At 41.6% G+C, this 71,615-nt stretch overlaps 6 protein-coding genes across 6 annotated transcripts; 2 read left to right on the top strand and 4 right to left on the bottom strand.

Annotated features, from left to right (window-relative positions):
* Positions 1–395: 395 nt before the first annotated feature.
* Positions 396–4,597, top strand: LOC133907047 (uncharacterized). The gene is made up of 3 exons (XM_062349047.1): positions 396–743; positions 1,221–1,343; positions 4,124–4,597. The coding sequence occupies exons 1-3, from the start codon at positions 554–556 to the stop codon at positions 4,339–4,341; spliced, it is 531 nt and encodes a 176-aa protein (XP_062205031.1). The 5' UTR covers positions 396–553; the 3' UTR covers positions 4,342–4,597.
* Positions 4,598–25,917: 21,320 nt separating this feature from the next.
* On the bottom strand, positions 25,918–30,261 carry LOC133907039 (uncharacterized). The gene is made up of 5 exons (XM_062349035.1): positions 29,981–30,261; positions 29,764–29,884; positions 29,456–29,684; positions 26,814–27,081; positions 25,918–26,184 (listed from the first exon to the last, which is right to left on the bottom strand). The coding sequence occupies exons 1-5, from the start codon at positions 30,038–30,040 to the stop codon at positions 25,978–25,980; spliced, it is 885 nt and encodes a 294-aa protein (XP_062205019.1). The 5' UTR covers positions 30,041–30,261; the 3' UTR covers positions 25,918–25,977.
* A 577-nt stretch (positions 30,262–30,838) lies between these two features.
* On the bottom strand, positions 30,839–37,428 carry LOC133907034 (carbon catabolite repressor protein 4 homolog 6-like). Its single transcript, XM_062349021.1, has 15 exons — positions 37,231–37,428; positions 36,642–37,140; positions 35,979–36,142; positions 35,627–35,692; positions 35,345–35,397; positions 35,131–35,212; positions 34,982–35,031; positions 33,889–33,979; positions 33,337–33,429; positions 33,169–33,201; positions 32,999–33,090; positions 31,684–32,863; positions 31,445–31,530; positions 31,252–31,336; positions 30,839–31,132 (listed from the first exon to the last, which is right to left on the bottom strand). Exons 1-15 carry the CDS (start codon positions 37,291–37,293, stop codon positions 31,079–31,081), a joined length of 2,691 nt encoding a protein of 896 aa, XP_062205005.1. The 5' UTR covers positions 37,294–37,428; the 3' UTR covers positions 30,839–31,078.
* A 13,193-nt stretch (positions 37,429–50,621) lies between these two features.
* On the bottom strand, positions 50,622–53,141 carry LOC133907014 (uncharacterized). Its single transcript, XM_062348989.1, has 6 exons — positions 52,874–53,141; positions 52,388–52,473; positions 51,926–52,072; positions 51,629–51,752; positions 50,919–51,205; positions 50,622–50,814 (listed from the first exon to the last, which is right to left on the bottom strand). Exons 1-6 carry the CDS (start codon positions 53,070–53,072, stop codon positions 50,722–50,724), a joined length of 936 nt encoding a protein of 311 aa, XP_062204973.1. The 5' UTR covers positions 53,073–53,141; the 3' UTR covers positions 50,622–50,721.
* A 1,419-nt stretch (positions 53,142–54,560) lies between these two features.
* On the bottom strand, positions 54,561–57,842 carry LOC133904828 (uncharacterized). Its single transcript, XM_062346406.1, has one exon. It carries the CDS (start codon positions 57,840–57,842, stop codon positions 54,561–54,563), a length of 3,282 nt encoding a protein of 1,093 aa, XP_062202390.1.
* Positions 57,843–70,213: 12,371 nt separating this feature from the next.
* On the top strand, positions 70,214–70,807 carry LOC133904818 (uncharacterized). The gene has a single exon (XM_062346396.1). The coding sequence runs from the start codon at positions 70,214–70,216 to the stop codon at positions 70,805–70,807; it is 594 nt and encodes a 197-aa protein (XP_062202380.1).
* Positions 70,808–71,615: the final 808 nt, after the last annotated feature.

The raw sequence follows: 71,615 nt of genomic DNA, 5'->3' as shown, positions 1-71,615 counted from the left end.
TAGTTGGACCCATACGTGTCAGATCAGATCGTACCTGACCGTGCCGTGCTCGTGTCGACCTAAGCTAGGCCGTGCCATGCTGGCACGCCGTGCCATACATTCTGCCCAGGCACAGCCCATGGTCTCGTATCATACCGGTACAGCCCATCTCAGCTCGAACCATACCATACCATACCTGAATCGTACATGCCTTAGACTAACTCAATTGACACAGCGTATTTAAATATCTTTATGTGTATCCGACTAATACTTAAAAAAGAACGCATAATCAAGTTGGCAGGGCACGCCACATCATCTTTGGCTCTTTGCAAGTCCGTGGCCCCACAGGCACTGCACCTTGGGCCCTACATGTCAGCCAGAGGAATCGGGAAACACCAAAAGAGCCGAAGGGTTTTGGGCTCGGAGACCAACCACACCAGAGAGAAAGGTCAGCCAGACGCCACCGCCGCCGTGGTCGCGCCGCACGCAACTCTCAAGACTCCTCGCGCGCCCGCGCGAGAGAGAAGCCGAGGAGAGAGGAATCGAGCCTTCTGGGCAAGAGAGGCCGGGGAGGATGGGCACGGGGGACGGAGAGGTCGCGGCGAGCAAGGAGAAGGGTGGCGGCGCGGAGCGGACGTCGCTGGACGGCGTGCGGGACAAGAACGTGATGCAGCTCAAGAAGCTCAACACGGCGCTCTTCCCCGTCCGCTACAACGACAAGTACTACCAGGACGCCATCGCCTCCAAGGACTTCTCCAAGCTCGGTGCGCCCGCCCACACATCCCTCTCTCCTCCTCCTCGCCCCCCTCTCTATTCCCTGTTCGATGGTTGCATCCCTAGCACAGGCCCCATCCGACAAGCCGGGATCGGCTGTTGACTTCCTCCGGCTGATGCTTGTTTTGGGGATGCACGTCTCTGAGCTCTTGGATCTGCGGATAGAACCCAAAGGATGAGTCTTTGCGGCGAGATTGAGAAGAAGCCATTAGGATGTAGGCGAATGTGATGTATAAAAAGGATGATTCGTTTGGTTAGGGCCGATCTTGGAGGGTATTTGTAGCAATGGTGTTTAGGGCAGGCTGGAAAGGAAGTGTGATTACCCCAAGTTGAAATGGATGCATTTGGGACAGATACTGTTTATTCTGATACCTCCGCTGGATCTAGCTGCTTTCGTATGAAATAGGTTGCTGCTCCTGGTTCCTGATGTCTACAACTGATGTTTCTTTTACTATATTTGTATGCAGCTTATTACAGCGATATATGCGTTGGCGCAATTGTGTGTCGCCTGGAGAAGAAGGAAGGAGGGGCGGTCTGCGTTTACATCATGACCTTGGGTGTACTGGCACCGTATCGCGGCCTTGGTATCGGTGAGTATTTCCCCTTTCTGTTACATTTTCAGTTATTTGATGAGATCATCCTTTCTTCCATGGGATGTTTGCATTATCATTGATTTAGATTGATATATTTGGTCACAACATCATGAGTTTACATGCTTTTATTCTTGATAGTTGACACCTTGACAGTGTCAATCAAACAGTATAGTTGTATCTTGTATGTGCACTTAATTGCACCATTGTCATTTTTCCAGCCCAACTTTGACTGTATTCACAATGTTATGCCACCATCTTCTTTTAACACAACCCCAAAACGTAGTATATGCTCACCAAGTTCAGGTCTATGTTCCTTACAATATCGTATGTGCTGCTTATAAGCAGTGTTACCTGGACACGGACACGGGTGTCGGAATCCGACTCGGACTTGGGTGTCCTATTCGGCAAAGAAAATTTGGACACGCGAAATACAACTCGGAATCCGATACCGGTGTCGGAATCCGACTTGGATTCGGGGTGTCTGATTTGGCAAATAAATTTGGACACGGGTGTTGCTAAGTGATACATTCTGTAAGAGAATAAAAAATTGTACTACGGCTTTTTATTTGCAAGAGTGATTCCAATGTGCTGATACCATTCAGGTTTGTATTAGCTTCTCGAATCTTTTTGCATTTCTAAAATCTACCTGCTGGTAGTCCTGCTCATATTGAGTTGGTGTATATCACTTCTGCTGCTTTTCTTAAGTGTTATGCTTAATCAACAATCTGTAAGTGTCAGTACTGAAAAATCAGGTTAAAAACTAATGCACTTTTGCTTTAACACCATTCAAGCCTCAAATTAATATAGTCAAAGTAAGAACCCTTAGATTGTTATTTCCATATCAAGATAAAATACCTTCTGTCTTTAACTCCAACAGGAAGCTTAAAGAATCATTGTGCAACAAGTGTGCAGCATGATAATAGCTTTGTGTAAATTTTGCCAGCAACTATTTAGTTTTTTCAAATACACATACTTTAAGAGATGATTCAGGAGCACATAAGATTAGCATTGGACAGCTAGCCTCTTTCCTCCAAAAATAGTTCTTTTTACTCTTTCGATTAGTTCGGAGTCCTCTAAATGCTAAGCTAACACCACTCGTTTACTGAGCTGTTACCTGCTTAGATGGTTATCTTCTGGCTGTCGAATTCCATAGATTCCAGATGGAAATTTAAGAGCTAACAAAGTCTAATGTTCAGTAAATGTGGACCTCTTGCTGCAACCTCTGCTGTTTATACGTGACTCCATTTTTAAAACAAATAAGTTATCATGGCAATTTTAAGAAATCTTTAGAGATGCAGTTTGATAAGAAAGTTTGTATCTGGAGGTTATTCTCCGGTAACTTTATGCTTGTTACTTATACTGTAACATGCTTTTGAATATGGATGCTAGTCAAGGTTCAAAAATTCGTTTGAACCCCGAAATGCGGAGGTCACCGAATTCCTGATATTCGGAAAATTCGATCGAAATTCGGTGAGAATTCACTTGGTCAAACGGGTTTGACCACGGCAAAAACCGACCGAATTGGGCATTTAGTAACCGGATGATTTCACCGATTAATTGCTCGATTTCGTTGGTATTCGACCGCATTTTTCGCATTTCGTTTGTAGTAAAAAAACCGCTCGAGTTTCATCGAAAACCATTCGGTTTTATCGAATTTCCGTAAGGTTCAAGAAAAACCATAAAAATAGCACAACCTTGTAAAAATGATAACTAATTCATCTGAGCTTCAAATCAAGTGAAATAAATTTTGTTGGTTTCCTTGTAATATGATCTACATGATAAAAGTATTTATAATTATAAAAAGTTGAATATTTTCTGTGAGAAAATGTATTTGCTAAACCTAGTTAAATGCATAGTTAATTCTTGCTAATAAATTTATTAGTCTTCTTACAGGATCCTATATCCTGTAAAAATACATGAAACCAATTTTGTTAGTCTTCTTACATGATCCTAGTTAAATGCATAGTTAATTCTTGCTAATAAATTTTGTTAGTCTTCTTACATGATCATATGTCTTTTAAAAATACATGAACTCATGAAATAGGTATTGTAACATGCAGGATTGTGTAATTATGTTGTGAATAGATTAATTCATAACTAACCCATCACACCTTCAAAATTAGTGAAACCACTTTTATTAGTTTACTTATACTATGCTTTATGTAGGAAAAATAATGGTAGACATGAAAATGTTAATTACAGTATTGTTTCTTAACATGTTCACTTTATGCTTGTGAACTTTGTAAAAGTTATGGAGAAATTAATAAAACTCTAAATGAAGTGAAACTAATTATATAGATCCTCTTAAGGTACACCCTACACACACAAAATATGTGTTTGCATGTTAATATTTTCCTTAACGTGAACCTTAGTAAATGAGCTGCACGCTTTTCAAAGCACACTTTTTTTTTACAAACTTCCTCTCCATAAAATATGATGCAAAGGACATTATTTTTTAATGGTTTTTCACGGGAAGTCTTAGAATTGTCTCTAGTATTTTTAGAATTTTTGTGAATTTTTATTTTTTTTTGAATTTTTTTAATTCAAATTCAAAAATCGGTTGAATTCAGAATTCGGTGCGGACCGAATTGACCGGTTTTCGACGAATTTTTGGACCCTGATGCTAGTTGAGAAAGATGAATATTGATTATTTTTTTGTTGACTTCATGTGCGTGAAGTGCAAGTCTTTTTTTTATTTCAATTATGATGCACTCTATACACAAGACGGACACAAATGATTTATGCCATCTTATAATTGGTTGATTTTATTTTGACAGGAACAATGCTGCTGAACCATGTTTTTGATCTCTCTGCAAAGCAGAACATCTCTGAGATATACTTGCATGTTCAGACAAACAACGACGATGCCATCACTTTCTACAAGAAGTTTGGGTTCGAAATAACACAGACGATACATAACTACTATATGAACATTACGCCACCAGATTGCTATGTTCTTACCAAATTTATTGGTCAGGCTGCTACGAAGAAATGAGCAGCCACCCCTCCTTTTGCGACACCTTCACTGCCATGTTATGGTGGAGATAGTTGCAGTCTGATCGCAGTTTGTGCTGTGTTTTCATTTTATGAGCTCTAACATTATACAGACATCTGAGTAGCCTCGCTACAGTAACGAGTCATCATTTGCATTATTGAGTCTGTTCTTTTCCAATCCTTCTTCAGAGCGTGACTTTGTGCCTTAACACATGCTTTGATCTTACATGGAAATCGACATAGGTCCCTGTATGCTCGATCGGGTTTGTACTCTCTGGAACCAAGATGTCATGAGGTTCTGCATACTCATTTTGGTTGAGTCGTGACGATTCAGTTCTTTCATGTAATGTTCATCTCAGGCCCTCGTATTATTTTTCTTAGATACTGCTAAGTTAGAGCCTTGATCTAGAAATACTGCAAATTTCGATTAAAAATGAAAACGTGCATGCGCCGTGTAACGCCATGCCGTGTAACGCCAGATTATACCATCCCCAACTTCCAGTTTGCAGCAACAATTTCTGGCGATGTGTGATGGACATGCTGCCTGTGGCTTTATCAGGCTTTGTATCGTAACGATCTCAAAGAATGCAGTATGCAACACAATTGCATGTGTGATGATCCGACTTGCCTCATTCCCGACACCTCGGCTTCGATGGAGACGCGGCGGCGGCCATGGTGAGCCTAGCTGAGCCACGGCCATGGTGAGAAAATGCAAGCTCAAAGCATGGTGGGCGGTTATGATACCAGGTGCAGAGCAGTTTTTTCGACAGAGGAGGTACAAATCGGTGACTGAAAATCAGTTGCTTGTTCATGAATTGGATTCGTTGTCCCTTTATCAAGAGATCCAAATCTTGCTAATCCACGCATGTAAGAGCGCATGCGCAATCTTGTCCATCTTGCGTTAGGTTGCGTAGTGATACCGCCAGGAATGCAGCATGTAGGAATTGCCGCACAATCCCTTGCGAACTCGGTTAGCCATGTACCGGGGCACTAAAGGCAATTAACTGCATGAAAAAGTTATTTTAAATCTTCAATATGATACTTTGCCGTGGAATAAACTGATGAATACTTTTGTATTATTGTCAACATATCTAGAAAAGATTTAGTGGTCGCTACTTTTTAGCTTAATACTTGTTGTGTGGGTGAGCTCTTGCCCCTACGCAATCGTGGTGAAATATAACTCAAGGCAAATGATCGATGCAACGAAAGTTGGCCTAAGAGGATCTCATTATTCAACATCTTATCTGAGGGTGAGCTTGCGTCGAATGGTCCCCTCCAAAAGTACAACAAATGAGCTCTCAAGTAAGCCCCAAGGTTAGCCTTACGTTTTTCGAACTTGTTTTTCCTAATATGACGAAAGACGGTTTAGAATGATAAAAATGGGCGAAGAACCTGTTGGAGAAAAAACGAACAATAGAGAGTAGAGAATAAAATCTTGTTGATTTTTTTATTGCACTCATGTTGATTTATATAAAATAAAAGAACAAGTTCATATCTTTAAGGAAGACATCCCTCCCTAATAGATGTCCCTTTAGAAAAGTATCCCTCCTCAATGGATGTCTAATTGATCATTAATATTTGTATCATAAAACTCCCCCTTGATCAAATTTGGTCATAGGTATATAACGCAATGAAATCTCCTCCAAAAACCCTGTGAGAAAAATATAAAGATAAATAATCGTAATATAGAAAATGATGTAGCCTATCCGCTTGTATTGATGTTGCCTCATTAAAAATCTTATAAGAAACACTGACAGAAAAAACTCATAAAGGAAAATAGTACAATATTTATGGTCTGAGGATCATAACAAGTTATGCATTAGGGATTTACTCTCTCTGAACTTTGCATATCTTAAAGTCGCCTTATACTAATTTTATGAATGGAATAAATATGTTGGGTAAAGACTTTGTGAATAAATTTGTAAGAGTATCACATGATGTTATTTTGCAAAGTATCTATCCTCCATTTCTGTAACTCATGAGGATAAAATAATTTTGGGCAATATGCTACGTGATATTGCACTATATATATATATATATATATATATATATATATATATATATATATATATATATATATATATATATATATATATATATATATATTTGAGCAATACAAGCAGCATTATCTTCATAGATAATAGTAGATGATTCTAATGAATCAATACCACATAATTATTATGTGCGGTTAATCATTATGTGAAGCCATACATATTCATATAATTATTTTAGAATGATAAGTGGAAGTAACTATGAGAGTCTGATTTTGATGACTTCTATTAGAAGGTTTTTCCTCCATATAAGAATACAAAGTCTATATGCGATCCGGTATTACGAGGATCAGATAAATAGCTAAAATATGTATATCCAACTATAGTTATGTCTTCGTTTTTCTGATAAAATAAACAAATATTCTTTTGTACCTTAGAGATATCTGGGGATATCCTTTACTCCTGCTCAATGGTATTTTGTTGGATTTGCGTTATGTTTAGCTAGCAAATTATCTGCAAATACAATATCAGGCATGTTGTAATTTGCAAGATACATTAGCGTTACAAAGGTACTGAGATATGAAACTTCAGATTCAAAAATCCCTTTATCATTATACCGAGATTTGAATGGATTTTTATCCATTTCAAGGGATTAAACGACCATAGATGTTTGGATGATATATCCATATTGAATTTATTCAATATCTTCTGGATATATGCTGACTAGTATGCTTAAGTTGCAAACATAAGAAAAATTTGGTTTTATCCAAATTATTCATCTCAAATTTCGTCTTAAAAAGATCGTGTGATTCTTCTGCATTTCCAATTATTAGGATCATCTATATATACATTGAGATGATTCAAAATCCTTTTGTTTAAAGTAAACACATATGAGCAATCATCATTTGAGTAGCCCTTCCGCAGAAGGAACTCATTCAATCGGTTGTACCATAATTTATCCAACTTTTTTAAGTCATGAAGTGACTTTACAAAATACATGTTACAATTTACTTTGAAATTAGAATTTCAAGTCATTCAGGAACTTTCATATATATTTTCGAATCAAGTGACCAAATTCTACCAATGATATTAAATATCAGAACGTTATTCCACTTATAACTGGAAAGAATATTTCATCAAAAATCGATGACGGATCTCTGTGTGAACCCTTGTGCTACATGCCTCACTTTGTATCACCACCTCATTGTTTTCATTCCGTTTATGGACGAAAACCATTTGATCCCAAATGGAGGATATTTTGAGGAGTAGACATTACTATGGTAAATACCTCTCTTTTATTGAGCGAGTACAAATCTACCTCAATTGATCTATCTGGTCCAGTTCGAGCACTTGAGGCACTCTGCTATGGTCATGGACTTTGGCTTGGATCCAGTTGAAGGTCTTTGCAATTTTCGAGAAGAAATATTTATCGACAATTGCAGTCTTTCTATTGTATGATTCTCTAGAATCAATATACTTTTGTGGATACTTCATTTACTATTTCTAACCCATTGTGATTTCTCACAACAATAGAGTTAGGGTGTTCCGATGTCCCAGCACCTTAAAATAGTATGCACATTTGTGCTAGGTCGTGGATGTTGAGCATCCATAGGCCTTGGATATTGAGTATCCATAATGTGTCAATCAACTTCATGTTAATTTGTATTTACTGTTTTGTTTTCGAGGATGCTTATAAAAATCATTATCCCTTGTGACCGTATTTCTTCCTCTCTTATTTGCATTTGGGAGTTGAGTGGTTTTTTTAGGTGCCTCCATTCTTTCTGGCGCATCGAGTGCGGGGATATGATCTAGTGACACCTTTGTTGTCAGTAAATACACATGATAGATTATTTGCAATATATTGTAAATTTATGAATCTTTGAACTTCTTGTTCAGATTTTTTAGTACTTGGATCCATGGATTGAATGCTCATATATGAGGACTGAATGCATGTGGCATCAAATATATTTCTTGGTATTCTTTGTGGTACTTTCGATCTCCCGCTAATGCCTAGAAATTGTCCTCATCAGTGTAACGAGCTATGAATAAGTCCCCTTGTTAGGGGCTTGAGGTATTTATGATTTACAGAAAATATACCTCATACAGATCCCCAATTTCCTATGAGGGTCCATTGATGTACGTTGCAGATATCGGTACATATGCAATGTAGCCGAATTATCGCAGATGAGAAATACTTATTTGATTTCCACGTACTTAACTGCAATAGAGAAGCTGTATAATATGCAGTTGGTCTTATTTGAATTAAATCTACGGTGTGTAATACCGCATTATTTTCAACATGAGGATGGAAAATTGCAATTCTAGAATAATGGTCATGCTATTAACTTAATTCTCTCGATTAGATATTCAGCTAGACCATTTTGAGCATGTACACATAAGATACTTAATGCTCCAAATTAATGCCTAAAGTCGTACAAGAATCACTGAAGGCTCGTGAATTGAATTTAACGGCATTATCCATTCAAATGGATTTTATCCTGTGTTCAGGATAATTTACTCTTAATTTGAGCAATAAATTTGTAGATGCATCTATGAGCATCATAAAGTAACTTAATGGTCAATATAATGGTTGAATATGACCACATATATTTTCTTCAATGTGTTCAACGAAATTGAGCGGATCATTTTTAATTTTAAGGTAAGAGAGCTTTAAAATTAATTTCCCTATGGCACATGCAGTGACACAAAATCTAAGGATTTTGAGAATATTGCAACATTGATGTTGTGAATAATAGAATTGCTGATAATTTTTCTTATCATCCATAAACAGGGATGACCTAGGCGATCATGCCAATTCTTGAATTCAATCAAGATTATGAAAAAATATTTTAAACACAAAATATGGTACGAGATTTATGTGTGTATGATACAATTCAGATGAAATTGAAGTAATTTTCACAAGCACTTGTTTGTCATATCTGTTATGGTGATAAATAAATATTCATCATTGTTGTCATTATGAGTTTCTAATGGAAACTATTTTGACGGATATCTTTATAATTTAACAGGGTATGTGTAGAATCAGAATACATAAGTCTATCCTCGATTACTAACTTGAATACCCATTAGGAGAGTGATTGTGGCTCTGGCGGAACCGACAATCAATCCATCACGTCTAGCGATGGTCATAATATTTTATTGCCTCTTTTTAAGAGTATGGAAATACTATGTGTTCATTCATATTGTATTAGTGGTACAACTATCGACTAAACAAATTTTCTTCTTTATTTGATTGTTTCCCGTAAATTCTATATCAGAGTAAACTCGTATACAAATTTCATATAATTTTTTGAAGATACAAATAATGGCAACAATCAAATTACAATATTTAGTAGTACTAAGATTGGCTTATAACAATTATTGGGGATTTAGAGACAAAATGAGGTCTCCAAACATGTCTAGGGAATTATATTCCACAAGCATGTTATTTTTGTTAAGGAAGTCGTGTAGTTTTTTTTTCTGGATCATGTTGTTGCTATGCTCTTGAGAAACATATTGAGAACAAGTTTTTTCCATATTATTTTTGATTTGCATATTTGAAGTGAACTTCAAACTTATCCCCTAGAACTTATTTTCCTTTTCCAACAGACATGAGGTATAGATCAACCAAATGCGTAGGGGTATGGCATTTCATGGTACGGTGATTCGTATAATCACAATTATAACAAACTTGTGAGTTGTCATTGTGAACATTTTTTGCTTGAAAAAAAAACATTACCCTTGTTAGATCCATGAAATTATGCTTAAGTGGAGCAGATCTTCTGAACAATAGAGTTATAATCTGCCAAGGATTATAGTCTAAAAACAAATGATAGGCCATTCATATATTGCTTATGGTAGAAGAAAAATCATTTTTTTTACTGATCATAGCGCTATCTGAATGATGTCCAAAGAGCATGTAGATCCTCTTCCATCAGATATTGGATATGAATAGAGGTAACGCCTTAAAAATATAAGGCAACATATTTGAGTTGTCCAAATATCAGTGGGGCTTCAAGTTGAGGTGCAGTTATTGTTGCAATGAGTCCTCAGGACGTTAAATAAAGTTTTACGTGCATAGCCCAATTTAGAAAGTTGTGACCATTTAACATGCGTTTATTAAACTCTTTGTTGGAAATATGAGCCATGTACTACATGAAATGACCATGTATTTATTAATTTACCATGATAGTAAATTAAATAGCATAGAAATGTTGTAATGTATGCAAAATTTAAATTCAAGATATGTCTTGAATATAGATATAGTCTTCTATAAGGAATAGGCGACTAGGTCACTACTAATGTTTTGATCTCTATTCCTAAGGGAATATGTGATTTGATAATCATTGCAAAAATGTAGTCTCTGTTCTATAAATCTTAGTTATACACGTTGAAGGTAGTCATCATGTTGATATGTAACATGATGTAGATCTCACAGTAGTGGACGAGAAAAACTCCACTGCCTTATATTTTACTAATGTTATAGAAGATATTCATCAAGAATATTTTGCGCTGATTTTTGCTTTTTATTTAAGAAAAAATATGAACCAAAATATGTTAAGAGTGACATTAGGTGTTAACCTTCAATACATGATAGGTGAAAAATTCATTGCTAATGTCTTGGACTCCACTTCTGTGGAAGTGGGTGACATATGGTCACTGCCAAAAATATAGACTATGTACATGGTAAATATGAGGTAATAATACAAAATTAAAATTCAATATGAGTATTGAATAATTATTGGAGTAAACCTTCATGACCGGTGAAAATTTGACTGCTAAAGTATTGGTCTCCATTTTGAAAAATGGGTGACATGCGGTCACTACCAAATATTTAGACTCCGTGCATATAAATATTGGGAAAACATGTTGAAGGTAATCACTAATATGGTGTAGACCTCGCAACAGTAGGCGAGCAAATTGCTGCTATGACATGGACTCTGTCCAATTAAGATGAATGACACTACAGTCAAAGTCGATGTCATAGTCTCTACTACCTTTTGTTTGTGCCAATAAAATAATATGGTAATCACTGTAAATTTTTGCATAATCATCTGCATAGTATTTAAGTCGAGGCTTCAATAAATTTGGAAATACAGAAATATATGAATATTGAATTGCAAGAAAGAAAGAAATATTGTGTAAGAAAAATTACAATCACATGAAATGATAATGTATTACTGAGGTAATACTATAAATATTGCACTAATGCATAATAACATGCAATTCATGAAGACCTAAGGGCGAGAGAAGGCGGTGGAGACTCTCAGGACTCGATATAGGTGCTCCAGTGCGCTATGGTCGACGACGAGCAGCGAAACAGCACCAGGGGATCACCGCGAACTCGGTTGTGGGGTGCATCGTCGTCGATGATCGCTGTGGAGGGCTGGCAGTAGCTAAGGGCGGCGACAGCATCGGAACTTCAGTGCACGAGCCAACTAGCAGCGGATTTGCCTCGGCTCAATGGGCAATAGGGTTGGGACGAGGTGATAAGGATCAAGGGGCGGCTATTTATAGGCGGGTAGGGCTATAGATAGAGTCTGAGCTCGGTTTGATTCCTTGGTGATGGGTGCTCATGTCCTATGTGGCTTCCTTGTTCAAACCCAAATCCCTTGGAGATAAGGCTGGGATTCGTAGAGGGGTTGGTCTCAAACTCGATTGCGGCCTTCTAGATGATCCCCCCTTGTGTAATCCCTCCGGATTTGGCCCTGCTTCATAGCTGGTTCTTGCACGGGCTAATGGGGAACGGTGGGAGGTTGGGGATGACCTAAGGGCCCCGGCTGTCAGTGACTGAGAGAGGGAGGGCGACGTGCGTTCGCAATCCAGAGAGCAGGTGCACGGCTCAGGCTGGTTTGTGGCCCAGATGGAAAGGAGGGAGGAGAGAGGGACGGTAAAGGAGAGAGGAAAAAGGGAAGGCTAGCGGGCTCAGAAAGAGAGGGGATAGGGCAGCCTATGGAAAGAGAAGGAAGAGGGGAGAGTTGGGCTGGGCCGAAACAGAGAGAAAAGAAGGAAAAAGGATGGGCTTCGGCCTAATAACTCAAAAGGCTTTTCTATTTCTATTCTATTCTCTCTCATGTATATGCACATGTATAAACATACATCATATATACTTATATATTAGCTCACATAATCAATCGAACACACACATATATATAAAATATTCCCTTATAAGAAAAATAGCCCTCAATGTACATATTATACATATAGCACACATACTCACATATATGTGTATATGCATAAAGGCACACATAGACACTTAGGAATTTAATTTAGTTTTTTTTAAACTCTTTTTATTTTCTTTGCAAAAGTTTTTTTAATTTTCCCAGTTTTAAGAATTTGGGTTGTTACAGTGGAGTTCTATGAGGAGTAAGCATGAAGTCATCATCATCAGAACCAACCCATTCGGTTGTGGCGAAAGTAGTAGAAGCAGGTCCTCTTGTAGTGGTTGTCAAACGACCACCTCTTTCACGTTGGCTCGAACCACCACCTCTATCGCAATAGCGTGAAGGTCTCGAATGACCACCTCTGCGTCTCCAATTATGTCCGGGTAGGCAGCCGTAGCCTAAGAGCAGATGCAGCCCTAAAAAGTTCTCGATGGGTTAGTTCAACAACTCTTCATCATGAGGGAATACCTAGTGTACAAAATGAGCATATAAAATATAAACGTGTCTCAGAAGTGCAACCAAACAAATAACTGAGACATGAAATAATGATGGACGTACATTAATGTTCTCCTCGTACTACTGAGGGTGCATACATATGGTGTGTGCTCGCTTGCTAAAACAATTTGCTATGTCGGCAAGTTTGCACACCTTGATATATCTCTGACAGCACTCTAATAAGTGCATCTTTAGGTCCATGGAGGTCACAAAGCTTACCATTCGCCGTCATTCCTCTACGGTGAAGCAGGGACAAAGGGTCATGGTCTGCCATTTCGACAGTACTTTGTTCAGGTTCTCCTCCTTGAACACATTAGCACCTTTTTCCTGGGTCTCCCTCATAGCCTGTAGGACTATCATTGAGAATTTTGCTGTCCACGAGAAATGTCTACTTAAGGAGACTGTCATGGTGTGGTATTAAGTATCAGATGCTACTGGTTTTTCAGAAAAATGTGATGTCGTGACCTTCTCGTTGCCTCGGCCTCACATTTTATAAGCAGGGACCGATGGTGTACGGACCAAGTGTAGATATGTAATTTGGATATAGTGCATGCATTGGATGCCTTCCTGTAGCGAGCGATCACTAGACTCTGAATAGTCAGCAGTGTGCAGTCACATCGCTCTGAAAATGTGGCAGTGAGACGTTACGTTAATCTGAAATGCTGATAGCAAGGGATCGCATCTGCTTGAAAAGGTAGTAGCAAGAGGTGACTTCAATCTGAGAAGCTAGTAGCGTGATGTCACATGGGATTAAGAATTGTAGTAATGACATTGTAAGTAGTAACGTCTAAACATGTAATACATAGAAAGTAGATATGTACGAATATATACGACTAGACGTGTCGTATATACCCTTCGTCATGTCGCTGACGAAGGTAGATCATCGAAGGGAGATAAGAATATGTGGGGTAAAAAGTTATGTACAATAAAGGCTGGTGATAATTCATTCGAGTGCGATTACATAACACAGTAACACTGCCATACGGCACACAAGTCGGGAAGTTACAATTTGATGTTCATGATGTGAGAACTAAGTTGTATTAGTTATGTATTACTGATGTTCCTGATGTTCCAATTTGATATCGGAAAGTTACAATTTGATGTTCCTGATGTAAGGACTATGCAATAATTTATGCGTAATAGTTGTGTTCGGTATTTACAATTTTTAATGTGTTTCCGCATTGTTAGTCGGGATTTATCATTTTACCAATACGTTGTTTCTAAGCACAATGCTTTCATAGGATTCCCTGCCTTCCACATAGAGGCAACAATAACTCCTTGCAAAACTTTTGCAGAATGAAATGACCATACCAAACAATAGCTTTCATAAGGAATCTCTGCTAAGCATCAATACCACAACTTTTTTAACTTTCACAGGGAATCCCATGCTCCAGCCCCAGCCATGCCCATGCACTCAGTCCATGCACCAGCCCCTAGCCACCATAAATAACCACACCCTCAACCATAGATAGAACACTCCTTCCTCAGCTCTCTCAACTGTAATGTCTTCCTCAGCTCCACCAAGCCCACCTAATAAACATTAGGGGATTTTCATCCCCTAGAGGATCAAACCGTCGATGTGCTTCTATAGCCTTGTAGGCTTCACAAGTCTCAGGACATCTCCTACACATATGGTAGACGCTTCTTCATATGTGTCAACTACCAATATGACCCGCCTTGACATGGACCATATGAGTATCCACTGGTATAGTGACATAGATCACTCATGTGCCACTTTATATACGGTTTTATGCACTGTCTTACTAATCCTCCATCTTATTTTATTCGTCTAGTCTCCTCCATCTATCTGTGACTTTATAGAATAGTTAGATATGGAGCAAAATGAGTACCAGAAGCGGTGAGTTGACATGGAGATGTGGAGGAGGAGGGAAGCTTACGAGCAACAGGAGGAGGAACAACGGCTGAAGAGTCAGGAGGAGGAGCACATGAGGAAGGCAGCGAAGGAGCGCACCACGGCTGAAGCGCGTGAAGCAGAGAGGGAAAGGAAGCAGGAAATAACCAGTCGCGTTAAGGCGGAGGGCCCCGATGTCCTGAGAAAGAGCATATATCCTAGGTGCACTCAGTAGAGAGTATCTATTGTACCTCAGCCTATTTTTTTTTTCTAAGGCACGTTAGGTTTAATAATGGTATGCTATTAGGTTAGTCTTTAGGCGTATCATACATGCCAATGTTTATTGTCATCTCTTTATGGTTATGGTCTATAATTCGCGCAGCGACAAAAAATAACATGTCCCATGTAATGTTTATCAGCGTATGTAAACTCCGTGTCGGATTGTATGATATGTGTGATTCATAACTATTATTGTTTGACAAATTAGATTTCGTATTCTCACAAAGTCACTTCATAAAAAAATTCCACACACTTATACACCAACTAAATAAAGAAATATCGACAAAATGACATTCAACTGAAATTAAGGATAGAATAAACCGTTTGGACAACTGTATGCATAGCTACCATTTTTCGCCGAATGAATGTGCAATATTTTTCAATTTACCGAATACAAAATCTATATTACAAAAACTAATTATACATATATTTTTGTAATTGAATTAAATCGAATATGTCACCCGGGAGGTGGACAATACAAATATGTCACCCGTTGTACAGGTGAGATGAAGGTATCGTCCGTTTAATGGATGAAATCAAGTTCTCGCCTGCTGAACGAGCGAGACATTCATCTCTTCGGTTATTAAATTCGCTGGCAGCTGGGGCCCATAAAGTCTCGAGACTTTATTCTCACCCGTTGAATAGTCAATGGTAGAATAGACTATATTATTTTTCAAACGGACATGTAATCTTGAAATATTTGAAAATATATATATATAAAAACCAACCAGATAGAGGCTGGTGGGCTGAGAGATCCATTACTGCTGCAGCCCTCTTGGTGGCGTTTGTTTTCTTCACAGGCCGCGCCACCACCAAGGTATTCGCCATGGACTCCCTCGCAACCATTCTTGCAGCTTCCACGGCCATCCTCGTCTCGTCCAATGCTACCAAGGTCAGGCTCCCCGCTTCCAAAGCCAGTGATGCTTCCATCTCCACAACTGCCACCAAAACCGCTGTTGTTGCACCTCTGGCACCACTAGCTCCTTCCATGGTGCGATCCCAAGCACAGAAGATGCCGCTGCCTATCATATCCTCCGTGGGCTGGAGATCAACGGTAACAACTCACTCCCGTTCTCGTTATCTCCTGTATTGCCTTCACCACTACCCCAATCATCATCACTGCAAATTCCAGCATCGAATGAATCATCGCCGCCTCTATTGTCGGCAGCACAATTTCCACTCCCATTGCATCTAGAGTCCCAGCAGCAACCTCAAAATTATGCAAAGGTTGGCTCAATCTCAATTCCCTCTGGTGATTCGTACCATGCCACCAGCTTGTGTGGACTGAATGTTGGCTTGGGAAACACCGGTGATAATGGAGGTCAAACTGGTGCTGGTCACAATGGATTTGGTTTTGCTGGCCCCCTACAAGGTGATGGCCGGGCCGAGGTGACTTCTGAGTGTTCTGCTGGAGAAAGCTCTACTGATGGTGATGCAGGAAGCAATCTTTGTGACATCAATGTCCATTGGTACTAGCTGGTGCACGAATTTTTCTAATGGTTCTGTCGTTTTCAATAAGTTGAATTTGCTAGGTAGCTAGCTTGTCATTAGGTGAATAAATGAGGATTAGACCATCCAGTCAAACCTCTTAGGGACTTATGCATGTATGGATATATTGAGGTCTCAACTATTGAAGTTTGTTTCATGAGTTTGATCATTGCACCTCTGCAATGCTTTTGAAATCTTCCATGTTATTGAAAAAATTAATTGTTTTGATTGAGAGTGAAAGGTGTTGCTTCCATGGTGAGTACAGGGAAGAAAAAGAACATGGATTTGGGTACACATGTGAATTTCTGGAGATCTTTCTTTTTGTAATGAATGAATATGCAATTTTTAATGGATGATATATACAGCATACTCCATTTCCCATGAATTTAACAGGGTACAGCCGGAGACATCTATAGGAGGAAATCAAAGCCACTACAAGTATGTGGATGACTTGGGACTTAGAATGTTGTTTTCGTGAGTCAAATATTTATATCAATAACGCTTGTAATTTTATTTCTGATATTCAATAATGTTTTACCTATAGAAGATCAAAGAAAAGTGTCTATATATTTTTGCTCCGCCAATCTGGTATGCTACATTGATATTTTAATCTATTACTACCTCTATCGATTTTATTCTTCCGTATGTCAACATGATCTCCAGTTTCTACTTTGAGCTTTTGCTAATAGTGTTTTAGAAGACCGCACATTTGCCGGCTAGATTTCAAAATACAGTTGTATGTGCCTTACAAAATCTAATGCATGTAACTAAATGAGTTGTGTTTTAATTGCTATACAGTTCTAATCAAATTGTAATTCTGTAGCTAAACGCATGACCAGATCATGTCGAGTCATGCAAGGAGTACACACTACTTTAAGATCTTTTTATCACTACTATAGAACTAGTCATAAGTATCGACTCATCAATGTCGGTTCGGCCAATCCCGACATTGATAAGGTATTACTGCCGGTTCGTAGCAAAATCAGGTATCCACCCATCCATTCAGACAAAAACTGGTACTGATAATTAGTATCACTGTCGGTTCGTATTACGAATCGGCATTAACAGTACTCCTGGACCTGAAGTTTCATTTCAATGCCATTTTGGCTTATCAATCTATGCGTCCGCCTGCTCTTTCTCCCTTATCTCTTCGCACTGGCATCTGGCTCTCTCTCCATTATCTCTCGTTCACCGCCGACTCTCTCTCCATTCTCTCTATCGCTCTCCCCCACCGTAGCCAGCCCTGCTCCTCTCCCACCACCGCCGTAGCCGGCCATCCCCTTCTCCCTCCCACTGCCGGACAACTCCCCTCACCCCTTCTCCCGCCCAGGTGGATGGATCCAGGCGAAGTGGCGGAGGGATCCAGGGTGAGCGCGTGCGACGACTAAGCAGGAGTGGCAGCTGAGCGGGAGTTGTGGCCAAGCGGGAGTGGAGGCCGAGCTGTGACCAAGTGGGAGCAACAACCGAGTGGCGATTGAGCCACCGTGTTATCTTGTGCATGTGCTATAGCGGCGGCCTTCGAGCCGCCGCGTTATCTTGTTTTGTAGGTGTGCCCAGTAGTGCTCGACGGCAACAGGAGCAGCATCTGAGCCGGCTTGGATGTCGCTCTCGCCGCCGCCAATTCTCCTTTTTGTATTCTCTAAAAATGGCAACAGTGTTAGGTGGTCAACCGGTACTGGTAGCATCTGACTATCAGTGCCAAGTAAAGAGTGCCGGTTTAAAATCCGGCAGTAAAGTTATTTTTCAACCGACACTGACATGCCTTTTGTAGTAGTGTATCCAAGAACTATTCTATACACGTTTGAGTCTAGAGACCACTATGTATCCTTAACAATTCCGACATCAACTCTTTGAGACATGCACACGCATAGTATGTACTATAGTCGAAGCAGACTCCAAGTCCCAATCTATATTGTCTCAGTTTATTTCGCGATAAATAGTCACATCTCAGTCAGACACGTATGTTGTTCAAATCCAAATCAGTAGGGATAAAAATGAAAACGGTAAAACTTGGAATTTTAGAGATCGTTTTTGAACTTTTCCGACCGTAGAAGTCAAAAATGATATATCGGAAAAACGAAAAAAGAAACGATAAAACTTTACGGAAACAATAGCGAAAAGGATTTAGGCTATTTCTGATATTTTTGGAGTTCTTCCGTTTTGAACAGGGAACTACCGCCAGAAATTCTCAGATCTGCTTCCTCACTCCCTCCCTCGCTCGGGCTACCAAGGAAGAGCAGGAAGAGCGAGCCGTCGTCCTCATTGCCGGCTGTCGAGTGGCCCATACCCTGGAGCACCATGCGGTGACCCTGCCTCAGATCGACCAATTGTTGCAGCACCATCTTCTTCATCGCCGCTACCTCCACGCCGCAGCCGCCTGGGCCACCACTGATTTGGTGCTACCGGAACCACAATGCCAGCAGCGTGGACTCGTCGTAACCCCCCCCCCCCCCCTCTGCCACCGAACTACTGGTGCTGCATCCCCTCCCCCTGTGCGCCACCCTCAGGTACCTTCCCACGAGGAAGAAAGCGTGCGCTGCGGTTTGACCGGAGTCCGAGCAAGGGCGGAAGGGGCGCGTAGAGGAGGCTAAGACGCTACGTTTTTTGGTGTTCCAGGTGATGGAGAGGACAAGGAGGACTGGAGGAGCTGCTGCGGGCCTATGGCTCGGTTTGGGAGAGAGAGTGCGAGAGAGAAAACTGAGAGGCCGGTTGGGATTTTTAGCTTGGTTTCTTGATGGCTAAAGACGGCGATGTCGTCAGGAGAGGAGCGGGACACGGAGAGGGAGGCCCAAACGGCATGTAGCGTCGTTCAGTCACCGGGAGGCACTGGTGGTCGCGTGGCAGTGCTTCTCTGTCATAGCTAAATGGAAGGAAAAGGATAGCAGAAGAAAGACATGACCTGTGGGTCCGCAAGAACAACAAATTCAATTTCCAATTTCTTTCTTTCGTTAGCTGTCAGTTGGAACCACTAAAAGACCTCAAAATTTATGCTGATTTTTCTGGTAATGCTACAATTCATTTACAACCCATTTTAAAGTTTGGCTTAAAAATCTTAAGCCAATTTATGACTACAATTCACCAAAGTAGACAGCTTTTAAATCTTGTCTAAAGTTTTAGGGCTTCAGTTTAATATCTAAAAATATGGGGAAAATCCACTAATTGATTAGAGACAATTTCTAGCAAAATCATGCCAATTTTTTTGTTTTTTTAATTTGATTCTGATAAATCCAATATATCATATTTACCGGTGACCCCTGGTAAATTCTATTTACCGGTAAAGAAAACCCTGGAAGCTAGCTAGCTGGCTGAGATGAGAAAAGGTTGGTGACTCGAAGAGGGAAGAGAAAGAGAACTAGTAGCCTGCATACTCAATCTTTTTGTTGGGTCTTCGTTGACACTGCCCATCCCATCCTACACACCCAATGCATTAAGAGGTCAAGTATGGTGACTGTCGGTGCTATGGTTCAATGCTTTCGGGTTTGAATTATCGATTTTCGATCGATACCAGCATGTTTCCATCCTGATAACATCATTTTTTATTTTCTCGTATTATCGACATCACATTCATTTTCGGAATTATCGTTATCGACTTCGTTTTCAAGAGAAAATGTGAAACTAAAAGTGGTATAGGCCTTTTCTGATCGTTTTCATCCCTTCAAATCAAACCTCCTCTCACTGTTCCACCAAGAAATCTCACAGCTCTAATGGCGCTATCTCTCATAAACCAAGCCTCATTAGGATTCTGGCCTGATGGCACGCAAGCCATGACGTCGATCATACCTTGATGTCCACGGTGACCATGATGGTTTTGAACTTAGTTTGTAATTCAAACCTATAAATATTTTATAAAAAAGGAAATGAGTTCAACTTCACTTATCCTTTAGGGCCTTCGGCGACTTAGGCCATCAGGCTAGGACTGATGGATATCAACACAACTATATATATCCGACTCAACTTTTCGGATATACTTCCAATTTGGATATACTTCGGATATACTTACGATTTGGATGTCTAAATGGTCATAGAATAATTATTCCATAAAACAAAAACGAAAGGATTGTACAAATAGTTACACAATGATCCAAAATCTTATAATTTTATCAATGAAAATTACAATTCAACTCGATGGGGATTAAATTGGAAATAAGCAATTATTGCTACATCTCCAACAAGCTTTAAGGAAAAAGTCCCCTCGAGAAATGTAACTAGGCAATCATTTAAGTATGATCTCCCATGATATTTTTAGCTTATTCTTCGCAAATTCATCACCAAAATACTCTCTTAACATGGCAGTTGCTACAGGTGGTAGCAGCGGCAGTTATTTAAGAATTAAACTTGTGGACAAATGTGTATGTCAAATGCTTCTTCCCAAGAGAGAAAGTGAAAGTGCATCTAGCCCTTATGTGTGGTTTTGGTAATTAATGACAATACATATGGACTAACAATATTATTGAGAATTGTTAGTAGGTTGTTTCATATGTGATGCATGGACAAAGGGATATGTATCGAGATGAATGAGCTCTAAGTAATGCTCGGGTAAGTCAATAACAATATCTATGGACTAACAATTATATTGAAAATTATTATTAGGTTATTTCATAGAAGATGCATAAGTAATGAAGCATGAATTCATTGAGAAATGCTATGAGTTCAAAGAATTGCATCAAAGTCATTGAGATCTTAGTGATGCTCATGAGAAGAAGGAAAAGCTCAAAGAAGAAGTTTGAAGCATGAAGGCTAAGTTACTTATGGAGATCAAGTAATTAAAGGTACGAAATTTTCAATTAAGTTTTATAGACTAACCCATGTGCTTTGTAATTGAGAGTGATTTGGGGTTATGATCTATAAGAAGGCATAAGGTGAACTGAAATCATATATTCCAAGAGTGAAGAACAAGAGTAAACTCCATATTCGATAAAGTGAATTTCTTGAATATGTCGAATACAAAGTGGTTTTCTGTGGCAAGACAGTGAAGGGCAAACAAGACTTGGCTGCGATGGACCATCCGTGGTGAAGGGCAAGCAAATAGCTTGGTGCTGAAGGACCGAAATGGTGGTGAAGAGTGAGTGAAAGCTTTGCGTCAATGGACTGTGTGAGGCCATGGGAAGCTATGAATGATTCGCATCAATTATTTGAAGAATCAAGAAGAGATGGAGTGAAGATTATATGGAAGTTGGCAACCCTCAAGGTTTGAAAGAAAGAAGAGGTACTTGAAGGAATTCAAAGGCTCAAATTGGTTCAAACAAGTTTTACATTTGAATTTGAGTATAGGCATGTCGTACTATTAAAAGAGATGCAACATAGATCTAATTGTCGTGTCACAGTGCTCAAGAGTTTCTAACCAAACCCAAGTGAGACTTCTTTTTAGAAGTCCGGTGCGGAAAGTGTCAAAGTATCTGAATTGGGTTTCAGAGTGTTCCTAGTTTGATAAAATGTGTTGAGAATTATAAATTCAATTGGGATGTGTATCCCTCTGAATAATCTTTCTACAGAGTTCAAAATCGTCAAAATCGGACTTCAGAATCAAAAGTTATCGCCATTTTTAGAGGACCAGCTATGCTGAACTCGGATACTCCGGGTTCCGGATACACCGGGTGAGGTTCCGAGATGGGGTCTCGGTTTGGACCTTTTTAGTTTAACTGAAGACTCCAAGTTGACCCGGAGACTTCAGGTCAGTTAAAAAAAGTGTTATAACGGCTAGTTTTTGAGGGTTGGGTGTTTATACCCCCCTCACCCCCATCCTTTGGAGCTGCTGTGAGGGCACAAAAGAGAGCACATTTTATAGCCAAAAGAACTCCTTACCACTACATTTTAGTGAGAGATTTGAGAAGAAAAGTGAGCTGAGTTGAGAGATTGAAAGATTGAGTGCAAGTGAGCTAAAATCCATTCTTGAGTACTTGAGTTCATCGGCAAGAAGTTCGTGAAGCATTTGTTACTCTTGGAGATGAAGCCTCCTAGATGGCTAGGCGTTGCCCGACGAGCTCCCGTGCTTATGGTAAGCAACGGGAAAGTTTGTGAAGTTCTATCTCACCTCCGCAAAGAAAGAGATAAAACTAGTGGATCGAAAAAAGCGGTTGAAAGAGATCCGGCTTTTTAGAGCTTCCTCAACGGAGACGTATGATTCATGGTGGTGAATACGAACTTCATGAAATAAATCTTTGTCTCTCCACTTCAGTTTGTTTATTTTTGAGTTATTGCCCAATATTTGTGCATATTACTCGATCTACTTGCTCGTGTAAAATTGATTGTAGGTTATTCGTGGATCTACTTGTAATCATCACTTGGAACACACGATTTCATTTTGGTTTGAGCTTGAACTCTTTAGTTGTACTTTAATTTCATTTTTGAGCACATTATGTACAAAACCTGGAGGTTCCGGATTTAACCCAGAGACTCCGGATACTGTGGGTTGATCCAGATACTTTGTTGAACAGTGTTTTCAGGGTTTTTTAATTAATATTTTCTTGCATATCTTTTGCTATTATTGAATAATTTTTGTCATCCTAAGATTGTAACTTTCACACTTATTTAGGGTGATTGTGCATTAGTTGAGCATACCATATTTAGTTTTTTCACTTGTGAAAAGTTCGTTAGTTTATATTCCATTGTAAGTTTAGACCAACGGTAAAATGACGAATTTTTAAAAATCGTCTATTCACCCTCCTCTAAACGATATCATTATCTTTTTAGAAAGTGAACGAGCAAATAGAGCTAGAGATACCTCTTGTTACACTTCATGTGTTGTTATATGTACAAAGAAGAGGTAGTCCCCTTGCATCCTTGAATATTTTCATGAAGTAGTAACATTGTACAAAAGATAGGGGAGAATGGTTATTCTCCCTTGTCCATGTATTATAGCATATTGTAGTCGTGTCTTTATACTGTAGCAACACAATACACTTTTTAATTTTTTCCAAATAGACATATTCCTTGGGCTATATGTCTTTTCCTGACACTCTGAAGTTATATCCGACACTTGGGATTGTAGTATCCTCCGGCACCTTTTATCTCTATGCATATTAACAATGAAATGTGCAGATTGGTAGGACAGATGCAACAAATTTGTTTGAAAAGTACTTGGGGCAATTGAGCGAGTTTTACTAAATTCTCCTGGTTAAAAGAAACAAGCGAATTGGATGGATGAGGTTTTTTACTACTACGCTGTTTCGCGATTTTAGGCTCAAGTATGTGTAATCTGACCCAACTATCAAAGTTGTATTGTACCTATAAAAAACTTGGACATTTTGCAAAATACATTTGGCGTACGTCTGTAGACCCACGTACTCGTAGTCGAGTCCATCTCTGAATCGCAGCCGAAGCCGATTCGATTCCTGAATCCTATTTATAAATTCACCCTCGGCTAGCACGCATCAACCCAGTCCAAACCCAAATCTATCTCTATTGTTCGCGGTTCCGGCTAGAAATCTGCCGGCTCCAATGGCGCCGTCACCGAGAAATCCAGACACCCCTGATGACACGGCGTGTCCGAAAGAATTCGGCTTCCATGGCGACGCGCCGTCCGTCCGCAACATGTCACGCAGTGCGGGGGCCGTGGTCGCGGAGGGGGGCACCGGAGACGTCGAAGGCGCCTCTCGTCGTGAGCCTGGAACGGAAGTATGCAACGGCGGGCACGGTGTGAAGATGTCGCTCTTGCCGTTCAAGAAGAGAGCATTGAGCGATACTGGTAGTCGTAGCAGCAGCAGCTCCGGCGACTCCTTCTCGTTTTCTCCCAAGAAGAGATGGGTTGACGACTGGGCCGGTGCAGGGAGCGAACACGCCGGAGGCTGCGGCACTCCGGTTCGACGCGACCACGGCCCGGCGGCAGCAGAGGGAGCTAAGGCGGCTTCACCCGAACCTGCGGCCGAAGTCGACGCATTGGCCGAGGCCGAGAGGAAGCGCTTGTGTAGACGGAAGTGGATAGCCACAGCGGAGAGCAGTTCCGTGGCGCCGCAGCCGTCGGTGAAGAAGTTCACGCAAGATGGGATCCGAAGCGCCCCCCGGTTCAACGAACGCTTCCACCACGCGCACGCGGCAGTGACGACGACAACGAAGGAAGACAAACAGCGCAATAACACGGACGCCCGCGACGGCGTCGTCTTCGGCGAGGCGCTGCACCGCCGGCTCGCGCAGCTCGGCGCCACGGACCCGTCGTTCGTGTACCGGAAGCGGCTGGAGAAGAGCGACGTGAGGCCCAACCAGAACCGCCTGCTGGTGTCCTGCAAGCGCGAGAGCCGCCTGGCCGAGTGCCCGATCACCCCATGCTTCTCGCCCGCGGAGATGCGGCGCGTGGAGGACAAGAATGTCGGGCTGTTCGTGACGGCCCTGGACCGGAGCGGCCAGCGGCACACGCTGACGTGCAAGTTCCTCGAGTCGAACAGAGGCTACCGGTTCATCTCCGGGTGGGGCAACTTCCTGAGGCGGAACGGCCTGGTGCTCGACGCCAAGGGACGGTGGACGCGCGACGTGGACGTCGAGCTGTGGCTGTTCCGGTCGCGCGCGCTGCCGCGGCAGCCCAAGCTCGACAAGCACGGGAAGCTGGTCAAGGGCAAGGACAGGAAGCCTGTTGAAGGCAACGAGGAGGCCGACCACTTCCACCAGGACGGCGCCCTCGGCCTGGTCCTGCTGCACGAAGAGCACAGGAGGGGGCGCGACGATATCGAAGGATGAGATGGTTGAGGCGTATGGAGAGCGTGTGTCGCGCGCGTTGATCGGGATGATAATGCAACGAGGTGCCATGTCGGGGAGCGGAGTGCGGGAGAAGAGGGAAAACGTCTGCGCATAGGGGAGCTAGCCCGCGTCCCCGTCTGTGAGAAGTGCATCCTGCACTGCAATGTTTCAAAATTATTTTAGAAAAAAGTAGTAGTTAGAGCAGATGTAAGGTTATACAAATGTGCATGTTTATTTATTTCGAATTCGTCTAGGGTAATCACGCATCGATTTATCGTCTAGGAATTTACACGCTTGCAATGCGGGAAAATAACTACGGGTGCCATTGACTGTCACACAGAAATTCCGGTTGCATTGTCTATGCATGCCTTGAAAAGAAGGGTTCATCCATGTCTTGTTCTATGCAGCACATTTATACTTGATTAACCTCAGGTAAACAGTAAACGCAAAATATATCTATTTCTGATTTATTATTCACCTCAAGAGATGGAACACAAACTATGGCTACAAAATAGACTCTTAGCCTCGTAACAATCACAGGACATGTTTTGCAACTGCTGTATGATTTCAAAGGCTAACGGATGCGTCGCGCGTGAGGTGGATGTATACTTGGAAAATTACATCAATGAATAGGAGAGTAATTGAACCTGGAAAACTGTTTGCATTCATTCCTGACTAATACAAGCACAGATGCAGTTATCCTATACAGTTATCGTGAAGAAATAGAGTTTCAGCAAAACAGCCAGTCCCAACTGCAACAAGAATATTCCTGCAACAATCAGGAACCAACGCTCGCCAGCATTTACAATGTGAGCCCGGAGATTCACAGCAACAAAGGTAGCAGACATAAAACCAGCGACACCAGCAATCACCCATCTGAATATTTCTATCGGCACAATTGACAGAAGCTGTCACACGAAAGGAGAAAGTTAGGTTCAAGACCAAAAAGTTTTTTTAGTAAAATTCTAGTGCAAGAGCATAGTGCAGAAAATTAATCGAGTTCATTAAACAGAAGACTCCATCAACATAGAATCAGTAAGTGACAGATATAGCTAATGGAAGTAAAAAAAAAAATACTCCCTCTGATTGCAAATATGTGTTGCCCTACAGTCCATGCCAGTAAACATTTTTTTACCATCGATATATAGAGAAGTATTTAACCATATGAAATTGGTATCACTAAATTCATCATGAAAGAACTTCCATATTATACAACTTTTGTGACTTTTTAAAACATAAAGCTATATAAATTAGTGGTTAAAACGGTACCTTGCAGATCATGTCAATGTTCAGAACAAACTATATTAGTAATCAGACTATCAAAGGTAGTACGGTTCTTGAGAATTAATTTGTTTCATCTAAGGGTCTAACGCATATCAACTTCTTTAATACTGCTGTTAAACTCCAGTGTACTTATATTGCAATTCAAATAGAAGCCCAAACACAAAATGAGTGACCATAGGCCATAGCAGCACCAATAATACACTAATAGAGTTGTAACACCTATGATTATGTGCATTTTAGGTAAGTTCCTTACCGATGCTGGAATGAAGATGAACAAGGAGTATCCATAAAGGCACCACAGTTGCACCAGTCCAGCAGGTGCTGAGAAGTACTTAAGAATAACATATAAGAGAAGGGGAACAAACGTCACGTAGCCATAGAATAAGCCAGCAGACCAGGTAACCAAATTAATATCATAGTTCCACTCCTTCTTGTGCCATTTGTGCGATAGGTAGGTGACGAAAGTGGCAATGGATGCAGCAACGAAAATCAAGGTGGTGGACGTCCAGAATGGCCCATAACTATCAAACACAAAATAAAACAAGAAGGCATAATCACTAACAAATTAGGAGTTAATCATTGGTACAAGTACAAAACCGTCCAGGTAATTGACATTTGCCAAGTTATCTGTAGTCCTATCCCATTGTTAGTCAACAAGGTACATATACATAATTTCCATAACATCCTAAATTTGTATGATTGAACTTGAGTTGGCTCTTTCGGGAAGGAGCATTCAACGAAACTTCTCAGGCATGTTCAAAGTCTACTTCATGTAGATCCAATACAAGGAACCATATAGAACATAACAAAATATCGATTTAATTGCAAATGAACAGAGCTGGTCTCATGATATTATAAATGAATTATATGAAACAGACTAAAGTAATTCCAACTGGAAAATATTGGAGTTCAACGAACAACCGAAATGAAAACCATGACCATTTCTTTAATTAAAAAAGAATAAAATATGAATCTTCTACAGCATAGACATGGTATGTTTCGTTATTAAATTCAAAAGTTTTGTAAGTCCAGTATCAAGGAAAGACTGTCCCAGATATCAATTGAATTGCTTCAAGAAATGCTTCATTTGCGACATCAAATGAAAATGAACATCAGAAATTCCCATTGTGCTAAAAAGAACATGAATATCCAGTATTCCACTCCACTAGCAACTGCAAATACTCGTTAGCCAATACAATGATCAATGATGCCATCTGTTGAAATAAATCCTACAATCTCTTCTCGATAAAGGGGAGGTCTAACAATGCAATCATGTCAAACCCAGAGAATCATGTTAGCAATTTTTGACACTAGACAATGACCATTACTCTAAGGATCAGTTCTACCGATAGCAACACACCCTCCTGCACCAGAAAACTAAGCATTTGGAACAGTCAGTTGAGTGAAACCAGAAACCACTTTCGTAAGACTACATGACCAACAACTTCAACAGCCAAGCCAAACCAAACACATCCACATTCCGCACCGAAGGAAATTCCATACATCAAGGGTCAGCTTTAGCTCTTATTTATTTGCTTTGGTGATGGATGAGGTCACAAGGGACATCCAGGGAGATATCCCTAGGTGTATGCTCTTTGCTGACGATATGGTGCTAGTTGACGAGAGTAATAGGGGTTAATAGGAAATTGGAGTTGTGGATATATAATTTAAAATCGAACGGTTTTAGATTTAGTAGGACCAAAACCGAGTACATGAAGTGTGATTTTTGTGCTACTAGGTATGAAGGAGAAGATGTTAGTCTCAGTGGGGAGGTGGTTCACAAGAAGGATACCTTTCGATATTTGGGATCAATGCTATAGAGGGGTGGTGATATCGACGAAGATGTTAGTCATAGAATCAAAGCCGGATAGATGAAATGACGCCAAACTTCTAGCATCATCTGTGACGTGCTACAAAAGTTGAAAGGTAAGTTCTATGGAACGGCGATTCAATCCGTGATGTTGTATGGCGTCAAATGTTAGCCAACTAAAAGACGACATGTCTAACAATTAAATGTAGCAGAGATACGTATGTCGCAATGGATCTATGGCCATACAAGAAAGGATCATATCCGAAATAATTATATACGTGACAGGGTAGGGGTAGCGCCAATTGAAGAAAAGGCTATTCAACATCGGTTGAGATAGTTTGAACATATCCAACGGAGACCTCCAGAGTCACCTGTGCATAGCGGGATACTGAGACGCGCTGATAATGTGAAGAAAGACAGATGTTGACCAAACCTAACATGGAAAAAGTCTATAAAGAGAGACTTGAAGAAATGAAATACCCCCAAAGAACCATCCACGGATAGAAACGTGTAGAAGTTGGCAATCCACATGCCAGAACCAGAACTTATACATCAGTCTCCTTGTATCATTATTACTTCTATTTTATTTTTACTATTACTAGTACCTTTATTATCATTATTGTTTTCTCATCCTCTTTTTAGTTGGATCTTGTAGGTTTCATCTCTAGCCTATCCAACTTGCTTGGGACAAAGGCCGGCTCAATCGCATCTTTTCTTAGCGCCCTTTGAATCAACTTTACAATGCTTCAGTTAAGATAGGATAAATCGCGGCAAGCCTCTTTTTCATGTGTTTTTTTTCCAGGTTTTTGGATCTGATATTCTTTGGTGATTATCCTAGAGAAATGCGAGAGATCTTACAATCAAACTTACCGATGTTCACCTCGGAAGGGAAGAAGTTACTGCAATACAAGGCAGATTTTTTGGGCTAAATGTTGTAATCACTGACAACAAAAAAAATCATAAAGCATTCTAACCTCTCAATGATCTATCGCATTCGCTAACAAATCGTAAAGTTCTTTTCAGTGCAACAGTATGAAGCTAAACTATGTTCTCTAAGAGACGAGCAGGAAGCGATGGAAGCATACAGGTCGGGGTTCTCGGAGGTCTTTTCGGTGAAGGTGCCGCGGAAGGGGAAGACGGACTCCCAGATCCTCTCGACGACGTCGGCGGTGTCAACGTCGAAGTAGGGCTTGTACGCCGCCACGGAGAACATCCGGAACCAGCCGCCCTGCCCGGCGTCGTCGGACCCCGCACCGCTGCCTCTGGCACCGCCGCCGCCGCTGCCTCCTCCCCCGGGTTTGGAAGAGAAGGTGTCTGCGCAAAAGCCAAAACAGCCAAGTCAGATCCTAAGAGAAACCCAACGGAACACGGGGGAGAGACTGCGAGATCTGACCGTCGGCGTCGGTGGGCGGGCGGTAGGCGCCGGAGATCTTGCCCCTGGCCTCGGACGGCGGGAACGTCTGGAGGTTGGAGTCGGCGAACCTGATGGCCGGCGGATCCGGCCCCGTCGCCGCCTGCGAGGAGGGGAGCAGTGAGTGAGGCCGTGCCACGCGACAGGGAAACGATGGAGACACGCGTGGTGGCGCGAGGCGGGAAGGGTGCGTGCTTACCGGGACGGATCCGGAGGCCTTGGGGTCGTCGAGGGCGGAGTACCCACCGCCGGACATCATCTTCGCCGGCGACGGCGGCGAGGCAGAGGTGTTTTGCGGCGGGAAGGAGTAGTGCGAAGGGGGGTAGAATCGCAGGCCCGCCGCGTGAACGAGGGGTGGATCCGTGGATGGTTTATGCGGGATCTCGCATTGTCGCTGAGGCTCCGGCTTCTCGTTGGATTATAACCAAACCGGACCCACCTGGCACTCTCTGTGTACGTGAACAGTGCCGTTGTAGGTGATTGCTTGTAGTTTTTGTAAGCTAGCTGAGGGCATCCAGCCCAGTGTGGTTGAGGTGAAGTTTTAGGGCGCACTCGCGGGTGTTTGATGTGCATGAGCATGATGCGTGAATATGTTAGATGTACGTGCATACATGTGTAGTTATGTCATCTTCTAATAAAAAAAAGTTTCAAGAATAGCTTGGTCCATCGGACAACAACCATAATGGCTATGTTATGATGATAATATTGTCATGGTAATAGGCATATGACCTACCTCCTATTTGTATTTCTGATTGGATCATTCATACTAGGGCTGTAAGTATGTATTTTTTGAGTCATTAGATTGATCCAAAACTCAAAAAAAAAATTAAAATAAATTAAATTGTAACCCAGAACTACCCATTAGATGCATACTTGCATCTCTAATTCCTACTGATGACAAACACCGGAGTATCATCGAAAAATTGTTGCAACGTATACAAGCGCAGGGTTTAAAAACTCAGAGCCAGCCGGCGAACGCAGTACAGTACAGGGCATTCGGAGGAAACGGCACGGGTAGCTAGCTGGCCCGTGCAAGTAGAGTGGACGCAGAACACCATCCACACCAAATTGAGGAGTCATCCTCTTAAACTTGACTCAAACGATGCATTCATCAGCTCATGTACAGTTTAGAAACTTGCCGAAGGAGGAGGAAATTAACGAGCTCGACAAGAGCAAAATTTGGTTCTGGATTAACGAATAAATGATTGTTAATGGTTTCCGTAGGATATTCTTTCTCGAGGTATGTGTTTGGTTACTCTCTGCTATGCAGGTGTCTTCTCGCCCCGTTCGATGAGCGTCATTTTGTAAACGCTAATTCGCAGACAAGGGCAAGGTGATCGCTTCCCCATTTCTGTTAACCAACATGAATAGCCTGGATTAGTATGCCATCCTGGGGGTATCGCAATTGGTTGATGAAAAGGTGAAGAGTTGAAAATAAAACAAATAAGAGAAATATGCATACGGCAGTACCTTTGTCGGGAACCCAATTGTTTGTTTCAATATTTCTTTGGGGAATGTATCTAAAACTTGAACAGTCTGCAGATCTTCCGAAGCCCTTCATTACAACACAATTGCCAGAGGTAATTAGATAGTTTTTTTACGGATAATCAGTTTTTTGAATGGTGGGGTGCCTTTCATTAGCTTCAGAATAATATATGCCTACCATATGTAGTCCACTGTTCCCATGAATTTTCTGTTGTAGCTGGTTACTAGCGGCTCCTTGTTGGCATCTTTTGTCCCGTCGAAATCCTGTTCGAATGATAGTTACCAACAAATACCAATTGTTTCGTGTGAGTAGCTAGAATCTTACCTAGTTCAAGGATAGCATTCACTAAATGGAAACTACGTATTCTGATAAGAGTTAACAACTGCATATATTTCTTATATTGAAGACATGCTAACCTCCACATCTGTATACACACTCCTTAATTTCAAATTGTGTTCCACGTAAGCGCATTCATTGTTCCCGGTAGCAACTTTTATTTCGTCCGGTGTCCACCTGTACGGATCATAATAGTAATACCCTTCATTGGAAGTAACTACCTGCTGAGAAGATGGTGAACCATCGGATGTTGCTGGCTCCTGATCTTCCTCTTCAAGTAAGCGATCATTACCGCCAGAGAACTCTTCAAAGAAGGAGTCAGAATTCACATCTGTGCAGAGAACTTCATTAGCTATTGTATCATCCTCAAAAGCAAGAACATTGCTTTCAGACTCATCTCTACACGGGACTGAATACTTATATATCTCTTTAGGGGTACACTGATTGCCACAGGCATCTGAAACAGCACCATTTGGTTGATGTACCGATTCTGCTGGTGATGTCAAGTGGGTTGCTTCAGTACTACTTTCTCCATCTAGCCTCACATTACTCATCTGGTGGAGTGCATCAGCAAAATTCTGAGAACCACTGAAATGAGATGACTCTGGCTCATTAGTTGTGCAGTTGTCTTGATCAGACAACATAGATTCCGTAGCCTTTTCCCTTTCATCAGGGTTGTCTTTTGAGACAGCCGACAGTTCATCTGATTGGACCCCGTTTTCTTCAAAAGCACGTGTAAATTCTTCAGAAATCACTTCACCAGGCAAGTCTGTGTGGGCGTTTGAATCCTTCTTGCTACCTCCTACTAGTTCTTCAACGGAATCCTTGAGCCCAAATGATTCATCAGAAGAAAACAGCTGGCTGCTATTAGCTATTTCGCTTGAACCTGACTGGAGGATTTCACTGCACAGTGTGGCTGGAGCAGATGGTCCGTCAGGTTCTTCTCCAGATTCAGTTTTGATCACTCCAAGACACCCTTCACTAGATTTGTCAGTGGCTGTACCTTCACTTTCGGTTTTGTCAGTACAGGCATCAGCGTCAGAAGTACGCCAATCCCTTCCAGGACCTTCCAAACAGCTCAATAATCCTTGCTCGTCAAGATTAGTAGAGCCAGAACAAGGTATCTTGTTGCCACAACTGTTACTTGATTCAGGGCAAGAACTTTCCACCAACTTTGTTGTTTCAGTTTGAGGCTTACAATCATTCAGAAGAGCTATGTTTCCCTCTCTATTGTTGGTTGGATAAAAAGGTGGATGGAATCTGTCACAGACAGAGAAACCAATGAAGTGCACATCTATGCTAATGTACTTGATAAAAGACAGATTATAATTATGTAGAAAGAGAGCAACCAAAACAACTACTCAAAGAAGCATTCCCAACAAGCAGAAGTTTTACTGAGATATGTTAGGGCCAGTATATAGCCCTTGTGGACTAGCAATAGTGCGCTGCCCAGATATAGTACTTTTTGCAAGGCCGGACAAATTCAACTGCACATTCGAAAGCCACATGTAAGTTTCAGCTCCTTGAAATAAGTAATTATCATGTGTACTACAGAAAAGCTCTACCTTTTGCTCCAATACAAAATTGTACAGCGGACTCTGAATGAGAAAGAAATGAGACAAACATATTAACTTTGTTAGTGTTAAACCATGAGTGTAACAGCACAAGAAATACAGTAAGTCATCACAAAAATCCTGAATAAATAAATACAGAGTCAAGCACTAGAACATTACCTTGGGTGTAGAGTTGAAATCTCCACAAAGTATTACTGGAGCATCGTTCCACATCTTGGATACAGTATAAGCTCTGTCAAGAAGTGTCCTAACCTGTAGGAACATAAAATCAGCAAGCAGATATAATATTAAGGTGCATAAGTGTGCTTAGTATATGATCCAGAATATAGAGAAAGGGGAAAGATATGATGCCAAGAAAGCATAAAGCATCAAGTATCACGGTACACACCAGCAAATATATGTCCATGTTTTGTAGTAAACAAGATCTAACAAATTGCCATAGTCTTAGCATATTGAAAATATTTAGGTCCCATGCTAGCAACATTCAAGTTAAGTAAAATGTATACTATTCTTGATTCTAGCATAAACAAAAATACTTAGGTCAAGCAGCTAAATCAGGCAACAATGAGCACGATATGCATGTTCAAAAGCACAAAAAGGACCAAAATTAAGTCAGCTAAGTCAAGCAGCTAACTCAGCTAATATTCCAACACAAACAAAAATAACAGGAAGACAAAAGCACAAAAACAACCACAAGGAAAAGCAATGTACCTGACCAAGTTTGATGTCCCCTCTTTTTGGATTATAAAGAACATGAATATTACATACAACAACTTGTTTAGCTTGTTGCGGGTGGCTAGGGCTGTGAGACAAAAAAAAAAAGAAGCATAATCATGAATCAAGAGCACAATACAGTTTTAAAAAATCTCTTACGCATGAACAATAACTACACACAACTCAGAATAACACAAGAAACAGAAGGCAGCAGAATAGTTATATCACCACTATGGTAGGTATACAATCACTATATTACAATTCGAGTTCTTTTACGGTACCCATCAATCACTCTAGACCATTCAGACTTCTCAATTCATGAATTAGATTGACTAAGATGTTGTATTTCCAAATAGAATATGAGGGCGCAACATTATCTAAAGTGTGAAACTGTGAAAGCAACTAATTTTCTAGGAGCGCGAATTCAACTGGCAGTTTGATGGATCACATTACTCATTAATAATTCCAATGATTGAGATGCACTTATATAGCAAGAAGTGAACCTAAGATTGGAGTCAAAGGATTTATTCATTAATGGGCGATTTATCCTAAGATATGTTTGACCAACACTAAAGGCTAGAAGTATTTGCAATGTTTATATTGGTAGGATGAACTTAGTTGGCAACCAAAAAGGGGTGCTAATTAATACTTGATTATATGATAATGTCATAGTTACATAGTCCCAATAATTTAACACGTTTAGTTTGTTACAAGTTCATCTTGCCACCCGCCGCACTCAACCAACCTGATTCTCTTTCCATGCAATCTAGGTATAAGAAACATAGTGGAGTAGATACGAGGATATGGACCTCATGAGGAAAACTGTAGCTGGATTATCAACAAGCGGCGGCAGCAGCAATTGAAATTGTATTTCTGCTGTTGGGTATTAGGTTATTAGCAGTATCTGCACTGATTTATGTTTATTTCAGTCAAACTTTTGATTCAACAAAGGGTCCATATTAACCCTTAAGTTAAGGGTTAGATTTAATCCATATCCCCATCTCTCAAGGGAGTAGACGGTACTGTGAAATATCTCCACATTAAAAGTATAAGCACACTGTACACTTCGGAAGTCCTGAATTGCAATTACCTTGTAAATGAACAAGTAGAGTCAGTTTGGACATTTCTTGGAACCACTGACTGAAAAATAGAAGAAGGAAATAAATACCAGATTTAGATGTCATGCAAGATTAGCAGCAGTACAAGTGCTCATAAAGGTGCTCCAATTTTAAAACACACCTCTAAAACACAGAGCTGTGCAACATTATCACGAAGTTCGAGCTTGTTAAACTCAATGTCCTCTTCATAACACAACTGGAACCTGATAAGAAGTAAAAGTCTTGCATGACTATGAAACACATGCTAAAGTTGAGATTTTTATATGTTCAGTGTGAAGAAAAATGAGAAACAACCTTTGGATCACATCAAACAAAAAAAAGGTTGAATCGATTACCTTGATGTTCTCCAAAAGGTTGCACATCCATCAGCAGCATTTCCAGTCCGCATCTGTCACCAGTTCAGCAAAACATGATTACCATGAAGTCAGGCAGATTCAAGAAAAAAAAATTGTTCCGCTTTTCTCAAATGGCAATCACTATCAAGTTTTAAACTCGCAACTGATTCAATTAACTAACATAATTGTACTAGAGTAAATTAAAAAAAAATTGTCACTCTCGTTTACAACATATTGCTAAAAGTACAACATAGTAGAAAGTACAAGAACACAAAACATTACCTTCCATATGCCATTATATCCTCGGCTCGCCATTTCTTGTTCAATGTCTGCAAATTTGTCAACCTCCTAAAAGTGCAAACAAGGATAGAATGCCAGCATGAACCCATAGAGATCACAAAGAAATCTATATACATGCTCCTAAATGACAGTGGACTCCAATGAATATGAAAGGAATGTTTTACGGCACGCTCCATCAACGAGTATAAAGAAACTGGCACATTATGTCTTGTCCATGACATTTAATTGCCAACGTTGCATAAACTATGCTCGCGAACTTTTCAATTATAAACATTAAAAAAGCAGCAGGACCAGCTGAGATAGCTGTGGTGCAACAGCTCTTCTTGTAAACTACCTGAAGACATAGAATATCTGGAGACCACAAGCCGAACTCGAACATTAACTTATCCTTCCGCCAGTTCCAATCCAGGATGAAAGATGGTATTCGTTCATAAAGAAATCGGTGCTCCTGGGCCAGATAGTCCGCTAGTATATTGTATGATAGAACCTTAAATCTCTCTGCGCAACCAAAGGTGCAATACTTAAAATGCCAAAGGCAAGCATAGTATAGTAAAATTTACGAGAATAACGAGTATCTCACACACATAATGGTTACTCAAGTCAGTACCAAAGGCAAGCATGGTTATTAGAAAAATGAGGATCCCAGATACATATGGATACTCAAGTTCGAAATCCTAACGGACAATTTATATTGGGAAGTATAGCATAGATAGAGTGGATAATAACTAGCAACATTCAGTGCATTATATCTAGGTAATTATTGATAAACCAAATTGCGATGCTTTCACCTGTGGTTGGTGCAATTCTCATCAATAAAACTTCGAATTATAAGTCAAGGTAGAAAGGATTCTAAGAAAAGAAACAAGAAACAAGAAGCAAAATTACAACTTGATAGCAAATTAGCAATGCTCTCCAGATGGTCGGCTACGTATTTCTGCAAGCAGACAAATGGCAAGCATTGAAAAGGAATCGTATCACCAGCTCTGAAAGATGTTACCCGCTTGGTGAGGCGGCCGCTGCTGTGCAAACCGCCACCGTCGGCGGTAATCCGCGAGCCGGGGAGTCAGCTGTGGCCCACCAGGACGGAACCCAGCATTCACAGGCGCGCGCCCGTGCGGCTGCGGATGTGGATACCCGTGGACGTACGGGTTCGGAGCCCCGTAGCCATACTGAGGCCCCGGCGGTAGCGGCGGCTGTTGCGGGTGGCCGTAGTTGTACGGCACAAACCCGTATGGGGGACCCGGCTGCTGCGGTTGGCCGTAGCCGTAGCCGTAGCCGTAGCCGTAGCCATAGCCATAACCGTACGGCGGCTGTTGGGGCCCTTGCCTGTACGGCGGTGGAGGGCCGCGGACGCCGCCGCGGCGGAGGGAGTCGTTGGCGGCGCGCACGGCGCTGAGGTGGGAGTCGCCGCTGACGAGCTCGGCGCCCGCGTCGGGGTGCGGCGGCGGCGAGGGGCGGGCGGAGTAGCTGCGGCGTGGGCGCGGGTAGCCTCTGCGCTGCAAGGGAAGAGGGTTTAGAGGCGACAGATTGGGGAGGGGGGGTGAGACAAGAGGGACAAGAGGTGATGAGTGGGGAGGGAGGCGTACGCTGTAGGAGGAGGAGGACATGGCGGCGGCGCGGCGTAGAAAGGCGGAGGAAGCGAGCCGCATCACTCTCGCTCACAGCGGCGGCGGTAGCGGGCGGCGACCTTGGCGCGGCCGCGCATTCGGTAGGGTCTGGTGGCTGGTGGCGGCGACGGGGACGGGGACGTTTACGCTTTGAGAGTCGTTGACACATATAGTCCTTCCCGTATTCGAGGATCGAAAGCGGGTTTCAATGAAGGCGTGCTGCGATTCTGCAAGGCAGGGAAACGAGAATAGATCCAATGCTTCTTACTTCTGAATGAAACGGTAACTAAAGATGATTGACCTTTCATTTTATCCAATGATCGTGTTGTAGCGCCGTGGAGTTTGACTTGTAACGAAGATAAACCATATGGGTACATCTATTACATGTACTATCGGGCTAAGATTCGGCGGCCACCAAGTTCATGTAGCTACTGCAGCTATTGTAGCTCCGTTTTTTCCCTGAGCACGGCCAGCAGCGCCCAGAAGCATCAATGGCTTCCCAGGCCACGAAGTACTGTAGCTATGTTTTTTTTCTATGGCTGAGCAAGGCTTGCAGCGCCGAGAATCTGCGGCTACATCCTGGCACTTCATTCGGCCAAAAATATTCAATCCACCAACTCACGGAACGCATATAATGTTATGTTCAACGGATACACAATACAGAAAGCATACAATGTTGGATTCAATGTCACGATAGATCGTATCTCGTTTACTATTGTACTGTAACCTATATTAATTAGCTCTATAATACACATATATTATTTTCGTACGTCCTTACTTGTACTCCACTCTGTAACTAATATAGATAATTTGATTGAGTACTTCTTACCTCATCTATTTAATTTTAAACAATATTACCATGTTACCTAGACATTCTCTTTTGCTCCGATAAAAACTAAAATCTCGTAAGTGCGCGTAGACACGCCAATCAACTGTACCATTTGATTTGTTATCCATCATTTAGCTAAAATATTTTCCACGATGAGTTGAACTTCCCATCATTCGATTTGCACCAAGATTCGTGCTCCAGCTCACATTCGCCTATATGAAGATTCAAGAGGTTAGGATTTGGGCTAGCTAGAATCTCTGACTATAGAGTATAGAGCGATGATTTTTTAATAATATTATGTTATTAAAAAATTGTAAAAATTATAGTTAAATTTGGCCAAAATAATACTCCGCTATCAGTGATACATGGACCATAAGGCGCGGCAATTGCTGTGTCGGACTTCTAGTCCCTGACTATAGAGTAAGGGGTAGCAGCTGGTAGTAAGGCTAGCGATGGAGACAGTGTGACAAGGGAATGGGCATCAACTACGAGCGGGGTGTAACATATCCGATAAATTAGGGAGCGTGGGAAGTCATCTGTAGCGGCATCGTCTCTAGCCAAAGCTAGGGAGGAAACGAGGTCAATGATGATATATAGGAACCATGTGAAATAGGAGTAGTCAAGTGGTACTATGGTCATCTTTGATGTCAGCTATCTAGCGAGAAACGAAAGCGGCGGCGACTAATGGAAGCCAGCTGACCGGTGAGGATAGTTAGGGCTAGAGGAGTGAGTTTAGTATCGTATAAGTGGTGGAAAGATCTAGGCCGTTGGTTTCTCATTATGGCAACAAATCTGACCGGTGAAATCTTTAATGTCTTGCTAAAAGTTGTTGTGCAGACACTCCTGCCCTGGGTACCGATACCCTGGGTACCGATAAAAATAGAGAGATGTCTAAAATTTGTAGAGTATGCCTTAGTCTGAGACTTACACGAGAAATATGAAAAATGAGGGTCAATTCAAGTGAGGCACATTTTTCATGAAAACTGTGTCTAATTCAATTTGCTTCAGCTCGTAATCAGATCACATTGTATGTACATTCTTTTCCTCTATTTCCCGGCTAGTCAAGAGGTCCACCTACATGAGCTACATAGGAAATTGAGGAGAGATAAAGACATAATGAAACTTTTCTTGAGGTTGGGACTCATGTTAGATTTCCTCTAAAATACTTACAGATTGGGGCATTCAATATGACTTTCATATGATTCCCGAATGCTCAATCATTTTTCAAAGGGTCAGGAAAAATTCCTCCAAAAATCCTTGTTCTAAAGGAGTACTGAACCTATAGATATTTCTATGGAATGAAATGTTAGAAGTAAAACTTCACTTAATCATCATTATAGCTAGCCCTAAAATCAAACATCCTAATAGTGGAAGTGTGAACACATACCGGAGCCTGAAGAACCCATTCAGTCCTTGGTTAGTCGCTGCAGTGGCGACGGTCTTCGAGTCAATTCAGCGTCTCATTAGGATTGGGAAGAGTTTGTTAGGGCGTTTGGAACCTCACGGGATTAAATTGCTCACCGTGAGGTGCCGGAACCCTTTATTTATATGACGCTTGTCAGAGGGTGAACTCTTCAAGCAGGGATCTGGAGGGACCCCCTTTGAGATTCGGGGGGGGTGATTCTGAATCTATTTTGCGGGTGAAATAAATGGGCGTAAATGCGATGCAGGTGCAATGGAAGGATCGGATGCAGAAGTAGTAAATGCACAGAAGGTTTTTAGACAGGTTCGGGCCGCACTGAACGCAACACCCTACTCCTGTGTGTATGCTATAAATGCTCTGAGAATGTCTCTCTGAGTGTTTGCTGGGTTACAAGAATATTTATCTAGTCTAGAGCTTCGAGCTCCTTGTTCTTCTGTGATCTGAGCTTCTGTGCTTGTCTTTGCTACTGTCTTCGGCTTGTCCTGGCTACTGTCCTCTGAATCCTCTGATATCATTGTCTCTCCAGGGAACCCACCCCGCCTTAAATACCCGCCGGGGCGGTAGCGTGCCCAGAAAGGGATGGCGCGAGTTCCAAAGCGTCATAAATGGAAAGCAACCATCATGGGCTGCTGCGCGAGGTGACGGGGAGGGTTGAAAACGCCCCCCCCCTCCCCCTGTCCGGTCTTGTAGGTCATCATGCCGTTTTTCAACGGGCGCCGCGGGGAGGGCCCACCGGGCAGCCACCGAGCAGCCCGGCGTGCCCGCCCGGTCAGAGCAAGTCTGACACAGCAGGGCGGCAGGCGGGACGCCTTGGGCTTCACGATGTTATCCCAAGGCGCGTCGGATGTCCCGCGATAGGACCCGTGCATTAAATGTCCCCACGCCTCCCTGCCAGGCCGTGGCAGGGACTGACAGAAAGCGTGGGGGGAGCAGTTGGAGGCGACAGGCCACGCGCCCTCTTAAATGCAGCATCGGGCCTTTCACTAGCTAACACCTTATCCCTGGGCCTCTGTGGGGACCACCGGCGAAAGACTTCTCGGGCCCTCGGGGAACCGAGTGCTCGGGGGGCCACTGTTCACAGCCCCGAGCACTCTCTCCCGGATATGCCCTTTCTTGGTCCTCGGGGAACCGAGTGCTCGGGGGCCGCTGTTCACGGCCCCGATCACTCTCTCACGGAACTGATTGTTCGGGCCCTCGGGGAACCGAGTGCTCGGGGACCACTGCTCGCGGCCCTGAGCACTCTCTCCCGGAACTGACTTTCCTTGGGTCCTCGGGGTACTCGGGTGCTCGAGGGCCACTGTTCGCAGCCCCGAGCACCCCCTTCCCGGTACTTGGCTTTTCTGGTCGTCGGGGGATTTGAGTGCTCGGGGGCCACTGTTCGCAGCTCCGAGCACTCTCTTCCTGGCACTTGGTCTTCACGGGTCATCGGGGAACTCAGGTATTCGAGGGGCCACTGTTCATAGCCCCGAGCACCCTCTCCCGGGACTTAGTCTTCTCGCACCTCGAGGAGATAATCCCCGCAGGAGGACGCCACGTGGCAACCTGCTGATCTGGCATCGGGACTCGGGGACCCCTGGTTCCTGTGTCACCGACAGCGCTGCTCGACTCGGGACCGCAACCATGTGTTAGTTGCGCCTCCGATCGTGGCGTGTATGTGACTCTTCATATCTCGGTCTCGTTAGTTAGGATACGTCAGCCGAGATCAATTCCAACATTCTCTCCCTTGATCGTAAGGCTATCATCATAATCCCACTCTCAATGAAATAGCACATCAAGGCAAAAGATTACAGCAGCTCATTAAATGCCACTGAAACCCATAAACCTATAGTACACTATTTTATCTCGAAATGAAAATTCGTTATTTCTAATGGGAGTTGGTTTGCATTATGGTCCTCTTATCCAGAATCATAGGCTTTCCAATAACCCCATGCCGGCAATATGATCACAAAAAGTATGGGGTGGTAAGCCTTTAGTAAGCGGATCCGCAAACATTGACTTAGTACTTATATGCTTGACACTTTTTGTTTGATCCTGGATTCTATCTTTCACAACATGATACTTAATGTCGATGTGTTTGGCAGCACCACTCGACTTGTTGTTACTCGTATAGAAAACTGCGGGTTGATTGTCGCAGTATAATGTAAGTGGTTTTGAAATACTGTCGACCACTCTTAATCCCGGGATAAAGTTCTTTAGCCATACAGCCTGCCCGGTAGCCTCATAACATGCCACAAACTCAACTTGCATCATTGAAGATGTTATAAGTGTCTGTTTGGAGCTTTTCCACGAGATAGCTCCTCCAGTGAGGATGAAGATATAACCTGACGTGGATTTCTTAGTGTCTACACACCCCACAAAGTCTGCATCCGAATAACCAACAACTTTAAGGTTATCGGATTCTCTAAATATGAGCATGTAGTTTTTAGTACCTTGCAAATAGCGAAGGACTTTCTTAACGGCTTTCCAGTGGTCCGATCCTGGATTTGATTGATATCTGCCAAGCATCCCGGTCACGAAAGCTAAGTCAGGGCGTGTACATACTTGAGCATACATAATGCTTCTGACAGCTGAAGCATAAGGAACCGACTTCATTTGATCAATTTCATATTGGTTCCTTGGACATTGAAATGTCCCAAACTTATCGCCCTTAACAATAGGAGCAGGCGTGGCAGAGCACTTATGCATATTGTATTTCTTTAGTACTCTATCAATGTATGCCTTCTGAGACAATCTAATACTCCTTTGGACTGATCTCGGTGAATTTCAATGCCAAGAACATAAGAGGCTTCACCGAGATCCTTCATATCGAAATTAGAGGAAAGAAATCTCTTGGTCTCAAACAGCATATCCTTATCACTGCTGGCCAATAAGATATCATCCACATAAAGAACTAAGATGGTGAATTTTCTCCCTTTAAACTTTATATAAATGCAGTTATCAACTTCATTTTCTTTAAAGCCAAAATTTCTAGTGACTTTATCAAACTTGAGATACCACTGCCTAGACGCTTGCATCCCAAATGTTCCTTGCCTTTTATGACAAAACCTTTCGGCTGAGGTATGTAAACATTTTCTTCCAAGTCACCATTAAGGAATGCCGTCTTTACTTCCATCTGATGTAGCTCTAAATCATAATACGCTATGAGCACTATAATTATTCTAAAAGAATCTTTACTTGATACAGGAGAGAATGTTTCATTATAATCGATTCATTCTCTTTGCGAGAAACCTTTAGCTACGAGCTTTGCTTTGAACCTTTTGATGTTCCCATTAGAGGCATGTTTGGTTTTGTAGACTCATTTACAGCCTAATATTTTGGCTCCATCAGGGATTTCTACCAGGTCCCACACATCATTATCGCTCATAGACTTTAATTCGTCATTCATGGCATTAAGCCACTCAAACGAATGCTCACTTATCATGGCCTCTTTATATGAGTTGAGATCTTCTGTCTTCCCTATGTCATTAACATCTTCATTCATATAAACAACCTAATCGTTCGGGATGGCAGGTCTCCTCTCACGCTGTGATCTCCTGATCGGTTTATTATGCACTGCAGGACCAAGACTGGGTACTGCAGGGGACTGGTGAGGCTTATCATCAGGTGTATCGTTAGGAATTTCAGAGACCTCAACAAGTGGTGCATTGATGTTAGATTCTACTGAAGGTGCAACCACCTAGGGTACAGGGATGTAGGCTCTTGAATCAGCGGTGTAGAAACATAAACCCGCTTTTCTTCAAGATCAACTTTTCTCGGCTCCAGATCCCCGTTCTCAAGAAACACAGCGTGTCTTGTTTCTATGAACTTAGTGATCCTATCTACACAGTAAAAGCGATACCCCTTTGATCTTTCAGGATACCCGATAAAGTGACAACTAACTGTCTTAGGATCTAATTTCCCAATATGTGGATTAAAGACTTTAGCTTCAGCTGCACAGCTCCACATGTGTAAATACTTTAAAGAGGGTTTTCTTCTAGTCCATAATTCATAAGGTGTTTTTGGAACTGATTTACTAGGAACGCGATTAAGAATGTGTGCGGCTGTCTTAAGTGCCTCCATCCACAGTCCAACTGGTAAACTAGAATAGCGGAGCATGCTTCACACTATGTCCATAAGTGTGCGGTTGCGTCGCTCAGCTACCCCGTTTTGCTGAGGTTCACCAGGTGTAGAATATTGGGCTACTATGCTATTTTCCTAAAGGAATTTGGCAAAAAGACTAGGGATTTGCCCATATGGGGCATGCCTCCCATAATATTCTCCCCCGTGATCCGATCTCACTATTTTAATCTTCATGTTGTGCTGATTTTCTACTTCAGCCTTAAATATCTTAAATTTGTCGAGAGACTCAAATCGATCTTTAATGGGGTAGATATAGCCGTAACGGGAGAAATCATCAGTGAAGGTAATGAAAGAATCAAAACCGTCAACTGATGTCACAGAAAAAGGACCACATATGTCCGTGTGAATTAATTCTAATAATCATGTGCTCCGAGTGGCCCCTTTCTTTATTTGTTTAACGTATTTTCCTTTAATGCAATCTATGCAGTGGTCAGAGTCGGAGAAGTCTAAGGGTTGGAGAATCTCTTCCTTAATGAGACGCTCCATTCTTCCCCTTCAAATGTGGCCTAGACGACAATGCCACAGTTTTGAAGAAATCTCATTAATTGTACTTCTTTTTCTCTTATAGCTTACATCATAGACATTCATCGTCACAGAGGATTCATTAAGAGGAAGCATATAGAGTTTGTCTTGTCGGATGGCAAGACCAATAACATCTGAATTAAATTTAAGAATGCATTCATTGTCTCCAAAATTACAATGAAAACCATCATCATCTAACATCGAAACAGAAATAAGATTCCTCCTCATGGAAGGAACATAAACTACATTATTCAGTCTAAGAGTGAAGCCACTATCAAGAACTAATGGAAGGGATCCGATAGCTTCAACTTCAGCTTCCTTCCCATTAGCCACTCTAAGACTTCGCTCCCCCTTTCCTAATGTTCTCGCGGTAAGGAATCCCTGTAAAGAGTTGGTAATGTGCATAGTGGCATCTGAGTCAATCCACCATGAATTAAGGAAAAAATCAGCATAAAGAGATTCATCAATAAATGTTATTAATAATTACCCTTCTTTGCGATCCACTTCAGAAAACCAACACAGTTCTTTTGGTAGTGGTACTTCTTGTGGCAGAAGTGGCATCTGTCATCCTTAGATTCTTGAGAGGCAGAAGCAGATGGAGCAGTTGCCTTGGGCGCACTCTGTGCTGCCTTGTTGTGCTTAGTGACGAAATGCAACTTCTTCTTAGACTTGAAATTCCCTTGGAATTTTCTTTTATTCTTAGGGCTGCTAACTTGATTCACAAAGTCTTTATTTTCAGCCCTCACCCTCTCTTCCTCTTGGACGCACATCGCGATCAAGTCGCTCATGCTCCATTTCTCTTTCTGAGTGTTGTAATTTATCTTAAAATGAGTAAATTCAGGAGAGAGAGAGAGAGAGAGAGAGAGAGATGTCATAATGAAGTGGACAAGGAAACCCTCAGAGATTTCCATATCCATACCCTTGAATTTGGCAGCCATATCTGTCATCATCATGATGTGTTCTCTTATGCCACTGGATCCATAATTATATTTAGTGTTGAGGAGCTTCTGAATCAGTGTACTGATATAAACCTTGGAGGTGCCTTTAAAGTGCTCCTTCACAGATGCCAAGTAGGTCTTAGCCTTTTCTGAGTTTAGGATCGCTCCCCTTATAGCATCTGATATTGAGTTCCTCGTTATCATAAGAGACATGCGGTTGGACCGCTCCCACTTCTCAGAAAGTGCATCATAAGTTTTCTATAATTCATCATAGTTTTCCACGCCAATGGTGGGAGCAGTGGAAGCGTCAACCCTGAGTGCATAGTTCAGATCCAAAACGCCAAGGACAATAATCACCTTAGCTTTCCAAGCGGGAAAATTATTGCCTGTAAGTTGCTCTATGCCGTCAATAGTGGTGGCAATAGAGGAAGCGTTAAGAGCTGGAGAGAAGAATCGGACCAGATTAGAAAATTTATCATAAGGAAATAAAATTTGCATGAAAATAACCCTACGTTGGTCTGATTAAAATCATACGAAAATAAATCTCTAATCTGCATCACCGTTGGACAGAAAACGGAAAAGAATTTGAACTATCACATAAAATGGCGCATAATCACAGTCAACTTTGGTCAGAAAGTAATTATGAACATACATAAAATAATCGTAAAATTCTCCAAAAAAATCTTCCCGTTGGTTCCAATTTTGTCCCGAGAATTAATCGTAATTTTGTGCACTAATCATTATTAATTTTGGGCCATAATCTAGTGCATAAAAGAATAAAATCATTAGGTTACCACTGGAAAATCTGAAAAAAACAAGAAAAAGCCCAAATACTTTAAAGAAAATGGCCCAACCGGCCTGTTCAGCCCATCGGCCCACGGGCGTCGGCCCGGTCCTCTTTGCGCGCGCGCCATCCTGACCGAGAGCACAACCCAGCCAAAAAAGTGCATGCCGGCCTGGCCGAGGGCGCAGCCCAGCAACGCGAGTGGCCCAGAGGAAAAACGCCGGCTAGCCCGACCGACGCTCACCGCTATATCTTCACCATCCATCTTAATCCAGCGGCTCTCCAATGATTTCGCCGGGGATATAAACATCGTCGATCGAAACCCTAACCCTAAAAAACATTTCATCTCCTCCACTCCAAAAAAACGCGGCCGCAACACGAGAGAGAGAGACGGCCGCCAGAGAGTTTGACGCTGGGATACCGCCGGCGAGAGAGAGAGAGAGAGAGAGAGAGAGAGAGAGAGAGGGGGGGGGGGACCACCGCGGGTCTACCCACCGGAGCGCACGCGCGAGGAAGAAGCACGTGCCTCCGTCATTTAAGTCTTCGGTGGTGCCGGACCATGAGGTCGTGCGCGTGACGACCTAAGAGGAGCACGCCGGAGAGACGACGCACAAGCACAAGCGGTGGAGACGAGAAGACGTCACCAACCCGAAGATCCGCGTGCAACCGAAAAGAAAAGGAGGAGATCCCGCCGGAGAAGAAGAAGCCGACGGGCAACAACGTTCAAAAACGCGTAAGTCTCATCCTCATCCCCTCTAGATTAGGGTTTGTTCTGAGAATGGGGTTCGGATTTGGGGATTTAGGGTTCATATTGGGGATTTAGGGTTCGGATTTGGGGGGGGGGGGGGGAATGGGGATTGGGATATTCATTAGGATTTGCATTAGAGTTTCCCCAATCCCCTCCTTAATGCTACCTTAACTCAATTCGGTATGAAAGTTGTGGATTTACCCCCCCCCCCCCCAAACACACAAGAACATACATATATGCATAAAAACATCTAATCCAAGCCTTAAAGAACCCTAATACATGAACATGTAGGTTTAAACAATGCTAATTGGGGCTAATTCGCATCAATTAAGCCTTAAACAGAAGTAATTATTGCCTAAACTTGCTTAATTGACAACAACAGTACTAAAAATTGATCAAAATTGGGCCTAATTAACATTAGCTGAACCTAATTGACATCAATTATACTTAAACATGATCATTCATGACTAATTGATCATCAATAAATATAATTAAGTCTAATAGGGGTCTAAATAGGGCTAACCCTTGCTCTGGTACCAAATATTAGAAGTAAAACTTCACTTAATCATCATTATAGCTAGCCCTAAGATCAAACACCCTAATAGCGGAAGCGTGAACACATACCGGAGCCTGGAGAACCCATTCGGTCCTTGATTAGTCGCTGCAGTGGCGACGGTCTTCGAGTCGATTCAGCGTCTCGTTAGGATCGAGAAGAGTTTGTTAGGACGTTTGGAACCTCATGGGATTAGATTGCTCACCGTGAGGCGCCGGAACCCTTTATTTATATGGTGTTGCTCGACTCGAGACCGCAACCATGTGTTGGTTGCGCCTCCGATCGTGGCGCGTACGGGACTCCTCATATCTCGGTCTCGTTAGTTAGGATACATGAGTCGAGATCAATTCAAACATAAAACTCCAAAAGAGGATTTCTAACATGAGATTAGAAAAAATTCTGTTGTGCCTACCTCTCTCGTTTGATTCCTATGTATTTTCTACGTTATATCCAAACGGTTATTCCTACGATTTTCATGTGTTTTTTTATTCCATACGATTTAAGTGTTATGGCACTCTAATCTTGCATATTTCCAAATTCCAATTCCTCCGTTTCTAGAATTCCCAAAGAGGCTCCCGACTGTTGGACTCTACGGCACAAGCACGATGCAAACCCCTCGTACGCGCACACAGCTGATGATTTTTTTAATAATATTATGTTATTAAAAAATTATAAAAATAATAGTTAGATTCTCAAAATTGCAAGAGTAGATAATATTAACACGCAAGGTGTCAACTAGGAACCTATCAACACTTCGTATGCTAACATTCTACATGATAGTAAGCTCAGAGTACTGTCGGCACTCCACCGTTCACACGATGAACCCAGAGGACAGACTCTACGTCACTCGTTGTATCCCTCGACGGCAGCTGAGCATACGGCGCGCGGCGTGACTCCTGGAGACGAAGCCGCGTCCCATATCAAAGCTCGCTTCTCAATCGCTGAAGCTTTAGCATGAGGGTTAAAGTTGGAGCTGCTACACAGTTAACTGACTAAGCTGCAGGGCTTTCAATTCTATGTGCCCTGTTAGCTCGTGGACACCTCGCTAATTAACATCACCTCCGTGGGCATATAGATTACAGTTTTAGTGGAACTCGTAAACTCGTCGCTCTTGGTACGCGAACTTAGGCTCTATTTGCAGCGCAGAAATTATCGCCTAGGCGATTTTTGGCTTGAGCTCTTCCATTTGTTGGGAACATGGATCGAGCGCAATGCCCAGATCTTCAATCATAGGGAGCAACGGCCAAGCATGATCGCTCATAAAATTAAGGATGAGGCCGAAGACTGGGCTTTTACAGGAGCGCACCATCTGGGGTGTCTAATTAGACGATAATAGCTTATTTGTTTTCGAACCGGTCCACAACATTACGTTGTATGGCTGCTGGTGATTTTTTTTTTTTTGTTCTGACTGTATTTTGGCCTGTCAGACTTTCCCTACTTATAATATAACAGATAGTTCTTCTGTCGATTTTTTGCCTAGACCAATTGCGGACCCTAGTTGTTCTTTTAACAGTTCAGAATAGCTTTGACGACGATCATTGGGAGAACTACGTACTTCGACAGCTAAATCGTTGGTGACACTTACATCTGCCATTGCATCAAATAAGTTAGGCTCAGTGCCATATAAGGCCATAGAAGAAGCGCAAGCAATTCATCGAAGATGAACCAAAGCTGTTTTTTATCCAAACTCTGTCATATGGGAAGCCATTGCTCGATCGGGACAACTAAAGTAGGAGTATATCTCTAGACACTAACTGACCCGAACCGGAACCAGATCCTATGATGTGGAGGAGGAAAGCCACAGAACACTGTAGCATGAACAGTATTCTGTGCCTCGGTATACAATATTTTTGCAGTGGATCACTGTTTAACATAATAATGTAACAAGAACATTGTGCATAGGAGTACTATTCATGGCTGTCCATTTACTGTAGCAGTGATCTGGGCCACCCCTTTGAATCGAACTGCTGAGAAGGGGCTAAAGTCACGGCTACAGTGTTCCGGTGACTTTCCTCCTTCGCGGTAGAGGATCCTCTTCCTGACTGATCCAATCATTCTAACCATCAATTTACCGGTGATCTGCCGTACTATACATGTACTACAGCTTTAGTGCCCACCAAATAAAAGAGCTAACGCCAAAAAGGAACAAGCAACTTCATAGCATAGTCCAAAAAGACACAGACAACTTGAGAGGAGCTATGAAAGGATGGCGTAGCTGGTGATTCTATCAAAAAGGGGGTAGAGGCTCGCTCCAATACTTCACGAAAGCCACTAGAGATGATCACGGCCCTTGATTTTTTTATCCAAACAGTAACTAGAGATTGCTTACATCTCCTGGAGACCATTGATCATCTCCTCTTGCATTGCTCCTTTGCTCGTGAAGTTTGGTGGCGCATCGTAGGTGTCCACGCTCCGATGGACGAAATTGTTCTCCTCCACTGGTGGATTGACCTTGATGGTGCATGGCCGAGCATCTTTGCAAGGGCATGGATTCCCTCTTACTTCTAACCTGTTGGCGCAGTTGGTTGTCACAGAACAACATTGTGTTCAATAGCCGGCGCATCTCCATAGATTACTGATTTGCTTACATCTGGGAGGACGCCGAAAGATGGTGCACCACAAGGGCAAGGAATCTATCTATCCTTTTAGTGCGGTTGCGTTGCCAGGACTCCGTTATGTTTTTAGGTTGTTTTCTTGTTTGGTATTAGCGCATATGTAATGCCCAGGTGCTATTTTGCTTTTGCACCTGACCTTCTCAAGGTCGCCGTGTAAGACTTCATGTATTTTCCTTCTTAAATCAAATATGTGCAGTGTGTATTTGAGGGGGGAAAAAGAGAGAAATGTGATGCAGATGGTTCATTTCCCTTCGCAGGAAGAAACAAAAAAGCAGTATGTGTGCCACACTACCACTACCAATCAACATCTATATTATCCAGGACTGGTAGAGTGATACCTATTCAATAACTAATTGGCAACAGAAGTATCAAAGAGACAGTCAATACAAGTGAGCACATATACATGTATGGAAATTGTGCCTGATTTAATTGGCATCCGTTCGTAGACAAATCACGTAGTATGTACTATGTACTTCTGTCCCCTATTTCACAGTCAACTTCACTAGGGGTGCATGTGCTTCCCTCCCTAACTAGAGATCTTCAACCGTGGTTCTCTCTCTCTCTCTCTCTCTCTCTCTCTCTCTCTCTCTCTATATATATATATATATATATATATATAGGAAAACTAGTATGTACTCCTGGGTGTATGTACTCCCACCTCTCATATACCACTTTTACACATGAGTTATACTTCTTTATCACTTTAAATATACTTCATTAGAGTATAGAATAGATGTCCTATATATATATATATATATATATATATATATATATATATATATATATATATATATATATATATATATATATATATATATATATATAGACACACACACACGGATCACTGGAACATATGTTTACCAGCACTATATATACATCGTGTTAATATTCTAGATGTACCAAAAAGACATTTCTGTGTATCATTTGCAAAAGTGGAAGCTACATGAGCTGCAATATCTTCAGGCGCTGCTCGTGCTCTGGATCCATCTTTGGTGGTGTGTAGCCCCCTCGAAGATCCTCGACAACATATTCCTGTTCATCATTAACACAGAGAATATTTAACACGTTAATGAATACTAATATTTGATTATCTCGGAGTAAATGATGAGTGTAAATACTTTAAGCAGGTAACTTGCCTTCGTCAGCTCCTTCTTGGTAAGCATGTGATAGTGTCGCTGCCAGATTCTTTGGATGGCCACAGTTGCAACAAACAAGCAATATGCAATTCCAAGGATAGCGAAAAGAATAACAAAGATAACAGCAAAGGCAAAACAAGCTTCTATTGAAGCTGGGAAGCCGTCCAGTATACCCCACCCATAACAACAGTTGTGGCTACCAGCCAAGCACGGATCATTGTTGTTGAAAGATGTGCAGTGTACTATTAGCCCGAAAAATCCAACCAGTACAAAGAATACCACCACACCTGAATCAATTTGATTGGCACAGATATCAGTAACAAGCTCGTTAGAAGCAGATACTGACATCTTTACTTGAACAAATCTGTTAACAAATACAATCCAGAAAGGTATCAATTTAGGGGAAGATATCATGCACTATGGTGTGACACGACATGTTCGAATTTGAATTAGTACACGATTCTATTTTTAGTGCACAAGAAAACAAACTTGAGGCCTTGAAGGATGACATTTATGATTTACAGCAGTGAAGCAAGATTGATTCTCTGTGACTCTGACTTAGTAGACTTGGACAGACTGGCACATGCATACACTTTATATGGTATTCAGTATCTACTGTTTATCTCTCAGCCACTCAGTAATCATTGTATTATCCGGCCATATCAATCTTAATAACAATTGCAATTGCAGTTCAAGTAGAAAATACATACCAACACAGTAATAAAAGGGCACCGGATGCTTTGACAGAAGTTGATCCCAATCATCAGTAAAGCTGTTTCTGAATTTTCCATCTTTATCCAACAAATATGCCATACCACCTATGGCAGCAATGGCCTGAAAAGGTAAAGAAGTGCATATACATGCTCGCTGTAGTAACCCGGGATCACTCAGCTTTCACCCAAAGAAATAATATATGCAATCTGTTTGCATTTTCATAGTGCCAACATGACCATAAGTAATAAACAAGAAGTCAACAACAGAGCAATGAGAGGGAAAGGTGATCTCACGGCTTGTATAGCAAGGAATACAAGAACAACATCTCTAGCAACGAACAATCGGAATTTCATTATACGACACATGTCGTCCTCCAGAAATTCAACCCGCAGATGGAATCGCGCCTTGCATGTTGTGCAGTGTGAGAAGGCAGTTCCTTCCTGAGGAGATATATCAAGTTAACATAACTTAGTGCTACCATCCTGACCAAACAATGGATAGCAGTAGCTAGCAATTATCCCATGCTATCAATTAAGAAAAGTAGCCAGCCAATAACACATGACCTGCTTCCAAAAAAAGGATTTATTGAGAACTTTTGTAGACCGAAAGAGTTTACTGAGAACTAGCTTCCTAAGAATAACAGTATATCATTGTACTTACTCCAATGTTACGTGTCCTTTGCTTAGAAAACTTAAAACTTTGACAAAAGATAAGCGAGTCAGAATAGGCAGAAGGTACCAGCAATTAGGTGTTACCTTAACAGACCTCCAATGGTCAAGGCAGAAGCGGTGCACGAACTGCTGCGTCCCCTTGCACATACAAGGAGATATCAGCTCATCACCTAAACCAAAACCAGGAGAAGCAACATCCATCAATAATAGTGAGCAGGACCGCCTCGAACCCTATACAATTACTCGTACTGTCCTACATTTAGAATCGAGGATTCTCTAATGCACTGGCAATTATCAGAGTCGCAAAGTCAACTAGAAGGTCCAGGCAAATAATCCAAACGTCCAATCCAACGCCGATGGCAGCATCCATGATCCCATCAAGGAACCCATCTAATTAAATGGATCGTCTAAACTGTAAGGCATCACAAGGTTTACACAATGGCACGCAACCCTACCAATCGAACCAAATGACTAACGCACGATTGCACGAACCAGCGAGCCATTCCCTTACAAACAAGCTAGGGTAAAACATGGTAAGGAACTCCATGCATATGGGGCGTGGGGGTCTACCGGGCTCCGACTCGGACTCGAGGCAGATGCGGCAGCAGGCGGCGGAGGCGGCCTCGATCTCCTCGTCGGTTATCTCCGGCGTGACCCCTGCCGCCGGCGAGGGCTCGGGCTGCGGAGGCGGGTACGCGAGAAGAGGGGCGGTTTCGGCGGCGGGGGGGCCGCCGCCGGCGTCGCGGAGCATGCGCTGCGGCTCGAGCATCGGCGAGAGGATTGGGGAATTCGCGGTGCCGCTGGGGAAAGCGGCGGCCTTTTTCTCCCTTTATTTCTTTTTGTTTTTAAAATTTCGCTTGGTTTTGACTTTCAATTAGCCTTCGCCCGTGTTCAATTTATCGAGGGTAATCAGTTAAAATTTAAGGTTACCGAGTTTACCGCTCTAGTCCGATTTTAGAAAATAAATAATAACTGAATTTGAATTAAAAAATCAGAAAAATCAAAAAGATCCTAGAAAACTAGATATAACTCTAAGACCTTATGTAAAATAAATTTCAAAAATAATATCGTTTGCATCATATTCTATAGGGAGAAAGTTTGAAAAAAAAATTAAAACGTGCGGTTTAATTATTAATTCATGTTAAGGAAAAACTTAACATATAAACACATATTTTTTTTATATAGGACGTATCTTAAAAGTACCTTTAAAATTGATTTCACTTCATTTAGAGTTTTACTAATTTTTTTATGATTTTTATAAAGTTCACAAGCATAAATGAATATATTAAAAAACATCACTGGAATTAACTTTTTCATGTCTACTATTATTTTTCCTACATAAAGTATAGTATAAATAAACTAATAAAAATGGTTTCACTAATTTTAGAGGTGTGATGGGTCAGTTATGAATTAATCTAGTCGCAGCACATTTACACAATCCTTCATGTTATAATAACTAATTCATGAGTTCATGTATTTTTAAAAGACATAAGATCATGTAAGAAGACTAAACAAAATTAGTTTCATGATTTTGGATTAGCAAAGAGTAAACTATGTATTTAACTTGGTTTAACAAATACATTTTCTCACAAAAAAATTCAACTTTTTATGAGTATAAATACTTTTATCATGTAGACCATGTTACAAGGAAACCAACAAAATTTATTTCACTTGATTTGAAGCTCAGATGAATTAGTTATTGATTTTACAAGATTGAATCAATTTTTGAGTTTTTTTTGGTTGAACTTTACTGAAAATTGAGGAAACCGCTCGATAAATCGAGAAAACTGCGCTGTTAGCGACAAAACTGAGTGGTTACCAATAATGCTGAAAATTCGAGAAAACCGCTCGATAAATTAAGAAAATCGCTCGGTAACCAGTCGAACGATTCTGACAAAATTTTGACCAAATTTTAAATTTTAGCAAATGAATTTTGTACGAATTTCAATCAAATTTCGAACGGTTATAACCACGCATTTTTTTTGGTTACTGGTCGGGCTCGGTAACCGAACCTCAAACAGTAAGTTAAACCTTGGCCTTCGCCCTTCGGAACTTGGCGTTGGAAAAAACTAGTCTTTTTTGTCTATACTAGTAAGGTACCCGTGTGTTGCTACGGTATAAATATTTTCGAACGTGTGTTTTATTATTTCGATAGCATGAAAGAAAAGAAGAATAATATGATTAAAATAGTATATCATTCATAGATTACATAGGCATAGAAACAAATAAATTGTTTTGTGTCGAACATGATATGTATTTACGAGGTGAGGACTTCTTTGTAGACAATATTTTTGGTTAGTGTGCAGGCTGAATCTACGCTAGCATCATTTTCCGATGCAGCAAGTATTTTGATATTTCTCCTAGCAGTTGCTCGCGACAGGGCGACATAGAGCTGACCATGAGAGAATACTGGATTAGGTAGATAGATTCCAACATGAGGGATCGTTTGTCCTTGTGCTTTATTGATTGTCATTGCGAAGCTCACTCTGATAGGAAATTGATTCCTCTTAAACTTAAAGGGGAACATTTCATCATCAGATGGGCACAAAGGTATCCTTGGTAGGAATACTCTTTTTCCAGCATGTTGACCTAGCACAATTTTTGCATCGATAGTGTTCCTTTGAAATGCTTGGACTATCAACCTTGTCCCATTACACAAACCATTAGCTGGATCTAGATTTCTGAGCAAAATCACAGGGCAATTGACCTTTAGCTTGAGGATGTGCGGTGGTAATCCATTTGGGGTTAGAGAATTCAAGAATTCGGGAGGGTAGTAGTTGTTTGGATCATCAATTGCAAGATCATAGCTGTGATAGACCATCTCATCACCAGGAAATCGTTCGATAAGCCTCATGTTTATGTCATCGACGTTCTCATTCCTTGTTGACAAAATAGCGCGAGATGTGATGTAGTCTGAATTGGATATATGTGTTGCTAACATAGGAAACACTCTATCAATAAGATTATCAATGTCTGATTCTGCACCAGTGTAAGGCACACATATCTCATCGGGTATCTTTACATAGTCATCTTTCACAGTTTCTTCAGTGCCATTCCCGATACGTAGTAGGTATTTAGAAAACCATGGATCTGATTGAGCCCTCATATTACTAACAAGCCTCAGCTTTTGCATGTTTTCCCATAGGTAAGATTTGCGTAATGTTGCATTTATTATTTGTGCTCTTGTACCCTTTCGCACAACTGGAAGGACCTGCCTGAAGTCGCCTCCAAAAACAATCGTTTTTCCTCCAAATGGTAGATCAGACTTTTCCATGATGTCTCTCAGGCTCTTATCAAGTGCCTCAATTGCTTGCCTTTTTGTCATAGAGACCTCATCCCATAATATAAGTGAAGCCATTCGAAGAAGTTTCGCGGTCTCACTCTGCTTTGTAAAGTTACACACTCCTTCTTGTATGCCCAATGCTATCTTAAATCTTGAGTGTGCAGTCCTGCCTCCAGACAGGATTGAGGCAGCAACACCAGATGTTGCAGTAGCAACTGCTATTTTTCCCTCACTACGGACCTTTGCTAGCAAAGCTTTGTATAGGAATGTCTTTCCGGTCCCTCCAGGACCATCAACAAAGAATGCAGTTCCATTACCGCTGTCAACATAGGATAATATTTTATCATAAGCATACCGTTGTTCACGATTGAGAGATGACACGACCGAGGCAAATTCATGGTCTACCTCTATAGATCTCTCTTCAAATATTTCCCTTACCTCTCCATACATGGTGTCATGCTCCTCTTCGATCTCAGGAAGAGGGAATGATGATATGTCTTTACCCATTGACTGTAGCATATTTCTAATATCCAACAGAACCATTTGTTCAACTACATGTGAGTTCATTTGGTCTCGTCGGAAGTCATCGGACATTGCCTCTAGGTGCTTGTTCCATATCCCACGGACATCGTTGGGTTCGCAGAAAACCAATATTGTGGCAAACAGCCTTCGGAGAGATGATGGCATATGGAATATTTCAGCCTCTGTTAGGCAATCATCGATGTTATTGTCTGACTCAATAAGACCTCTTTTCTCAACAGCTTCTCGGAAGGTAGGGTAGACAACACCATCAAATGTCCTTAGATTTTCATATGAAGTAGCACCTGCCACGTGGTTTAGTAGTACCCTTAGATAGTATCTTTCTCCCTCCGCGGGATGCGCTGAGATGATCCTTCCAACATGTGTGCGTTGTTTTCTCTTCTTCCATTTCTTTAATGTAGGGTTCCAAACTGCATATTCTGGAAATTCCCTATATAGTATGCTTCGTGCCCACGGGAACTCACAATTCGCCTTAAAATACCTAGTTAACATGGTCTCAGAGGCACTTTGTTGGTCCAAAACCTGACGTACATCCGCGTTATCCCTGTAGGACACGAGATGCATGCCAGGGAGATGAAGTTGCAGCTGGAGCACTGGGGGGAAGACCCCACTAAGATCGAAGGCAAAGATTCTCCACAATGCCTTCTGTGGGGCTACCCATCTAGCTTCCCTGTAATCATCGATCTCATTAATCTCATGATTGTCATTGGCATCATTGATAGAAACAGATACCCTGTCATGACCCTTGTAGATGTATTTGTAAAGGTACTTGACAGCCTTAATGCTTGAACAAACCTCGGCGTTGATGTGGCAGTCATACCTCCTTAGTAGCTTAGGATTATATGGTACAACCCATCTATTGTCCAAGACATGCCCTCTTACATGTACCTTTTGCCCATCATCCCGTCTTCTGTAGATGGGGTAAGAGTCCTTGCCTTGGAGAGTTGTATCAGTAAACTGGCGTGGATAATAGCTCTTGCATGTGCGATTTTGATTCTTCATACATACATTACCAGGATTTAACGAACCACAGGGACCATGCATCATGTGTTTGACAACCATTTCATGAAGCTCAGGATACCTTTCCTTGGTTGGAAGCTCTGCGGAAATAACAGTGTTGTACTGTTCTGGACATGTAAGCTTATAGCCTGACTTCATGATAAGGAGGAAGTGTACATGCGGTAGACCCCTTTTCTGGAACTCGATGACATGGACATGCGCTGCAACAACACCAAGGATGTGATTATGGAAGAGCTGAAACTTGAGATCATCTAATTTAGCTTTAAATACTCGCACAACAAGATCAGGACGGTCTTGTGGTGTCTGGCCAGGTTCAAGCTCCCTAAGTATTTCTTCCCAGTTAGGGTTGCAACTCATGGCAAGGAAGATGTCTGGTTTACCGTATTTCTGCACCAAGGCCATAGCATCCATGTATCGTCGTCTCATATCCCTCGGGCCACCAATAAATGACGCTGGAAGGACCCATCTTTTGCCCATTGCACTCGCTCGATTCTCCCCTGCAGATACACTATCCACTAAGCCCTGGTAAAGATCTGCACGTACTCTTGATTGGTTGTGCAGAATATAGTTCAGACGCGATGTTTCAAGCTTTATATAGGTATCAACTGCAAATTGCTGGAATAGGCGCTTCCCATGCAAGATGGTGTTGAAAATTCCACGACGCATCTGGAACTTGTAGCAATAATATTCGCGCATCGTGACGCACAACGTGCTATTAGTGTCTATCAAGAAAATAGTATACATGATCAGTTAATTAGTAGAAGATTGATAAGTACCATGAGAAAATGGATGTAATGCAACTATATATCACTTAACTAACCTGGGTTATCGGGATTTACAGACTGAGACCTTCGTATCTGTCTAATATCAACACCTTGTTTTGGTATCTCTGGATGCCAACCAAGCTCCCCACTCGGGAAAAGGAGAGGATATGACAAAGGGTCATAGCACCCATGATGAGGTCTGATTGAATAATATGTGTCATTATTAGCAAAGAGAGTTATGCTGCGATCAAAATGTTTGTGCAACTCGCTCCCCTCGACCCACACAGCAGCCACCTCTGATGTTAATGGCATGTTATATACTCTCTGGTCTAGTTTGTATTCAATGTTTAGCACAATACGATATTTGTCCATGTCTTCCACTTGTCCTAGGCTCCTGAATGTTTCAGAGTAAGGGTTGTCTCTTAGGATGCCCACCAAACTTCTAATGACACTCCTATCTCTTGCTCTATATGTTTCATCTCGGGCGCATCGAAAACGATGTGATAAGGAAGGATCGTCATCATAGAAGTATAGTTGCAAATGGCTCGGGTCATCATCTCGTTGTCCGAATGAGTGTATATTGTGGTACATTTGTCCATGAGCTTTAAATGTGTACACTCCATCTCTTGCATTTGCGAGTTCCTTGTCATAATCACAATAGAGTGTGGTGAACGAGAAATGACCATTGAAAAATCTAATGCTGTCCCGAAAATGTTGTGATTCAGGATCCCCACTTGTGTACAGCAGTCGAAGCTTTTCAGGTGGTTCTGGCATCTCTAGTTTGACTTTCCCATCCTTGCAACAAAATCCCAATGACTCATATTCGAACCTCCTCGCACCACAATGGTGACAGTCTGGCTGAGGTTTCAACATATGAGTGCTATCTGGTATGTTCTGGTAGATAGTTTCTGTTGTATCAATATTGTTGGAGCCAACCACAGAGCCACTTGTTGCATCGGTAATATTTGTACCCACGACACAATTTGCACGGGGAGTGCTTCGTCTTGCCATGTTTCGTTGGTTCTGTTTTTCTCGCCTTGCATGCCTCTACTCAGGTGTCATATTTGCATAACGTTGCCTAGCACAAGCCCGTCTGCTTGCAACTTCCTCGGGCGTCATGCTTGCACGACGTGCTCTATCACGTTGTCGCCTTGCTTCTGCACGGTCCACTGTCCTACAACGAGTGTTTGTTTGTTCTGACTGTGTTTGTCGTTGTTGCTCCAGTGTAGCAATGGCTGGATTGTCATGAAATCAAGGTTATGTTTCCGGCATATTCAAAGGTATACAATGTTTCATTAATCAAATTACATGAAAGGTTATTTAAGCTAGTAGCATTACTACAATTCATACATAAGCATGTACCATTAGAGCCTTCGCCTTGTAATAGCCCCTCTGATGTGAGGGTACTTTGGGTAGGAATAAAAAATGAGGATGGTAGTCGATATGTCTCATCTTCATCGTTTGATGAACTTTCACATGAAGCATAGGATGGTTCTTGAATAGAAATTCCAGAAGAGCTATGTGGCATATAGTTGTTGCGAGACCTCTTTGTTATGCGGTGTCCATCTATAACTATAAAAAAAAATTAAAATGAGAGTAGCACATATATGTTTTTATTACATTAGTTTAACATTGTAGCATGGGCTATATAGCTAACAATACAATTAGTTGTGTTAAAATGCATACCTTGTTTTCCTTTTCGTCTTGACTGGTTTCGATCTTGCGACATTTTGGCAATTTGTTGGTAATGTGATATATACCCTAAAATATGAATATATTATTTGACAATTTAATAGTTTAGAAAATAAGACATATACGTATCTTACAGTGCTAGATTCATTAGGCTATAAACATAAAATACTAAATTACATACATCTTTTTTTTGTTGCACATAGTTCTGCTTAATTTATTTATTTAGATATGGCATATTAAAGAGTAAGTTATGCATCGAGAATTTCCACATACTTTGGACTATCTCAACATACTTTGGACCATCTCAAAGCACTTTTTAATTTCAGTCCCAAATACACATCCATTGAAAAGTAGTATAGAAATAAGATATATTACAGGCATATAAAAACACCATAATGACAAGACATCATTACAAACGTATAGGATATATTACAGACATAAAAACACCATAATAAGAAAGGTAGTAGTATATATTACAGACATAAAAACACCATAATAAGAAAGGTAGCTGGTAGTATCCATTGGTATAATTACTTAAACAACACAAACATCACAATGAAACAAAAACTATAGAACCGATAGACACATTAACATATGTGAATAATGTTTAGCCATAGTAGTCCTCTAAGAACTATTAGTACTTATAGCCATCACACTCAAACCACGGTTGCTAGGTACGCCCATCTATTCTCAAGAAATCTATTAACGAAACGGAGGTCCATAGATCCTGTGATCACCGATCCTCGCACGCCTGCATGTCCGAATAGGAGTGTTTCAATTAATATTTGATGAAATTGTATATATTTCTTAATTTATTAGTTAGAATATTTGTGCATGTATTGACTTGGGTTAAATACTCACTTTGCAGTGTACGTGTAGCGCAATGACTTGGGTTAAATTTCAAAGTTGTATGCTCTGAAGTCTCCAAGCACCCTGTTTTGAAAATTTGTTGTTAATGAAATAACTCAACAAGTATAATGTTTAAGTATGCCTTGATTAATAAGAAACCAATTACCGCGTCTCTTGTTATTTTGAAGCATAGTTAATAAGACTATGTCATTGTTAGCATTAGCCAATGACCAGCTACGCGCATGTCGGGTCAAATGGTGGGACCAAACCCCAACAACAATCAAGTTGCACCTTTAAAAAAAAACTTATAGTTATTTTTCTGATGCATCTTTTTGTACAATACAAAATTACTAACATAACTCAAAGGTACCTTGTGTCCATGAGTGTAACCTCTCTATGGAGGCTACAACCAATATACTCAATTGGAGCCCAATGCACAACTACTCCAGCTATGTCTGCACCATTATTCTTGGTCAGATTTTTTTGTGTAAAATAAATTTTTCTTTGTTTTTTTATAAGTCTAAAATGGAAAGCTTGAAACTTACCTACAAAAATCTTATTAGGACGGCGATACACTTCAGGGAATGGCATAAGGTGCTTTGGGTAGGGAGGAAACTGAATAGGCATGGTATACGGCTCAATCCTAGTGTGATTGTTCAAGACACACTCATATCGATGTCCAATATTCCGAAATTGCAATGCCTCCTCCCAGTTAGGATCGAATCTCACTTCATGTAGGGTATAAACACATCCTTCAGCGAGTAAAGTATTGAATCTTTCAACGTTGTTGTTCGATGCAATTGCTTCCATTTTGGACCCCTTTCAAATTTAATAACAACCAATGTTATGTAGTGATGAAAATATATTATAACACTGAATCAATTAATACAAGCGACTTACACAGGTATCCATGAGGATATAGTGTTGGCTATCACGATAACGAGGCTGGACTGGGAATTTGACATCTATCATAACAACGACACTCCATGATTTCTCCAAGTCCAAAATTTCAATGTCATCGAATAATTTGAATCTGTATCATAAAATTATATTTAGCTTTATTTCTTAACAATTTATTTAGTTTAAATTTGACCCGTGAATTTGAACTCACCTAGAAACCACTGGGCGATGGGAAAAGTCTGCGCAAGTTCTCTTTCGGGTAACATTAACTGGCGCCATTGAGCTAGATGTACAAGTTGATGACTCTGGAAAGTGAAAAGGTGTTAAAATATATTTAGTTGCAAGCAAAGTCTCCACGTCTCTCTAAAAAAACAACTGACACATATTGTACATATGCTCACACATTGTAGAGAAGATTGTCATACATTAAATTTGCAAATATGCTGCATTTTTTATCAGCAAGGTTGTTGGATCAATCGTATGTACATTTCATACGTTAGCTAATATATAATGATAGCATGTTCCAGTTTCACATTTCTGCCATGGTTTCACATTTCTGACACACACCTGAGCAATGCTTTCCATAACAATTTATGACTTTGATCTTATGCGAGTAATTAGTAGAGAATTTTTTTTCTTTAAGATGGTTTAGAAGTATGCCTGACTGCCTGAGATGGTTTATTCACACTCACAATCGAACAACCTGCTGATGTATTCCCCCACCCTATTGGCCATTGTAGCTCCTCACTCTATTGGCCATTTTGGTTCCTCACTCTAATCAAAATTCCCTACACTAATAGTAAATGTCACGTTAATTTGATTCCTTTGTCCTCTTTCCCACAACAAAACTTCCTTTTCAGGTTTTTTTTTCTGAGCAATATAATTTTGCTACCTATTGTGCCAAAAAAATGTTATCCCTTCACACAAAAAGATGTTCTGGTTTTATGTGGTAACCAAACTAGTCAGCCATGGCCTCACACTGATGTGATGCACAACAACTATGCGGTACGTACAAAAGCAAATCCTGTAACTGCCATGAGATTCGCAGTGTAAATATGCCAAATAAAAGAAGATAAGGAGCCCATCTGGTTGAAAATCAGTAGAAACGCCGGTAGAAGTTCAGCGTCACCAGAACAGAATTGTTGATAGCAAGTTCATGGAGCCATTCACTACTTTTTTATCAGAAATTGTGAGTTTTTCAAGGAATAAAGTTCTCATGAGATAATTTGCTAAAGGACCTTAGAAATAGACAGGTGCGCTAAGATTAAGGGAAAAATTAATTGAACCAGAGGAGGGAGTCATGACAGTTTGCTGCCTCCAGTATTGAAAAGATAAGTAGCTTCAATAATTGTTTGTACGTACACATTTCACAAGTTCAACTCTTTGAATACAAATATTTTGCACATCTATTATTCAATTTCCGTAGCCAACTGATTTGGCATCATTGTTGCAGAATTCAAAGCATGAAAACCAAACACCAAACCATTGGAGACTTGTGGCAAAAAGAGAGAAAAAAAAGGATGCTACCATATGAATCGGATCGTGGTAGAATTGATTGAAAACATAAACCAACAATTTGCAAGTTGCATCTGAATTTTGGTGATTCATCAAATATGGTTTGCTTTCTCTAGAGTTGGTAGCGTATTACTCTTACAAGTTGCTTTAGTACTCTTCACATATCCAGAACAACTACGTATTCAAATGGGGAAAATACACTGGACAAGCAAGTAATAAAACCAAAACTACTCTGGAACAACTAAATTTTAATTTTTCTTTCCAATTTCTTTACATGATATTTTTATTTCTTGGTTAGTAAACAAAACAAGAACGGGCATGCAAAATTAAAGTATTTGCAATTTCTTTCTGTAAGAAACTAATTGTTTTACTATGCCAGTAAATCAAACAACATTGCTAGGACGCATATGCCGAGTTGTCGACTATTGCATTTAACTTATCAGCATTGAGACTATGAAATAATCTGGTCTATAGGTTGTATTGTCTATACTAAAAAACCATTAATAATATTAAATTCTACACTTACGGGTGTTTGGGTTAGGGGGACTTTCTTTTTTTTTCCTTTTTTTTTGGAATTTAGGTCCCTTTTTTTTTCCTTTTTTTTGGAATTTAGGTCCCCACACCCTCTCCGTAGCACTCTCATACCCACACCCACCCTTTTTATATCTAGTTCTCTTTTCCACTCAGTCATTTATGTACTTGCCCTCAAGTTTAGTATTGGCACTTTTTATGCACGTTGAGACAAATTTGTTTTCTTGTGGCACGCCAAACAAAACAAAATTTGTGGATACTCTTAACAAAAGCTACCTGTGATATTCATCGAATGAAACATACTGTGATCATAAAATTGGAAGGAAAAATAAGCATCCATCATCCAAATCAGGCAAGAAATCCAGCCATATAACTATGCTAAAGAGGCAGATATATCATTCAAATATTGCTCCTTAGTAAATCTGGAAATCAGATTTATGTTACAAATGTAGTGGTAATAACACTGAAAGCTAATTTAGGGCACCAGCATTTATATGGCAAATGTAGTGATAATAACACTGAAATTTTAAGGCACCAGCATTCATACACAAAATTTATAGCTGAAAAAATATGGAATAGCTCATGGTAAAGGGAAACATACTCTAAAGAAGTTCAGTCCTCCATAGTAGATCTCAAGCTGCACACAAGGTTTATTCTGCGGGAGGAGAAACAAGATAGAGCCAATTATAAATGGTGAAAAGAAAACACAAGCTGGCAACTTCAAATCTGAATTAAATTAGAGCACCATGGTTCATAGCCATTTTTACATTCAAAACAAAATTCACTGGAGGAACAGATCCAAAATTTCTAAAAGTTTAACTGGTTTGCTCATTCTTTAATGAATACAAGAAAAATATAATATAACTATAACTGAGCATCATAGTCCAATAGCCATTTTTATTCATCACCCTATTGACAATCGAATTAAAAGTTGGCACCTTATCCATTGAAAACATCATGAGTTCACTATGCAGCAAAAGAAACTATAATAGAACCGATTGGTTTCATAGTTAAAGACAACACAACAAGACATTGCATTTCTTTTCCAGATTCAGATTTCATTATCGTAGTTTATAAGATCACAAACTTCTCTATTGGTTTAGTTACTTTCAGTTGTCGGTTCAATCCACAAAAAAGATGCTATTATAAATGGTGATGAAGAGTTACTAATTTTGGCCAATCATCACCTCAAGTTAGAGCCAGTTGTAAATGGTGAAAAGAAAATACAAGGGTGATTATTTTCAAACTAACAATTCGTTGCTAGTTTGCCCACCCAATCAGTGTTTGAATTTCTCTCATCTGAAATAGGAGTAGCTCCGATGGGAGCGAAGAGGTGGAACCACCGAATTGGGGAGGATGCACCGATGGCCGATGGGGTGGTGAAGAGGTGGGGGAGCTGGCAGAGAAATGGCAGTGGGGCGAAACCCACATGCTGTGAAGCGGACAGGGATGGAGCAGCGACGGGTGGTGGGCTGTTGGCATTTTTAATTTGATGTTTGAGGTGTTTGTTTACTTCTTTGTTATCACCGGTGCTGGATTAATTCATAGGCATTTATCTGAGAAGGGTTCGCTGCCACCATCCAGAGGTAGCAAGGCTCGCCAATCGGTATTGAAGGAGGTGCATTTGATGCGTGCCCCTTAGGGGAAGGCGAAAGCCGTGATGCCTAGGAGAAGCACCTCCAGCAAGGCCGGTGCGAGGATGGCAAGTTGTCCTTTCCAATGTTTCATGGTTGAGCAGCTTGCATAATTTCTTAGATCCTGTAGTGCACTATGTGTCATGACAATCTTTTTTGCAGGTACAAATGTTACTTTGCGATCATGTTCGTAATCGGAGTCCATGAGTCAATTATCTAAAACCAAAGTTGTATTCAGACATAGTTTTTGTTTTCCTGAAGAAGCTTGTGTTTAACAGACTCATGATCTTTTGTTTTCCATGACTATTTTTGTTGGCTTCAGATATAGACTCAGTGTTTGGTAGAAAGACTACATTCGGTCTTGGAAAGGCAGTGAGGTTCTAGATACACTAAGTAGTAGCATGTCAAGTTAGAGAGCCTGAAGCATTTGAAGGACACGGTTTGGTTATATTGGATTTTTTAGGCATCGAACAGCATTTGGTTTGTCTACTTAATTGATGTCCGTAACCTTATGTATCCACTAAATTTGGTTTATGAAAATTTGGTTTATGAAGTTCATATTCTATCCAACATACCTCCTTATCTTTTGATAGCGAAGTGCATTACTTCCACTTTTCAATTTGAGTGGATGCAAAGAAAAATAAACCATCTTAATCCATATAGTTTAGGAGTACAATTGTGGTCATCTTTTGATCAGTTTGTTTGCATCATGTGCAAAATAAAATAATTTGGTGTAATATTTGGGAAGTTTGGTGTAAGATTTGAAAACAGTTGCAACGCATAAGCACCTTACATAGATTACCAGTTGATACATAGATTTCCAGGTTCATTTTTTGCTTGGTTCCTAAAACCCAAAAGAGAGCTAGCTGAAACCACAAGAAAACAAAATATCTCTATATTCTGGGCTCAATGATGTGGTGCAAATCTTACTGGAATGTAGGAAGTCTAGTGTATTGCTTGTTCCTGTTTCTAACATTTCTGTCATTTTTGTTTTGCAGAATGTTCAAGCTGTTAATGTTGTTATCAATTTTGATTTCCCCAAGAACTCTGAAACATATCTTCACAGGGTAGGGCATTCAGTAAATTGTGCAAAAAATGCATGCCATTTATCAAATTAATGGCTTATCCTAATTGATATTTAGGAACATTATACTGATTGCATTTTAATTTACTAATTCAATTAACTCTCTCTCTATCTGGCTTATAGATCTGGGAGATTTGTAAACAAGGACATATAAACCATATTATCAATAAAATCAGCACATTATCCTTTCTCGCAAAGCAAAACATGACGCTAGGGTTTTCAGTAGGGAATTTAGACACGAATTCAGTAAATTGGCTTGATTTGAGGATTTCCAAAAGGATAAGCAGATACATCTAAAACAAAACGTGCTAATCAGTAGTGTAGGGACTTTTCAGTATGGACTTTTGATCATTGAGACTGAAAGCGTGCTAATCATACAGAAGGGGGGAAATGAAGGAGCAAGCAATCGTACCAATCACAGAGAGGCGTGTAAGAAATCGTTCCCTACCCTTCTCCTCTCCTCCTCCTCAGCGACGGCTAGTAGCAGAGGCGATATAGGTGTTAGATTGCAAACAGGTCTAGCAGAATGGAAGGAGCGGGCAAACCGCGTGCTAATCATACAGAAGGGTTTTCAGTAGGGAATTTAGACACGAATTCAGTAAATTGGCTTGATTTGAGGATTTCCAAAAGGATAAGCAGATACATCTAAAACAAAACGTGCTAATCAGTAGTGTAGGGACTTTTCAGTATGGACTTTTGATCATTGAGACTGAAAGCGTGCTAATCATACAGAAGGGGGGAAATGAAGGAGCAAGCAATCGTACCAATCACAGAGAGGCGTGTAAGAAATCGTTCCCTACCCTTCTCCTCTCCTCCTCCTCGGCGACGGCTAGTAGCAAAGGCGATATAGGTGTTAGATTGCAAACAGGTCTAGCAGAATGGAAGGAGCGGGCAAACCGCGTGCTAATCATACAGAAGGGGGGAAACGAAGAAGCAAGCAATCGTACCAAACACAGAGAGGCGTGGAAGAAATCGTTCGCTACTCTTCTTCTCTCCTCCTCCTCGGCGACGGCTAGTAGCAGAGGCGATATAGGTGTTAGCAGAATGGAAGGTGTATAGCAGAATGGAAGGAGCGGGCAAACCTTTTTGTATTGCATATGGTTCGGCGGTTGCCACTCAGACGAGCAGTTGCTTAGGAGCTGGAGACGTGCTTTGTACATGGCGGCGGTTATTGACCATACGAACATCTCCTTGCTTTGGACCGCCCCGTCATTGAGCACCACCAGCGAAATACAGCTTTGCGAGAGGGAGAAGGAGGGCCGGGATCGAAATCGCGGCGGCCAAATCGCGGCGGCTCTGGCGTGGGAGAGCGCAGCGGCCATGGCGTTGGAGAGCGCGGCGGCCATGGCGCGTAGACGACGCAGGCGGTGTGCGTGGGAGATGCAACCAGAAGGGGACGCGGGAGAGGTGCGTGGGAGCTGCAGAGCAGGCGGAGCGATTTCGGCGCGACCGTGGGATGGCCGGCGGCTAGCTGCGGCGCGAGGAGGTCGGTAGCTCAGGTGTGCTAGGGCTCAGGGGAATGCAGCTTGGCGATAAGGTTGGGCCCGATGGCCGTTTATCTTTTTTGGGCCGACGCACGGTTTGGGCCGACGCACGACGAAAGTGCTGGTTTAAAGGAGTAGAGACTTTTCACGCGGCAGGACATAGGACTTTGTGGGGGTGTGGACGTGCGCGGGAGGGTACGGGAGTGTGGAGGCATGGGACACGGGTTCACACAAGAGATACGGTTGTGTGGGACGGCTAGACGACAAATCACTCACGACGATAGAAAATTAGTAAACATTTTAAATATGAGAGAAATACTTTTGCAGTAAGCTTCTTTAAAAATCTCTTACTTATTACACCAACAGTGGAGACGATGAAGTTGACAATAGACTCACACCTCGGGATGGTCAGATGGACTCTAGTGACGCAGACCTCGTGCTACCTCAACGGCCACGCCTTTGCAACCCGGGCACGTGAGCATGAATTCGGCGTGATGAGTTACGATGCTCAGATATTAGGTAAAAATTTAAAATTAGATATTATATATGAGCGTATTTATCAAAATAGATAATATGTAAGGCTAATTTAGTATCCGTATTCGGCACACGATATAGCCTATATTCAGCATACCATGTGCCGAATATGGGCTACAGTGTTGTATTCCACACACCATGTATCAAAAATGCTTTTTCAGTGTCGTCGCGTCGTGGTCGATTCCTACTTTTGCTTTGACTTTATTTCTTCGGCTTTTGCTTTATTCCTTTGGCTGGCTTTGTGGTTTTGTTTGCTACAGACGCTTGCTTTTTCTTTTGCCCATCAGGCGCTTGCATGCGAACTATAAAAAGGCTCGATTAGCAGCAACCGAGCATCAGCGTAGCCCAGCAGCAGCGCAGCAAGGAGTAGTAGTGCAAGGAGAAGAAGATAGCAACATTCGGCGATTAACAACAGCTGAGCAGCCAAGACGAGTATCAACACTAGGAGGGGACTGCTTTCCGTAATAGTAAGTACTTAGATTATGTATGTAATTAATATTTAGATTAGTAAATATAATTAGAGTAAGTATATTGTTTATTCCGTTCACATACATTGGTTAAATGGTATTAAGTTGATAAATTAGAGTACCTAAAGTATTTGCATAATTTTATTAATGAATTTGATTAGTCGGTGTAATGAATTTGATAAATTAGAGCACATAATTAGAGTATTTACGTAATATAATCAGAATTATTAGTGTTGTATGATTAATCAGATTAATTAGTTTAATTGAATTAATATGATTAATTAGCTTACTCACTTCGAGCACTTCAGCAGACTAGCTAAATTTCACTCCACATATGCATGAGGACAGGTGGTAGAGAAATGCATACGTAGGCAGAGCAAGCATGTGGGAAAGTAAGTAGGTCATCAACGCAGAGGGATCGGAACCCTCTTTGAGACTACATGAGGACGAGAGGGTCTCACTTGTTGTTCACGTTACGTGGTCTAGTGCTCATGAGGCACAATCACGAGAGGCACCTTTGTATGCGGAGCATTATGTGCCACGTTCGTGTGCTGAAGCTGAGGAGTTCACGGAGGACTTTAAATTAGAAAAGAATTTCAAATTTTGTTGAAAGTTGGTAATTATATAAAATAACAACACACCAGCAAATAATTTTAAATTTTGTTGAAAGTTGCTAATTATATGAAATGCTATCACACAAGCATCATATGACAGTTAAATTAGCAAATATTTCAAATTTGATTGAAAGTTGCAAATTATATGAAATAATAATATACCGATATCAAATGACAGAATCAAACCGCAGCCAGACACGATCATATTTGGTAATTACATGAAATAACAACATGCGCAAAAGAAAGCAACATACATATTTTGGCAGGAAATGCCATTTTCAGCACACGGTGTGCCGAATACAGCACTGCAGCCCGTATTCGACACACCGGTCCATATTCGGCATACGGTGTGTCGAATACGGGCTACAGTGTTGTATTCGGCGCACCGTATGCCGAAAATAACTTTTTCAGTACGCGGTGTCGAATACGAATGCTAAATTAGTAAATACGTCTATATATTGTCTATTTTGGTAAATACGCTCATATATATTGTCTAATTTTAGATTTTTTTTCGAGATATTGAAACTCCCCCCACGTGGAAAACGCCGAGAAAAGGGTCTAATTTTACGAATAGGTTTTCCGAGGGTCTAAATGTAAAAAATATTTTACAAAAGAGCTAAATTATTAAAAAAAAAATCACACCTCACGCGGGAATATAGTTATCGAGGAGAGGGCACCACGCCACCACCAGTCAGCCACCGTGACTTGCTTGAGTCGGAGTGGGGGGCCACAGGAAATTCAGACGCGGCCACGTGGTAGTCCGACCTCGACTGGACAGACGACAGGATAGCCGAAACCGGATCGGAAGCGCTACTTCGACTCCGATTTGGAAATAGAGAAAAGCTCCTCTCCGGAGGCAATAAAAAGCCCTGATCTCTCACGTCAGGCACCTGTGGCTTCCCATCATAAGTCGAGCGAGCCTCTCTCACGACACGAGCGCCCGCCTGCTACTGCTGCGCGCTGCGTCCGAGCGCGGTTAAGGCTGACCAAGGCGCCGCCATGGCGGCCATCTCCGCGGAAGAGAAGGCGCGCACTCTGGAGCAATGCGAGTGTTATCTGGACGCGGCGATAGAGCGCCTGAACAACCTGCGGTTGGATGATCCCAAGCCGGACGGCGAAGGCCCTTCTCCTGACGGCAATGGCGTCCAGCTCGCCGGCGCCCCTGCTCCTGCACAGACCACCGCCGCTGTCGCCTCGGCAGCAGAGACCAACCTTCCGGTTCCATCAGGCGGCTGTGGCGACAACCGCACCAAATGGGTCGAGGAACTCATCCAACAGATTACTAGCGCAGATGACGTGCACGACGCCAGGGCCCGCGCCGCTAGGCTGCTGGAGTCCTTGGAGCGCTCGGTCGCCGCAGAGCGTGACGTCGCCGTCTGGCAGAGCGGCGTCCTGAAGAAGGCGGTCCTCTTGCAGCACCGGCTGCACAAGGCGCAGGAGGAGGAGAACCGGGAGCTCCAGCGCCAGGTCGCGGCGTGCCAGGAGCGGGTGAGGAGGCTCGAGTATGACAACTACGCCCTGTCCGCGCACATCAGGCAGGCGCAGCCGAAGGGGGGCTCCATGTCCGGGAGGTTCCACCCGGAGGTTTTCTGAACATGGCAAGGAACCTAATTACAATCCGAGATGTCTGTTTGTATGAAAAAAAAAGAGAGTGACTTTATCACTACAGCATATGATCGATTCACTGGAGAGTTACAAAAAATGAGATGGTAAACAACATCGAATTAAGCAATGCCATTCTCACTACAACAAGAGTGATCATGATATGTACCGTATTGAATTATTGGTGACTTTATACAACACGCTGGCCATGAGACTGTTACGTAGTTTTTTTCCCAGATCGCTTCTTAAAAATCTAAACATGCGAAAATAAATTAGGAATCTGATTTCCTCCCAAAAAAATATCTGATAGTGAGGTTACTCACCCAGTGTTACTCACCCAGTTGATAAAATCACAGAATCAGAAGATGTTTGCATTGCCACACTGTACTTACCAACAAACACTGAACGAGCGAAGACAAATAACAATCAGCACGGCAATAACTGACAATCAGTTACCTAAAAAAAAGACACAGACAATCAGTGATCACCAACTTCAAGAGAGTTAATGCAAGATACTACTCAGCGATCGGCATATATCATTATCCAGCAAGGAGAAAGAACTGGAAGAGTACCATCACCGTCGTAAATACTCATTCAGAATCAAAGAGATGGATCTAATACTTTATTCCTGGTCGAATAGGCGTGTTCTCAGCCTGGCCATGTCATTCTTTTTTTTTAATCGTTGGATCGTTAATTAGCGGCTCCGGTTGTTTGGCTCGGTTGAGCGTTTGCGCTGCTTCTCGCACCTGTCCAGCGCTACGCCCCGCGCGTGCTGATTTTGGCGAGCGCCTTTAGTGCG

Source organism: Phragmites australis, chromosome 2 (assembly GCF_958298935.1).
Source record: "Phragmites australis chromosome 2, lpPhrAust1.1, whole genome shotgun sequence".
NCBI lineage: Eukaryota > Viridiplantae > Streptophyta > Magnoliopsida > Poales > Poaceae > Phragmites > Phragmites australis.
The sequence above is the reverse complement of the archived record's forward strand: the minus strand, read 5'-3'. Positions and strand labels throughout refer to the sequence as shown.

Bases quoted from the DNA above. Each gene is read 5' to 3' on its own strand.
- LOC133907034 (XM_062349021.1), bottom strand. From the start codon at position 37,293: ATGCGGCTCGCTTCCTCCGCCTTTCTACGCCGCGCCGCCGCCATGTCC. The intron at 33,980-34,981 runs GTAATTGCAATT...TTTGTCTCACAG, and splicing joins TCTACTTGTTCATTTACAAG to CCCTAGCCACCCGCAACAAG. The intron at 31,337-31,444 runs GTAGGCATATAT...GTTGTAATGAAG, and splicing joins GGAACAGTGGACTACATATG to GGCTTCGGAAGATCTGCAGA.
- LOC133904828 (XM_062346406.1), bottom strand. From the start codon at position 57,842: ATGCGCGAATATTATTGCTACAAGTTCCAGATGCGTCGTGGAATTTTC.
- LOC133904818 (XM_062346396.1), top strand. From the start codon at position 70,214: ATGGCGGCCATCTCCGCGGAAGAGAAGGCGCGCACTCTGGAGCAATGC.
- LOC133907014 (XM_062348989.1), bottom strand. From the start codon at position 53,072: ATGCTCGAGCCGCAGCGCATGCTCCGCGACGCCGGCGGCGGCCCCCCC. The intron at 51,753-51,925 runs GTGAGATCACCT...TTACCTTTTCAG, and splicing joins TATTCCTTGCTATACAAGCC to GCCATTGCTGCCATAGGTGG. The intron at 50,815-50,918 runs GCAAGTTACCTG...AATGATGAACAG, and splicing joins CCAAGAAGGAGCTGACGAAG to GAATATGTTGTCGAGGATCT.
- LOC133907039 (XM_062349035.1), bottom strand. From the start codon at position 30,040: ATGATGTCCGGCGGTGGGTACTCCGCCCTCGACGACCCCAAGGCCTCC. The intron at 27,082-29,455 runs GTATGCTTCCAT...TGTGTTTGATAG, and splicing joins ACCTCCGAGAACCCCGACCT to TTATGGGCCATTCTGGACGT. The intron at 26,185-26,813 runs GTAAGGAACTTA...TTCGTGTGACAG, and splicing joins TCATCTTCATTCCAGCATCG to CTTCTGTCAATTGTGCCGAT.
- LOC133907047 (XM_062349047.1), top strand. From the start codon at position 554: ATGGGCACGGGGGACGGAGAGGTCGCGGCGAGCAAGGAGAAGGGTGGC. The intron at 744-1,220 runs GTGCGCCCGCCC...ATTTGTATGCAG, and splicing joins CAAGGACTTCTCCAAGCTCG to CTTATTACAGCGATATATGC. The intron at 1,344-4,123 runs GTGAGTATTTCC...TTATTTTGACAG, and splicing joins GTATCGCGGCCTTGGTATCG to GAACAATGCTGCTGAACCAT.